Consider the following 72,089-nt stretch of genomic DNA (forward strand, 5'->3'; position numbering starts at 1 on the left):
ACTGTCTGGCTACCTAGATCATTTTATGAACTGTTTTCTACAGAAGAGATATTTAAGTTGTGTGCGGGCACTCACCCCACCCATCTGCTTTAACCCACTTCTGTCTGAGAAAACAAAATGCGAAACTCTCACTTCTTTGGACCTAAAGGGAGCTCAGTAGATCAAATGTTTCTGGTTAAGGTTAATAGGATTTTTAATGCTGCAAAAGAAAAGGTTACAGATAAATGCCCAATGGAAGAGAGGTGTCTTAAAATGTCTTTGATGTCCCTCTTGAGAAAGATTGCTTTGTGGTGAATTCAGTTGGAGTGCTGAGCCCAGAGAGCAAAGGTTTTCATGTTAATTACCCCAAGATGAATTCATGTGTGCAGTGCCCACAGACACACAAGCACATGCACACACACATGCACATGATGAAGTTTCTAGAAATCACTGCCTTCAGAACATGACAATTAGATTATAAACAGCGAGATGCTGACATGGAGCCCATGCAGTGCCCTGTTCTCCACAGCTCTATTGGGAAACTCTATGAAAGGTTTGAGGTTTGGACCCATTCTGTTTATTCACTAACCCTCATGAGAATAAACACATAAATGTGTATCTTATTGCAATATTTACATATTCTGTTTACATTTTGAAAATTTGACACTTTTCTTTTTGAGACTCTAAAGTGAGACTCTAAAGTGTCACCTACTCAGCAACAGCATCAGTGCCAGTTAGTGACACTCTCAGCCACAACCCAGAGTACAGGGTCCAGAATCTGGATTTTTTAAAATTATTTTTTAGATTTATTTATTTTTTTAATGTATGTGTGTACACCATTTCTGTCTTCAGACACACCAGAAGAGGGCATCAGATCACAACACAGATGGTTGTGAGCCACCATGTGCTTGCTGGGAATTGAACTCAGAACCTCTGGAATTGCACTTGGTGCTCTTAACCTCTGAACCATTTCTCCAGCTCCAGAATCTGGACTTTTAACAAAATTCCATGAGGATTCATATTTTTACAGTTTTGGGGTTGAAATATTTCTGACCCCTATCTTTGTTTTTAATAGCATCTACTTTCTGTCCTGCTTCGAATCCTGGGGAAATGTATGGATGTTTCTGTTCCTCAACTTGGCTCTTTGATTTAGGAGTCTCAGTAAGGACGCCCCTGGCCCCCATCTCAGCTACCATGACAGGTGAAAGGACTCTCTACCATCTGCATCTTGAATGGAGCAGGGGCCTGTCGCTCAGTGACAGCGATTGCCTAGCAGGGGCAGAGCTCTGTATTTAAACCTTAGCAAAGGAAAGGAAAAAACAGAGGGAAAAACCAAGCAGACTTGACTGAAATAAAGGAAGTAAAAAAATAAAATGAGACAGAATTCAAGTAGTCACCTCCTGGGTAAATAAGTAACCTGGACTAATTAAGGAGTCTGATAAAATTGTTAAATTGTCTGGCAAATACAAATATTTCTACTAAAAAGATTATAAATTCCTTGGTAAGTAGTAATTGTAATTATATGGAATAAGGGGCTGGAGAGATGGCTCACTGGTTAAGAGCACTGCCTGCTTTTCTGAAGGTCCAGAGTTTAAATCCCAGAAACCACATGGTGGATCACAACCATCTGGAAAAGATCTTTTGCCCCTTCTGGTGTGTCTGAAAACAGCTACAGTGTACTTATACACAATAATAAGTAAATCTTTAAGCCAAGGGGAGTGGGGCCAACCAGAGCAAGTAAATTTCAATTCCCAGCAACCACATGATGGCTCACAAGCATCAGTACAGCTACAGTGCACTCACATCTATAAAAAAAATAAATCTTTAAAAAAATTATATGGAAGAAAAGATTCCCTGCTGTCCTAGAGTGTCCCAGAATGACAATTTTCCATGATGTAAACATGTAAGCACATTTAAACACACACACACACACACACACACACACACATTCATATCCTTGTACACACATACCTGTATTGTAATAGGTGCCAATTACTTGGTGGTTATCTTTATTAAAAGACAAGAAACCTTGGATAAAATAAATTATGTCCAAAAACTCTTCACAATTTTAACAGGAAAAACTGAAGAAAACCCTTCCAAATAAAATCAGGGTTTTTTTAAGAACATGGGCCAAAAGCAACTTCTGGGATAGCAAGATGGCTCAGCAGTTAAAAGGCGCTTGCCACCAAGCCTAACAACTCAGGTTCAATACCTAGAAGCTACATGTAGAGGGAGAGAACTGAAATTGGATGCTCCAGACTGTCCTCTAGCCTACATACTTGTACCATGGTACACGTGCACGAACACTCATACACAAATTAATGTAAGAAAAGTTTAAGCAACCACTGAATACTTATACACAAGACCATTTCAACCAGCGACCCATGTACACAAACATTTACCCACATTGGTTGTTGGTACACACGTAATTTTAGATGGGAACCCTTTTCTTAATTATAGACCCCAGATTATGTGTTCAAAGGCAGCGTTCTTTGGAATGAAGGATTCAGATGACATTATGTAGGGGCAGGGAAGGAACAGTGGAGAGCCTGCCTTCAGTTCTAGTCCACCCTGCAGTTCTGAGGCCTCAGCCTGTTTCTTCACTTCTTCTGAAACTCAGATTCTCTCACTGCAAAGGTTTGTTTTCACAGTTACATTTAAAAAGAAAGAAAGGAAAGCTAGTAAAGCAGCAGCTTTGTGGTTGAGAACACACATGGGCCAGGCAAACCTGACTGTTCTCCTGTGCATCCTACTAGAGAGGCACAAACGAGAGCTCTCATTGCTATAAAGCATCATCTGCTGCTTTAAGGACCCATTATACTTCCCTGCTCATGTCTAAACTAAAGTACTGGGACTACAGAGATGGCTCAGGGGTTAAGAGCACTGACTGCTTTGGGGGACCACCCAGGTTCTATTCCCAGCATCCACAGGGAGGCCCACAAACAGCTGTAACTTCAGCTCCAGGCCAGATGGATCCCTGTGGCCTCTCATGGCACCTGCACACCTAGGTATGAAAGTTGTAGGTCAAATGGATACAGAAATAAGATATTTAAGTAAATGATTACAAAGACTCAACCTATTCTTTCTACCAAGCTCATCCTGCACTCAAAATAAATGTTTTAAAGCTGTCAGCTGGACGGGGTTGATCATGCAGGGCTGAAAATCCTTTCCCACTTCCTCAATATTTAATTTCTTTTCATGCAGCCATGGGTTTGGCATGCAGGCTTTGGAGAATGGTCCTAAAATCACAATGGCCATACTGATTGGGAAAAGCCTTTGAGGGGGATCTTTTCCAAATGACCCCACCACCACCACCAAGGGCCCTGAAATACTGGTCTTGATGTGCCATTCAGGAATCCTTCAACTTCCTGTATAGACACAGCCATGAGCCCATTGCAAACAGAGGGACAGTGTTTGTGTCTGTATCCATCTGCTGTCACAGAAAATGACCTTGTTCAGTATTTTAAGTTGCTTCTTCTAGTAATTTTCCAGACAAACCTTTGCTTTCTGAATGCAGGCAGCAGAGACCCTGTTGCACTGAGGATGTCTTGTGGTGAAAGGAAATTAAACTTTTCACCAACAGAAAGGTGGTCATTCTTCTTGTGAGCACACAGGACACAGCTGGAACACATCAGTCATGGTAGCTGGGCATTTCACAAAACTAGTGGATAAGGTAGGAGTCCACCTGCTTCAGATGCATTTTGTGTTACCAACAGCATGAACCAGGAAAATTTCCATTTATAATATTTCATTAATTCTATTCATCTTAACCAAGAATAAAAATGTATTCAGAAACATGGGTATGAAAAGTGGTGCTTGTATATGCTACATAGTGCCACACCCATTTATTATATCATAACACATTAAAAATAAATATAATCTAATTTTGATAGATACTACTAATATTGTCTCTTTTGTTTTCTGAAAACTGCCAGACCAGAGTTTAAAAAATCACAATGACAAATCTAATCAGTGCTATCTCATGTGTAATTGAAACATTATTTTCATGACTCACTTTAGAAAGGATATTTCAAAAACTGTATTGAAAAATGTCTCTTTTAATAATAGGTTTCCACGGCAATATTGCAATTAGTGATCTAACTACCACAGTTAACCATGCACACCAAAGTGTAACACAGAGAAACTGCAAAGTGATTCTTACCAGCAGTCACTGCTGCTGAAAGTAAAGCAAGAATAAAGTAGTTCATGCCTTTGTTATTGGCAACTTATTACTGAGTTTGTGGAAATAAGCATAATCCATTCAAAATGTAATTATATAAACTCCAATATAAAGCTCCAATCCTGTTAGATACATACAGAATGGAAGATCTACATTGATTTAAAAAATGTTCAAAAAAAGTAGTTCCTTCTCCAATTTCCTTTAAAAATCTGATTTATTTCTAAGCCTAGGTTAAAAATTCTGAGACTAGTAAATATTTCCTGGCCATATGTGGTCCCACTACACCCTCAAAACAAACAAACAAACAAACAAACAAACAAACAAACAAATCCTAACTCCCAAACCAAACAACATTATTCTGAGCCAAGAAGTCGAGTTTTTTAAAACACTCATACCTTGATTCCCATTGTCAACACGAGTCTAAAAGATGTCACGGCTTCTACTTGAGAGATCCAGTGTAACGAATTTAAGGGAAGGAAATCACTGGCTGTCCTGGGCAATAGGGCCACTTAGTATAGTCAGCATCCCATGGGGAGAAGGCTGCTACGTGTTCCTGGGAGACTGAGCTCTCTGAGACAGCGTGGAAGGGACGCACCCACAGCAAATGAGGCAGAGGGCTTTCTGGATGTGTTGGTTTCTGAAAGAATGTATAACGGGGTTGATGATGGAATTTCATCAACCTGCACACTGCACCAGAATACTGTGCACAGCTGGGGATGTTATGTGAATGACCCTATGCAGCTCTGAGGGACCCACCAAACAGTACATATCCAGGATTGGGAGGTGCTGTCAGTATTGCACCTGCTGAGAAAGTGTAGAGTCCTGAGTTGTGATCCCCATCATTCACAAAAAAACTGGTGTGATCATGTGCATTGGATACCATGTGTGCTAATGTTTTGTTTAGTTTTGGTTTTGGTTTTGGTTTTGCCCCATCTACGATTGCTCTGAGTTAAGATGGTACCTGTCACCCACAACACACACAGACACACACATACATATGCACACACACACACACACACACACACACACACATACACACAAACATGCATATCCAAGTGCACACACAAAATTTGGCTTTCAAATTACTGAAGCACAGAACCCATGCCTCAAACAACTTTATTCTGGAGCCAAATATGAATATTCATAGCCACTAAAGTGTACACCCCCTGTATGTGGTAACACTTTGAAGTTTTCATAGGATCTAAACAAGTCTCTGGGCTGGAGAGAGGGCTCAGCAGTTAACTGCACTGGCTGCCCTACTTAAAGACTACGGACAGTACCTCCCACCATTTCACATGGTTAGCCCTATAAAACGAAAAGTCTGCCCTGTGGTAGAGTGGGCACCTGGGGGACATCCTCTCCCACCCCCTCACACAGGCCTTAAAGACTTGGGTTTAGTTCAGCACACATATGGTTGCTCACAACCACCTGTCACTCCAGTTCCAAGAGATTCAACGTACTCTTCTGACCTCTGAGGGCCCTGCATACATGTGATGCATCAGCATACATGCAGAAAAAACACCCATACTCATAAAAGAAAAATAAAACTTTTATCTTAACCTTTACAGACACTTTGTGAGTCTCACATCTGGCACCCCAGTACCATTCATCTCACTTTGCCTGTATCCCCCCTCCATCCTTGCAACATTCCCCCTAAAATTAATGCACAAATAAAAATGAATAACACCAAACATAGAAAACATCTCATTATGGAAGCTGTAGAGTGTCACTGAGTGTCCCTCAGTATACCTGCTGTCCACAGATCTTCACACATCAATGTTCATTGCATTGAGTCATTGTCTGTCTCAAGGACTCTGGTTTCTGTGACACCATCAGTCTTGGATCCTCCCCAGGACTCCTCCTGGTTTTCCTGTTGTTGCCCTGTGTCATGGAGATCCTACAGCTTTGGATTGGCAGGACCAACCCTTTCAGACTCTCCAACAGTTTACAGATGATACACATGTGGAAGTGGAAGGGCTGAATCAGGGCCAGGGTGGCAGCTGAGCTGGTCACCACCAGAGTGAGCTCCTCATCCCTGCTGTGGCTAGGCCACCCAAGGCTGCCATCAGCAGGAGGCTGGTGAGCTCTCCAGTTCTCATGCCCTGGTCAGCTCTCCAGTTCTCATGCCCTGGGGCCAACTCACCCCACCCAGGCCTCCAGAGCCAGCTCCACTGTGCTGCCCAGGCAAGAAGTAGAGCCTCTTCTCCCAGGGGCTACAACCAGTGAAAGGCAAGGCTAGCTCTTCCACTTTCATGGCTTCAGGGACGGCTCTCCTGACCAACGAAGATGGTGAGGGGTTGGGGGAGGATGTCACCAAGGTACCCAGTCTACCACAGGGCAACCTTTTTGTTTTTATGGCTAGCCATGCTAAGCTGTGGGAGGTACAATCTCCAGGGTGGAGCCTGGTTTATGCAGAGCAGGACAGTGGTGGTGCACGCCTTTAATCCCAGCACTTCGGAGGCTGAGACAGTCAGGAGGATATCTGAGTTTGAGGCCAGCCTGGTCTACATACAGACTGAGTCCTTGGACAGCCAGGGCCATACAAAGGAATGCTGTCTCCAAAAACAAAAAAGAAAAGAAAAGAAAAGAAATGTAGCTGATTCTGAACCTGGTAGCAAGCCAGGAAAGCCAGGAATATTTCCCCATGGAGTCTGCTTCAGTTCCTTCCTCCAGGTTCCTGCCTTAGTCTGTCATTAATTCCTTTGATGTTGCACTGTGACCTGGCAAAGGAATCTAAATACACCTTTCCTCTCCAGGTTGCTTAGGGTCATGCTGCTTATTGCAGCAACACAGAGCAAGCTAGAACACAACATATCTTAAAAACAGGGAGAAAAGTCAGCCATCTTTTTAGTCCTTAGAATACAGAATAACAACCCAGAGGAAGGCAAGTATTTGACAGGCAGAATGGTGTCCAGAGTGGGAGTTGTCACTTCTTATATTCAAAATTTTCCCTTGAGCAACTAGAACCATCTTGTAGAACCAGAATCAAGACATGACTGAAGAGATGACAGCTTGATCAGAACTGTTTAATTATGTATATCTTGTCCATTAAAATTGTTTTTGTCCTTATTTTAACTAAAGTCACATAGCCACAAAGACACCCACAAAAACACACACACATATATACATACACGCACACGCGTATGCACACGTGCACACACAAATAGAAAGACATGAACATATTCACACATACAAACAGAAACACACATACACAAATTCCCACATACACACATACTTGCATACACACACAGACATGGATACTTACAGACATGCACATAAACACATAGACACACACTCAAAGATACACACATAAACAGACACTCACAGACACACACACATTCACATACATACACACATTCACATACACACATTCATACCCACACCTCAAGAAACACACACTCATTCATGCCCACACTCACAAAAACAAACATACAGAAACACACACAGGTACACAGACACACACACACACACACAAACACACACACACACACACACCACACACACATCATTTAAAAGAAAAAGGAAAGCTCATATTATCCCTAAAGCAAAATCTAGAAGCTTCAGTCACCTCCACTTTTCTTGTCCTTTTACTCTACGGAGTCCTAGCGGTTCTGCTGCACCACTTGAGACAGTTACAGGGGTCTTAGGGCGACCTGCATTGAGATTTCTGTAACAATTGCACTACTCAATTGCTAGTGAAAAATACATTTTGAAAGAGCTCTAGCATGCCTGGGCATGTCAAACCTGGCCTGGCCAGCCATGCCCTTCTCCCCCATTCCCTGTGCCTTGCTAAAAACCACTAGATTGCATTCCTAAAGGTAGATCCCAAGATCTGTTCCCTATTTGACCACTTCCCTCCTGAGATCGACTACCAATGTCAAATTGTCAAGGAGCTGAAGTCCAGGATTCAAAAGCTCCCTTTGGCTACTCTTATAAACATATCCAGTCAGAAGTAAACACCGAATCCTAACCCTAGATTAGGCAGTTCTTATCCTCTGCCTGCTGCCCCAGGCCCAATGGAAAGAGTAACCAGTGTCTCCTTACTGGTTCTCTCTCCTGCACTACTAATCTATTCTGTCTCCTACAGCATCATGGCAGCTCTCTGTGCCTCTCTCTTCTGTCCTAGTTTAGGGTTACTAAAGGTCCTGCCTTTCTCCATCCAGCCATTGGCTATTAGCGAATAATTGAAGTTCCTTAGTTGATCGGCCTTTTGAAGGTTCAGAGGAAGGTCTAGCCTTCACTCTCCATCTTTTACTGACAGTATAGAAGATGGAAAATGATCCAAGCTTCACGTTCTGGTCTGATAACTGGGTTCTAAAGGGATGACTCAGTTGGTAAAGGACTTACCATGCAAATGTGAGGACACGATTTTGATTCCAAGAGGCCATTGAGAAAACAAACAGAAAAAAGCTGGACTTGGTGCTAGATAGGAAACCAGGATGAGTGGATCCCAAGCACGCAGGTCAGTCTTAGGCAGTCTCAGGTCATTGAAGGATATTGGCCCCCCAAAACATTCCCTGAGGAATGACATTTGAGACACCCTCTGGCCCACACATGCACACATAGGCACACACACAGAGACACACATACCCAGAATTGGCCAGTGAGACACATAAAATCTCCTGCCCATAGAGACATTGCATGCATGGCTGCTGTGTCACTTGTGCTTCACTAAGTGGCAGAGAGGAGAAAGGCTATGTCTGTCCTCAGTGTTCTGCCCTGTGAAAATCTGAATGATTAGTAGCCTAACACTCCCTGAAGAAAGTGAGCCTGAAATGGCCACCAGCCATGCAGGTCGGGATGGGCTCCCAGGGCAAAGACTGAGCCCAAGGGGAGACAAAACATTCCTGGGACTGCGGGTCTAGGGTGGGAGTGAGCCTGAGACATATGACCCCTGCCTGGGGCCACCTGAGAGGCCAAGCAAGGAGCATGCCTTAGACAACCAGCAGTCCAGCCCCAGTGGGGCCCAAAAGAGGAGCTAGCCTAAGATGATCACCAGTCACTTGATGTGGGGTAAGCACAGGCATCCTCCATGCACGATGACCCATGTCCAGAGTCATTATGCACAAATGCGGCAGAACACTACCCCTTGCTGGCTGCTGCATTGGATGGCCCAGCTGGGGCAGGGCAGGAGAGCTTCCCCTGGTGGTGCATGTGCGGGAGTCAGGAACCCTTGCAAGCAAAGAACTGTGAACAAAAGGGTATATTGTGAGACACACTGTGACACACTACAACTTCCACAAGGAGACTTTCTTCTCTGTTGGGGGTGTAGTTTGCAAGGGAGGAGGGCATGTATGAGGGGACAGGGAAATGAGTGGGATTGGGGTGCATGGAATGACATTCTCAGAGAATCAATAAAAAGGTTTGAAATAAAAAAAACATTCTTTTATGTTTTTCACTGATTTTCCAAAGCTTTTGGCTATTTAGGAATTAACTTATCAAGCTCTATTTAACTATCTTTTGTTGAGGTGTTTGGAATGACCTCTGTAAGAAACTCCTTTAATACCCTATGCCCCTGTGACTAGCAATGGATGAGGCTGTCCATCTAAACTTTATATATCTTGTACAAGTTTACATGGTTCTGCATCAGCTTAATAGATAAGAGACCTGTGAGTGCTATTTTATGAATATGTTAAAGTCTGCATTGTACCTGCACTCCCAACATACAAAATGGCCAGTGACATTTTCTGGCCATTTCTGCCTTTCCTTATCAATGCCATTCAGAGAGGAAACTGCCATTCAGGTTGTCCTGTCTATACCGTACCCTCTTTGAACAAACAAATATTCTATGCTGTATATATGTTATAATTTTAACCTTAAAATATAGATTGGCTGTAACTAGCACTAAATGTGTCAGGTGTCCCAATTGTACCATGAATCACTAGGCTGGGGGTAACCTATTCTGCTCTGGCAGTGTGAACTCATTTCTAGGGTTGAGGAGACACTGAGGTACTTACAGTCCCATCAACCACACCAACACTTATTTATTTTTTCATGTTGATGGGCTCCCCTTTCTCTTCTTCTTGGCTCAAGTTGTTCACATTTCTCCATTCTTCCCAATGATGGGGAACATCTAAGCACAAAATGTAGCAGCTAAATGTGGAAACTCAGGTCCCCAAAAGACACATCATCCTAGTCTTGAAGTGTTGATTGGGATGCGATGATTTTCAGTTGATTTTATAATGGGTTCTCTGGTATGAAGACAAAAGGCCATCTAATAAGAATTCTAACCCAGAGGACTGACCTTTGGAGAAGGACTATGGGTTTGTTTTCTACCTGTCCCAGATTTGTTCCTTAAGGAAACTCCCTCCCCATAATGGTCACCTCCTTGAATTTGCCATTAGTGAAAGTTGGAGACAGGAGTGTTCCAAGTCTCTTCCATTCATCATCCTCAGATATGGTAACGGCCTTTCTTATAAATCATGCTGGCCCAAAAGGTTAGAATTCAAATGGAAAGGCAATTTGCTCTGCAGAAGTTATGTGTACATCCATAACTCCAGGAAATAAATCAAGCAAATACTCACTTCCAGAAGATCCTGCTATACCACTCCTGGGCATATACCCAGAGGATTCCCCACCATGTAATAAGGATACATGCTCTACTATGTTCATAGCAGCCCTATTTATAATTGCCAGATGCTGGAAAGAACCCAGGTATCCCTCAACAGAAGAATGGATGCAAAAAATGTGGTATATCTACACAATGGAGTACTATTCAGCCATTAGAAACAATGAATTCATGAAATTCTTAGGCAAATGGATGGAGCTAGAGAACATCATACTAAGTGAGGTAACCCAGACTCAAAAGGTGAATCATGGTATGCACTCACTAATAAGTGGTTTTTAACCTAGAAAACTGGAATACCCAAAACATAATCCACACATCAAATGAGGTACAAGAAGAAAGGAGGCGTGGCCCCTGGTTTTGGAAAGACTCAGTGAAACAGTATTCGGCAAAACCAGAACGGGGAAGTGGGAAGGAGTGGGTGGGAGGACAGGGGAAGAGAAGGGGGCTTACAGGACTTTCAGGGAGTGGGGGGGCTAGAAAAGGGGAAATCATTTGAAATGTAAATAAATTATATCGAATAAAAAAAAAGAAAAAAAAGTAGTTCTTTGTCTTAAGTGGCAGGTCTTGCTTGTATTCAACACACTTCATAGAGATTACCTTGTCAATTATATAAACATAGGTGTCACCTATCCAGACAGCATGGATTTACATCTTTAGTTTAAAGTATCTTCTTAATGAAATCCCTCTTGCACAGGAAAAAATGGTTATTTCATAGGAATAGAAAAAGCCCTACAGTATACTTCAAGGCTGTGCAGAGTAAAGTGGGTTCAATAGCCTTTGGGATTAAGGGCTAGAGAGATAGCTCAGAACCTAAGAGCACTTGTTGCTCTTGCAGACAATCCATGTTGGGTTCTTAGCACCCACTATGCCCCACTACGAGGAGAGGAATGGGAATTCTCTGGTATTTGAAAAGTCCTTGTGGGAGCATCAAGGCCATCATGGGAAGCTCACCAAATCCTAGGGAGCCTTCAATAAAATCCCATCTCCTTCTGCCTTTAGGCTGGAGAACAACCCCAGAGGCCCAAGTGCAGGATGCCCAAGTCTCTGGGATGCAAGAGATTCTGCCTCCAAGGCCAGCTTCTGAGGCCAAGCCACAGGAAAGCCTGCTCCCCCGAGAGGACACTGAGCTCTTAGAAACAACACTTGTTCAACCCTTTGAGCCAGAAGCTGGTCCAGTGCAGCTTGCAACTTTAGAGCAAGCTCTGCCCACATCATCTGATACACAGTCACCTGTAGCTGTGTCTGCTGACGTGTCTACAGATGGGGCTGCAGGTGTGGCTGCAGGAGTGGCTGCAGATGTGGTTGCAGATGTGGTTGCAGATGTGGCTGCACGTGTTTCAGCTTTGCAGTACATAGTTTTCTCTGCAGTTGTGCAATTAGGTGCACCAGAGTGTTATTTCCCTCTGCCTGAGGTAGACATATAGCTCAAAAATTACCTGTTATCGTATAACAGCTTAGGTGGGAACCACTGCTGGTACAGATAATTTCTTAAGAGAAATTATCTCCATTTATTGTTAGATGTTATTCTTTCATATTGTTGATTTCCTTGTTGAATTTTTATTTATGTTTAGATGTTAATAAAAATGATCTGTTTACTCATCTTAAACGCTATAGTTCATTTCCCAAGTGGTATTATTACTCATATCTACCTCTGCACTGCATCTCTGAGACACATGTCAATCACAGGAAGGGAACCCTGGCAGGCCACCCTGGATTCAGGTAAAGCAAGCCACTGATGTTGCAGTAATTGGGCAAATAACAACAATGGTGAACAGTATAAACTATGTGACTGTGACCTGGAAGTCTTGGCGTCAGCAGTGCTCCTGACAATTAGGGACACAGATTCTAGATGAGCCATATTGGGGCTCATGGACATAAGTCTCTACTTGCTGGGCTTCTTCCCTGTCAAACTGGACAGTGGAACCATGCAGAGGAGAAAGTCAGTTTAAGTGTAATGACACTCCCCATTCTCGCCATCCCTGAGCCCAAAACACCATGTTTTAACAGATGGTTATCATAAAGAATTGCCAGGCTTTGCCATAATTCTCTGGGTGATCAACACATGACAAGGGGGAGTCCCTGAAAATTTTACACATTTGGTCTGTGGGGAATGGGTTGCATGCAGTCTTACTTTTCTCTATGTATAAGGAAGCCTGCATGGGTCAAAGCCAGGAGTCACCAGGAAAAATGGCTCACTAAGTCCTCATGCTGTGCATGTGTGATTCCTGAAACCTTTTAGCACATATTCATTTATGTCTGGGCCCCTTCAAAGGGTGTAGGGCAACTCATGTGTGCTGTGATGATGCAGGACCCACACACACCACATCACCGGCCGCCTAGGCATTTGGCTTTTTATAAACTTTTATACAGCAGGCTAGTCCCTGTCTCATCAAGAATTGAGCTGTACACTTCATCTAGTTCCTGAGCTGGGGTGTCAGGTGACCCTGAGGCCTCGAGACACAGGTTACTATGGTCAAGTTTAGGAAAACCCTACACAGGCTGCAGGTTGGCTTTCTGGATGAACAACGGAGGCTGCTGCAGCACAGAGAGTAGACGAGTGGTAGCTAGAAGTGATGGTGGCAGGGCGTCTAGCTGTCATCTGCACACAAGGAAAGGGGACCTAGTCCATTGCCAATGTGTGTAGAGAATCTTTAGGAACATTATTAAAGCTGGTAAGCAAATCCAGCAATTCTGAAAAGGAAACACTTCTGCACATGAACTGAAATGAAGTCATCACACAGCTGCACAGCAGCCATGGGAAGATGACAATATTGACTGGACACCACATGGGAATGAAAATAAGCAAGCATGGCCATTTGCACAGGCCAAGATTCTGCCTTGTCTCCTGCTCTCTGCAGTGTTTGATGTCCTCTCAGACAATATTTAAAGGAGTGTAAACAATGGATAAGGCATACAGCAGAAATGATAGCATGTAGGTTCAAAAAAACTGTCTGAAAGCTAAAAGATGCTGACTGGTAGGGTCTTGGATTGAAGATTGATACCATTTAAAATTAGCAGCACAGGAATCAATCAACACATTCCAACCGATTACTACAGACAGCAGGGGCATTCTTATGTGAAATTCCCTATGCCATTCTGAGGGACTCAGCAAACAGAAATAAGAAATTAGGAGATGCTGTCAGTATGGCACCTACTGAGAAAGTATAGGACCTGAGCTGGGATCCCCAACAGTCATATCAAAAAACGGTGTGGTCATGTGCATAGGATAACCTAGATGCTGGTGTCTTGTTTTGTTTGTTTTCAACTTGACAAAGGGTAGGGTAAACTGGGAAGAAGGAACATTAGTTGAGAAAAATGCCACAGTCACATTGACCTGTAGGCAAATCTGTGAAGCATTTTCTTCATTAACCCTCTTTGTAGAATGTTCCAGGCTATTGCGGGCAGCCATCCCTGGACTGGTAGTTTGGAGTGGTGTGAGAAAGGTTGAGCAAGCCAGTAAGCAGTGTTTCACCATGGCTTCTGCTTCACTTCCTGACTTCACATTCCTGCCTGGGTTTCTGCCCTGTCTTCCCTTCATAATGGACAGTAATCTGAAAGTGAGATAAATCGAGGCTTTTCTGAAATGGTTTTTGGTCAGTGTTCTAACACAGGAATGGAAAAGAAAACTAAGAGACCCTAGGGTCAGGCAGGACCCCCTAGCTCAATGCTGATCCAGTTTATAGCTTGGTGAGCACTGGATTCAGAGAGAGTACAGCTCAGCAAAAACTAAGAGCAGAGGGACTGAGGAAGAATCCTCATGTCAAACTCCTGCTTCCACCCACATGGACATAGAGATGAACACAAATACACAAGTTCACACATGCAATACACATGCACATAGACATACACATAAACCACATGTATACACATATTTACACACACACACACACACATTGTCTTATGGTTTTACTGCTGTGAACAAATACCATGAACAAGGCAACACTTATAAGGACAGCATTTATCTGGGGATGGCTTACAGGTTGAGAGATTCAGTCCATTATCATCAATGCAGGATCATTGCTAATCCAGGCAGACATGATATAAGAGGTGAGAGTTCTACCTCTTCTTCTGAAGGCTGCTAGCAGAATACAAGTTCCAGACAGCTAGCATGAAGGTCTTCAGCCCACACCCACAGTGACACACTTACTCTAAAAGAGCCATATCTTCTAATAGTGCCACTCCCTGTTTTGAGCATATAGAAACCATCAGACACAGACATATATACATACACACACACATATACACACAAACCACACATACACACATATACACACAAACCACACAAACACAACTACATCACTGCCAATTTCAAATCACACCTCAAGCAGTTCTTACCAGCTATGATCAACTGTCAGAAAAGTAATCAGAAGGGTCAGTGGAGCTGAAACCAGAGCTTAGGTGTATACACAGAATATAATTCCCCCTTTAATTAATTTAGTATTTTCTTTTATGTCTATCATTTTATCTGCATTATTTTTCATGATAGTCTTCAATTTTTTTCCCCCTGAGACAGGGTTTCTCTGTATAGCCCGGGATGTCCTTGAACTCACTCTGTAGACCAGGCTGGCCTCGAACTCAGAAATTCGCCTGCTCTGCCTCCCAGAGTGCTGGGAATACAGGCGTGTGCCACTACTGCCCAGCTGATAGTCTTCAATTTTAATATGTCTTCCTATATACTTCCTCTATTTTATCAGAAATGTTTGAATGTAATCTTTTGATTTTTATCACAAATGTTTCTAATTCCACCTTCAATTAATTTAGAAAGAGTTTTTATATCAACCATTTTTATGTAAAATTTTCCATGAAATAGTCAATTTTAACGTTTGTCTATTTTTTGAATTTCACCAGAAATATTTTCCATGTAAATCTTCAATGTTATCTGAAAATGTTTATAAGTCTGCCTTCAATCAACTTAGGATTATCTTTATGCCTATCATTTATCTATATAATTTCCATGATAATCTAATTTTAACATGTTTTTCTGTATACTTCTGCAATTTTATCAGAAATATTTTCCATGGAAATCTTCAAGTTTATCAGAAAATGTTTATAATTCCACTCAGACCTAAACAAAGAATTTTTGCCTGAAGAAATTCGGAGGGCTGAGAAGCACCTTAAAAAATGCTAAACATCATTAGCCATTAGGGAAATGCAGATCAAAACAACCCTGAGATTTCACCTCACACTAATCAGAATGGCTAAGGTTAAAAACTCAGGAGACAGCAGATGTTGGCGAGGATGGGGAGAAAGGGACACTCCTCCACTGCTGGTGGGATTGTAAGATGGCAATCACAAAAGAATACACATGGAATGCAATCATTGATAAGTTGATATTAATTAGCCCTGAAGCTCTGAATACTGAAGATACAATTAGCATATCAAATGATTCCCATGAAGAAGGAAGAAGAGGGCCCTAATCCTGGAAAGGCTTGATCCAGCATAGTAGGGGAGTATCAGGACAGAGAAAAGGGAAGGGGAAAGACAGGAGAATGGATGGAGGGAAGAGGATTTATGGAACATATGGGGGGAGGGGCTGGGAAAGGGGAAGGCTTCTAGAATGTAAATAAAGAATATAGAAAATAAATTTTAAAAAATTTAAAAAAAATTTTAAAAAAGAATACTTTTATACCCACCACTATTATATCTATATAAAAATTCCCACGACAATCTTCAATGTTAACATTTTTGTTCTACATTTTCTACAATTTTATCAGATATATTTCCCTGTAAATCTTCCATTCTATCATAAAATGTTTCTATCCCATATTTCAATTAATTTAGCATTGTTTTACATACATGCCTATCACTTTACTCCTTAATTTTCCATGAAAATTGTCAATTTTCAAGTGTTTATCTGAAATATTTTCTATGTAAATCTTTCATTTCTTCAAAAAGTGTTTTAACTCCCTTTAAAAAATAAAATAAAATAATAAAAAGAGTCTCTAAGCAATTTATAAAAAAATAAAGTAAAATAAAATAGAGTAAAACAATTAACTAAAGATCATAAAAAGGGAAATAATTTATTATAGCTGCTACGACAAAAGATAAAATATTGACTGCGTTTATATTTATACAAAATTTCACTTGTCGCGACCACCCCCTTACCAGCAAGGAATGACCCAACGCAGGAAGATCTTCTTCAAGCAGTTTATTCCCAGGGGGATTAAAAAAACACAGACACGGGTCATTCTGCAAGGAGAATGCCCCACCCCAACCTTACTGAGAACAGCAATATATATACTAGAGGCCAGGGAAGGGAACAGGAAAAATCAATTATAGCCATAGGTCAGGCACCTGGGAAGTCTGTACCACACCGGGCAGGAAGGCAGGAATCAAGCTAAGCCACTGGATGTTTTGCTCTCAAGAAACCTGTGCAAACAGCTCAGCTGGGGGGCGTTGAGCCAAGCTCTCTGGTTCCCAACATTCACTTCTAACTAAGTTATGGTTTTAAACTTTCTAGGAACATGTAGAGAAGAGAAGTGATAGTTGTCACTATCTAGATAATTACTCCTCATGGAGATGCACGTAAACATTCTCTGTTGTAAACTTCCATTTCAATTTATGATTTGATTTTTGTGTGAACGTCTGATAAACTCTGTAACCTGTGATCATGGATTCTGATAGATGTCTAAGTACTGAAGACAAAAGAGAAAGGGCACTACTTCTCTCTCTTCTCTCATGTGTGCTTTCTCTCTCTGTCTCTCTCTCTGTCTCTCTGTCTCTGTCTCTGTCTCTGTCTCTGTCTCTCTCTCTCTCTCTCCCATTCTCTCTCTTTTTACCTTTCTCCAATTAGAAGAACTTTTCCCTTTCCCCATATAGTATATTTCTGCTTTTCTCTCTTAGATAGCTTTCATAGGAAACTTTTTACAACTTAGTAATAAACTCATTCACCACTTCTTTAAGTGTTCTATTTTTCTCCCTGCAGACTTCTGACTTGCAAGCTGGAAGTTAGAGCCCAACAGTTCCTGCTGAGATAGAACAAAGACCACATTGCTGAATCCTCTGCTGTTAGGCTACAGGTGTTAATCACCTAAGCCAGCAGTCTTTCACCCTCAGAAAGAGCAAGAAAGTTTCTAGGATATTTTAGAAGTTATCATCAGCATTTTATTACAACTAGAAAGCCCTGAGTCCCTCAGACTTCAAAGCCATCATCACCTGTGCCTACTCTGTGCCTCTACCACTACCTTCTCCAGGCCGGTAGGCTCCCAGCCTTTGCCATAAGAAGGCTGTACCATTCAGGCCATAAAACTCAACATATAGCCAGGACCACCTGCCAAAACTAAAACAAAGGCCTATTCCATGGAACTCCAAAGTTCTGAGAAAGTCTACATACTAACCTTGCTCTTTTGACTTCTGTAGTTCTTCTTCTGGCTAACTGTTCTTGCTAACTGAAGCATGTCGACCCAAGACATGGGGGTTTTTTGTTTGTTTTTTTGTTTGTTTGTTTGTTTGTTTTGTGCTTTAAAGCTCACCCTGAGAAAGACTTGTGGCTACACTGTGATACCAAATACCCATTGTAGTCAACAGGCAGCTAGAGACTAAAACTGGTTGACTAAAATCCATATCTGAGCAGTCTTCTCTGGTGAAAACTGAAGTGACTAAATAATGTAATGGAGCACTAAAATAGTCACTTCCATCAGCTGTGGCCGTCCAGGGCAGGCCACCCCCTCACTCTTCTCAGATTGCCAATGGCACCAAGATCCAAGATCTCACTGTTCCATTAAGAACAGCCATGGTTAAACATTTCCACAACAGGGAAAAGACACTCCATGCTGCAATTCTGTAAGCATGCAGAAGTGAGAGTTCTGTGGAGCCAGCTTGAGGCCTCAACCTGCACAGGGCAGAGCCAGATGAGTACCTCTGCCCCTCTACCAGCACTGTGGTAGGATGGAGTGGCCCAGCCAAACACCAAGCACCTTGAGTGATTTGGTGAGCTTCAAGGCTGCTTTGAAATTCTGATTCCTGCATATCCACCCCAGCTCACTGCCCTATTTGAGACAAGTGCTCTGCTCTCCACTTCTGCCTCAGGGTCTTCCCTCTCCAAGTCTGGTGTTGCTCAAGAGAGTTGCAGAGTCTAGGTGAGCAGAGCAGTTTATCATGGTCTTCGCCTTAATGGAGAGTGTTGTGCTCTGAGACTTCATCCTTTTCATGAGAATTTGCAAGCTTGATCATAAATTGCTTTTTTTGCACTTGAGACAGGGTCTCACTGTGTAGATTTGGCTGGTCTAGGACTCTCTATGTAGACCAAACTGGCCTCAAACTCATAGCAATGCCCTGCCTGTGCCTCCTGAGTGCTGGGATTAAAGGCATGCACCACCATGCCCGGACATTTGTTTATGTTTGTTTGTTTTTTAATGTCTAGGAGCTATTAAACAAAATTTCCCATTTAAATTCAAAATTTTACTTTTTTACTGGTTTTGTCAGTTCTGACTTTTATTTATCTCCTCAAAAAATATCACTATTTGTCTTTCATGACTTTTTTGGTAGTTTTCCGTTATGTCCCTTATGTATTATTTATCTTAATTTTTGTCTAATCTCAACTTCTTTCTTTGTCTTTATTTTCTGTTTTTCTAAGTGTTCCTCAGAGAGATTCCTACTTCCTTGGTTTTTTAGCCTTCTTCTTTCCTAACAAAAGGCTTTAATATTTCTTTTCACCATGATGTTCTCTGCACCCCAAATTTAATATAGCACACTTAAATTTTTTTTTTAATTTAAAGTATTATGTGGGTTTTGCCTATATGTGCATATAACCACCACATTTATGCAGTACCCACAGAGGCCAGAGGAGGGCGTCTGATTCTATGGAACCAGAGTTACTGCTCATTGTGAGCTGCCATGTGAGTGCTGGGTACTGAACCTGGGTCTTCTGAGAGATCAGTAGTGCTTTTGAGCCATCTCTGCACATGTAATAATAATAAAAAAGAATAATCTATTAATCAATAATCGACAAAGAATAAATTGTAATTAATAACTAATTGATATTATTAATAACAATTAATAATTAAGTACCCTGAACACTAATAAATAATTATTGGTTAACAACCTTCTGCCCTCTGTAAAGTAACAATCAATTAACTACTAATTTATAGTTGATAACTTATTGATATCAATAATTTGGGGGCTGATTTTGCAAACCCAATTAATAACTAGTTGCTATTATTTATTTTATTAATTTTATTTGTTTCATTAATCGCTAATTATTAATTAGTGCTCAATGATGGTGTAAATTATTTCTGCCTTCCTTGGGGGTTATTTTATTTCTTCAGAGTCCCTTTAGTAAAATAATGCTTCACTTCTAAGCAGGTGACAATGTCCTGGGTTTTTGTCACTGATTTTTCTTTAGTAAGAAAACCAATCTATCTCTATGGCATTCTTCCTTGGAAACTTTTGCCACTTTAGCATGTGATGAAATGCATCAGCAAGCCTCAGGGTGATCTGTTACCACTAGGTCCATTAGGTACCATTTACTGATAACTTACAATAATTTGTATGCATCTAGTAATCTGAACTGTCTATGTCTCTCTAATGTCTGAGAAAAAAGGAGGCAGATGATAACAAATTTGTCTCCCCCCACCTTTTATTCCACAAATATTTCCTTCTTCTACTTTGAAGCTATATTCCATTGTGAATATAATGAAGTCATCTTAGGTGAAACATGAGAAGGCTCTCATGGTGTCTGTGGGAGGCTAGGCTGCTGTCTCTTTCTCCCAGCCTGCTGCCTTGGTGGTGAGATGCTTCTGGCATATTCTGGTAACTGCCTCTGGGGCAAAGGACACTTCTACCTCAACAAGTTTTTTCGACAACCAGGAAGATCATTTGTTTTAGAGCCAAAGATGAGTTACCAGGGCCTAGGAACATTAGGTTATAAAAAGTAAATACTATGGTACGAAACTGTAACAGTTTGGTGACATTATATAGTAATAGTAAGAAAACAATAAATCAAGGATATGTTGGTAACACACTATCGGGAACATCTGGTAGCTGGGCAGCAGCAAGGTAGGGATACTTTGCCATGGGTGTCAGAGGTTATTTGATGCCACCCTCAGCCTCTGGGTTGGTAGACTTGATAATGTGCAGATCCTGTGAGAGTTGAAGGTTCTAGTGTCCCTGTCCTGAAGGTAGGAGAACAGGCCATGGCAGCAGAAGTTCCTGGAAAGAGCCTCAGAAGACACAGATTGATCGAACAACAAATCCCTATGCAAGGAGAAGTGTGGCTCGAGTCCAAGTGTGGTCTTTTTATAAGCCCTCTTCCACTACATCTGGGCCCTGCTTCTATCAAAATCAAATGATGCCTCCTATGAACTGTGGTGATGGTGACCCCCCTCCCAGAACCATGGAGAGGTACCTGCTTCTGATTGCTGGGGACATTAAACCTCATTGGCTCACCCCAGTTCTGAATAAAAGCGAGAGATACAGCTAACTCCAGAAATACTTAGGTATGTCTGTCATGTGTGCCCAAGTGCCCAAGGAATCCAGAAGAAGGTTACAGGGGGTTGTGGACTGTCCAGTGTGGGTGCTGGAAATTAACCTTGGATACTCTGGAAGAGCAGCAAATGTTCTAGCCCTCTTTCTCTCTAGCACCACCAAATAAGTTATTATAAATTAAAATGGGGAATTTTGCTTTACAGCTCCTAGACATTAAAAAAAATAAACAAAAAAGTCTAGGTGAGGGTGGTGTCACATGCCTTTAATCCCAGCACTGAGGAAGCAGAGACAAGATCTGGAGTGGGCAGACATCCAAGCTATAAGGCATGGACAGAGGTCAGAGAAGACCTTGCAGGAGTCAGCTCTCTTCTTCCCTCAGGTGGGTCCCAGTGATCAAACTCAGACTGCCTGTCAGGTTAGGCAACAAGTACCCTTACCAGCTGAGGCATCTCCCCAGCCAGAGATTTTTTAACTTATTCACTTTACATCTCACTCACTGCCCCCTTCGCAATCACCCCTCCCACATTCCTTTCCCCTTCCCCTTTTCCTCTGAGAGGGTGGGAGGCCCCCAGCTTTCCCCCCACCCAGGCACTTCCTCTCTCACTGAAGCCGGGCAAGGCAGCCCAGATAGAAGACCATATCCCACATATAGGCAACAGCTTTTCAGATAGCTCCTGCTCCAGTTGTTTGGGACATACATGAAGACCAAGCTGCACATCTAAATACGTGTGAGGGAGGCCTAGGTCCAGCCTGTGTATGTTCTTTGGTTGGTGGTTTAAATTCTGAGAGCCCCAAGGGTCCAGGTTAGTTGATTCTATTGGTCTTCCTGTGGAGTTCCTATGTGCTAGGGACTGGAACCCTTCCTCTTATTCCTCCATTAGAGTCCCCAAGCTCCATCCACTGTTTGGCTGTGGGTGTCTACATCTGAGTGAGTCAGCTGCTGGGTGGAGCCTCTCAGAGGACATCCATACTAGACTCCGGCCTGCAAACATAAGAGAACATAATAAGTGTCAAGGATTAGGGCTTGTCCCTGAGATGGTCTCAAGTTGGCCAGGCTGGCTATTCCCTCAGTCTCTGCTCCATCCCCAAATCCCTGCATTTCTTGTAGGAAGAATAAGTTTTTGGTGGAAAGTGGAAATATTCTTAAATGCAGATCAATTCTGAGAGGGGAAATCAAAATTCATTTTCTGGAATATGTGAAAATATTATTCATTTGCTGCTTCACCTCTGGTGTACATCACATAAACCTTTGTACATTTTTCCATTCATGTAAAATGATTTCTGGGTCTGGGGATGCTGCTTGGTAGTAAAGAGCCTATGTAGCTTGGCTCAAAATCCTCCTGGTTTAGGTCTCCAGAAAAAGATAAAAAACAAAAACAAAAAAAAAAAAACAAAAAAAAAAAACGGAACTAAAACAACTAAAAAGCAATGTGTAAAATAAAAGCGTTTGGGCTGGGAAGTGGGGAAAGAAACTTTCTGGAAACCTGATGACCTGTTATCCACAGAGCTCAGGGTTTGAAAAGAGACAGCCAGCTCCTGGCCTGCACAGGTGTGCTGCGATGGGTGTGCATGTATACATACACACACACACAAATACACACACACACACACACATACACACACACGTGCATGCATGCAAATGTAATGATACATAATATAATACAAATCAAATAATAAAATATTTGCAGCTGCTTATACAAATCCATTCTAATCAGGTTCTTGTAAAAATGTAATGAAAATGCCTTAAAGCTTCTTCTTTATTGTTTTTTGTTGTTGTTTTGTTTTGTTGGTTTTTTTTTTTTTGTTTTGGGGGGTGTTTGTTTATTTTGCTTTTTTTTTGTTGTTTTATTTTTCCACACAGGGCTTCTCTTTGTAGCCCAAGCAGTCTTGGAACTCGCTCTGTAGACCAACTGGCCTTGAACTCAGAGACATCCACCTGCCTCTGCCTCCCAAGTGCTGGAGTTAAAGGTGTGTGCCATCACTTCCTGGCAGTATTCCTAGGTTTACTGATGCTTTCTCTCTGCTGTTAAAGCTGAGGTCTGGTGGTTTGCTTTTCCCTTGTTACCAGAGATTGATCCCAGCATCTTGCACAAAAGAGGACAGTCCTTGTCTCAGACACGCTCTTCCAGCTTTTCCTTAGGCCCTCCTACCGGGAGCCACCTTAGCCACCAATCCCAGGATACAAATGGCTCTGGGCCAACAGCACCTCTTCCAATACTAGCCTCCTACACCTACCTCCTCCCCTGTCCTACAGACTCCCTGTCATCTGACCCTCAGGAGTCCTTGGCCACTACTCTTTCCCAGAATAGGTTAGTAAATGAAAAACTGCCTGTGACACCTGGCACAGGTGATAAGGGGTTGAATCCACTTAGAGTCTCCACCAGCACATAATGGTCTTGTTTGCAGTAAACATTGCCAGAAGCCTGCTTGAATTTAAAGAGGCACAATGAAGATCTTAAACTCAGGAACAAAGTTGTCTCAGAGGTTGACTAACAGGGAATAAGGGATCTTGGAGTCTCCCCAGGGAGCCAGCTTGAGCCCAGTCCAGTTCTGCATCCCACATATCAGGATAAGCAGCTCTGGGCACAGCTTATGAGCACAAAGATGACTGCCTGACCTGAAGCAGGAACAAGTGACCCTGGCCCTCAGCCCAGAATTGTCACCAGGAATGTCTCCAGGAATGACTGTGGCTCATTTTATTTTCTACAAATTAATTCGATTTAAAGGAAGAATGGAAGGGAAAAGCTGTTCTTTTAAAGGGCCACGGTGAAACTTCCAGAGTTACAGTCATCATCCAAAGTGACAATTGCTCCACATTTGTCAATTGCATTGTTTCCAGATCTCTCTATGTTAAATTTTTCTTAAAACAGACAGAGTATCTAACTTCAAGCTGGTAGAATGAAAAGGGAGACCAAGAGGCAGAAACCAGGCTTTCAAAAATATTGCTGGATGTACTGTAAAAATAATCTTTAGGGACTAGAGAGATGGTTCAGATGATAACAGCACTGGCTGCTCTTCTCAAGGAAGACACTGTCCACATGACCCACATGGTGGTTCACAACCATCTGTAACTCCAGTTCCAGAGAATATGACGCCTCCTTCTTGCCTTTGTGGGAACTGCATGTACATGATACAGAGATGTACATTACAGATAAACCATTCATATACATAAAGCAATTTTTATTAAAGATCTCTTGTAGATGTCTCCATGAAATATTTTGTTTATACCTGGATATGCTCTTCCCAGTACAGCAGCTTGCAGCCTGGTGTGGCTTTTAAATGTAAGTGGGTTAAAATTAAGTACAAACAAAGGTGAAGTTCCGAAGCTGTTCCATTGGTCTTCAAATACTCAGTAGCTGCAGCAGGTAAGGTGTACATGGCTGTGCTTCATCAGGAAGTCCTTCCGTTTCCTAGGTGATCAATAAGCAGAAACTAAAGCTAGACAAGTTTTGTTTTCAATTTCAGAATTTGTTTATGTGCATTAATGTTCTGCCTGCATATATGTCTGCACAAGGGGCCCAGATCCCCTGGAACTGGAGTTACAGTGGGTTGTCAGCTGTCATGTGGGTGCTGGGACCTGAGCCCAGGTCCTCTGGAAGATCAGCCAGTGCTGTTATCTCCTGAGCCATCTCTCTAGTCCCCACTCAAACTTCTCAAATGAGTCATTTGATTTTAACCACTGCAGACTAATCATTTTCTAGCTAAAGTTATAGATCCAAAGTATCCATGAGCATCATCATAAAAAATCACTAATTATTAAATGATCTATTTTGAAAAATATAAAAGTGCAAGTTTGGAAGAAACTGAGTGTGTGTTGCATAAAATCTGGAATCTGATACTATTCTTCCAACCATATTTCATTTTTTCTTTCAAAATAAAAGCAATCTCTATTTTACACATCCTCAATAGTCTTTCATTACCAAACTTAAGTGAGAGGGCACACACTCGTGCACACATGGGTTGATGCAACATATACAGACATACATACCTACATATATGGAACATACATGTAGATACGCAGACACACCCTTATACACATAAAATATATATACATATACATGGAAACACATGCATGCACACACAGATAGAATTTATACAAACATACATGCACACATACAGAAATACATGCTTGCACACACAGACACACATTTACACAGACATACATATATACATACATATATGCAGACTGTACTGGCTGGTTTTGTGTGCCAATTTGACACAGGCTGGAGTTATCACAGAGAAAGGAGCTTCAGGTGGAGAAGTGCCTCCCTGAGATCCAACTGTGGGGCATTTTCTCAATTAGTGATCAACAAGGGAGGGCCCCTTGTGGGAGGTATCATCCCTGGGCTTAAAGTTCTGGGTTCTATAAGAGAGCATACTGAGCAAGCCAGGGGAAGCAAGCCAATAAGGAACAGTCCTCCATGGCCTCTGCATCAGCTCCTGCTTCCTGACCTGCTTGAGTTCTAGTCCTGACTTCCTTTGGTGAGGAACAGCAATGTGGAAGTGTAAGCTGAATAAACCCTTTCCTCCCCAACTTGTTTCTTGGTCATGATGCTTCATGCAGGAATAGAAACCCTAAGACACAGACATACATGTACACATGCATATACCCAGACACACAAACACACACACACACACACACACACATATATATATACATATATATAGATTTACACAGACACACTGCATATGCAGACACACATGCATGCACATACATATGCATACAAAGGAGCACACACACAGACACACTTCATCTGTAGCCCATTGGTCCTACCCCATACTGCTGTCCCTGGGGTGTGACTGTCTTTGTAGATGCTCCTCATCTTTCTACATCCATGTTTGGTCCTTATCTGTGATGCGAGAGCTTATCACACATACCTCCTGGAGTTGCTGCAGTGATTACCTGAGATCTGGGCATCTCACTTGAGGATGAGTGGGAGCAATATTAGTAAATGACAAGCCTTGTGGAGGGAGTAATGAAGACAGTTCCAGTGCACATCATTACACATTAACCATGGAAAGCAGCATCCAAGCAGAAATGTGTAATTCATGTGCTTCTTGACTTAGAACAAGGCTATGACTGATAAAAGTGGGGGCTTATACTGGACCCACCTGACTTATCACCTGACTGTACTGTGCATACTAATCATTTATTGCATCTTGTCTCGCCTAATATTGAGATGGGTTCATGGAGCATGCTTAGTGTAGCAAATCAGAACTTGCACGCTCAGAGAGAAAAATCCCAGTTGTGCAGGACGTAAGGCAACAGCAGTGGGCTTAAGTCCTCTGTTTCAAGCCCATCTCTGGGATGTCTCCACATCTTTAAATATACATGTTAGCTGCTCACATTGGGAGAACAAGGGGGAATCCCAGTCACCACCTCTGTGGCTGAGACCAAAATCTCACAAAAGGCGAGAAGATCCAATAATAGCCATTTTGAACACTTAGAACATGGTCTCTTGGCATCAAGTTTTTCTTAGAGGAAACTGTCTGAAACAGTGTCATGATCTAAAGGATGACGAGGCTTACTGAAAATACCAGCTGAGGCATCAGGTTCACGCCAGCTGGCTGTAGAGTCCAGAGAAGCTTTGCCTCAGGTCTGCTCACTTCTGCTGCTTAGTGCTCTTTCCGGACTGTAGGTCACAGGGCTGTGAGGTTGGTGTGATGTTTGGCGAGATGAAACAGATCTAGATCTTCTGGGACTCCCTGTAAAATAGCACCAGCATTCTCCTAACACAGGTTGCCAAGGTGACCCCGCCGGAAATCACTATCAATCTATGTATCCACACCCAGGCATGTGCATGCATTCACATGTATGCCATCTCAGGACTAGAGAAGGCAGGTGTGGATGGACAGAAGATGCCTGGATGAAGTCCAACTAGAATGTCCAGGCACTCACAGAAAGACCAGGCTCTGTAGTGCCAATGGCTCTCATTGCTGAATTGCATTCTGTCTAAGGGACATCAGGCATCAGGTGACAGTGGCTCAGAACTTGTGGCAGCTGGAGTTCAGTTGAGGTTGATGTAACATCCTGCAAACAGTAACCAGTGTGAGCAGAACCTACAAACCAAGACCACATTCATCTCCAAGGGCTGTTTGGCACCAATGTGGCAGAATGACTCCAGAAGGTCCCTATGGTACAGAGATGTTAATGTCACCAGCAAACTCATGTGATACTGGGATTCAACCTGTAAACCAGAAACCATGGGGTGCTAACCATGGATCACAGGGCCTCACTCTCTGAGTTTTAAGCAATAAGCCTGGGGACAGTCTGTAGTTTCTCTGGAGTATGTACCCATGAGGTGGTGATGGTGGTGGTGGTGGTAATTGGCCACCCTCAAAGAGCCATTGTTCACCACAACACTGGCAACTCACACTTCTCTCTACCCATGAAGTATTCTGTTAGTGACTGATGGATCCTGTACTGAGTGGTTTTGTGTGTCAACTTGACACAATCTGGAGTTATCACAGAGAAAGGAACTTCAGTTGGGAAAGTGCCTCCATGAGATCCAGCTGTAAGGCATTTTCTCAATTAGTGATCAAGGGGGAGGGCCCTTTGTGGGTGTTGCCATCACTGGGCTGGTGCTCTTGGGTTATATAAGAAAGCAAGCTGAGCAAGCCAGGGGAAGAAAGTCAGTAACATCCCTCTATGGCCTCTGCATCAACTCCTGCTTCCTGACCTGCTTGAGTTCCAGTCCTGACTTCTTTTGGTGATAAATAGCAAGGTGGAAGTCTAAGCTAAATAAACCCTTTCCTCCACAAGGGAGGATTCTCAATTCTTGATCATGATGTTTATGTAGTAATAGAAATCCTGACTAAGACAGTTCCCATTTTGATGACTTGATGCCAGGAAATGTTCAAAAGAAGAATAAATAACAAGGAACAAAGAATTGGGAAAATAACAAGAAATGAATACAATTAAATAAAAAATAAATGATTTAGGTAATTTGGGGGTGATTTTCCTTGAAGAAGAAAGCAATAATATTCAACAACTATTTTTTTCAAAGATTTTTAATTATGTGTACTTGTGAGGTCTGTGAGGGTATGTGCACATGAGTGCAGTGTCCACAGAGGCCAGAAATGGGCACCCAATCCCCTGGAGCTGGAGTTTCAGGTGCTTGTGAGCCAGCTGACATAGGCTCTGGGAAAGAACTCAGCTCCTCTGGAAGAGCAGTAGATGACCTTAACCACTGAGCTATTTCCCCAGCCAACCTCAACACACCTTTTCACGCTAAAAATGTAGCTTGTAAGAATCCTGGGATTAGGAAATGCCTCTATACCTCTGAACAGTAGGCCCAGACAATAACAACAATTCTAATGCAATGAGAAAAACTCAAGCTTAGGTATATTAAAATACTACTGCACACTGAAGGAGAGTTCACAGTCTCAGTTTACAAAAACACCTTGGCCCAGATTCATGTTTGATTTAGAAAAACTCAACTTTATTTGTTCCTTTCCAAGTAGTAGACTGTAGAATGCAAGAATAAATTTACTGTGTTTCAAATGACCCTTAGAAGGAGGCTACAGTTGGATCAGGAGCATCTCTCTCTCTCTCTCTCTCTCTCTCTCTCTCTCTCTCTCTCTCTCCCCCCCCCTCTCTCTTTCTCGCTTTCTCTCATTTACCCCAATAACCTCAAGACTGGTCCCTGCCTCTCCCTGTAGGAAAAGTTTACAATTTCAGCCACCCATGTAGGACTCCCCTAGACTTAAAATATGTTATTTGGTTAAGAAATGCATCTCCAAACTTTACTGAAAATTCCATAAGTGTTTTTTTTTTTCTGGTGGTGGTGGTGGTACTGGTGGTAGTGATTTGTGTGTATGTGTGTGTGTGTGTGTGTGTAACTAATTGAAAGGTACTGGACACCTAAGGAGGGCATCAGAAGTTTTCTCTAAGTGTTTGAGCTTAGAGGATGGAGAGATGGCTCAGGGATCTGGAGCACTGGCTGCTCTTCCAAGGAACCAGGTTAAGTTCACAGTGCCCTCATGAAGGCTCACAACCTGATGTAATCTAGTTCAGGGGATCCCATGCCCTCTTCTGGCCTCTACAGGAACTGCATTCACATGGGCAGTAAAACACCCACAAAAATTAAATGAAAGGAAATAAATTTGTTTTCTTGCAAACTTTCAAATCATGTCCTTTAATGTGGGGTTTTATGGGTCCTGGCTCCTTGACACATGGCACTTTCTTTCCCAGTGGGAGATCAGAACAGATGGAAGAGATCTCTTCTCAGTGGTGACAGACAGATAAGAGAAAACAAGACCAATGATCTGTGAAGTGTCCAGAGACTATTTCAAGAACAAGGGACCACCAAACACGATGGAATCTTGCTGGGCAATGCAACCTTTACCTGTCACAATTCTTAGGTTTCTATAGTTGTGATAAAACACTGACCAACAACGACTTGGGGAGGAATGGATTTATTTGACTTCCATTTCCTTGTCACAGACCACCGCTAAGGGATCCTAGGGCAGGAACTCAGTGCGGGAACCTAGAGGCAGGAGCTGAAGCAGAGGCCACAGGGAGCACTGCTTATTTGCTTGCTCCACTTGGCCTCTAAGCTTGATTTCTTTTGCAACCCAAAGCCATGTGCCTGGGAGTAGCACCTCCTACAGTGAGCTGAGCCCTCCCATGTCAATCATTAGTCAAGAAAAGGAAGCACACCCTTGCCTGAAAGCCACCCCAATGGAGATATTTCCTTGGCTGCTCTTCAAGCCTCTTCCCCATGACTGTCAAATCTAACTTCCCAGATGCCATATCAAGTTGACAAGAAACTAACCAGCACAGCTGTGACTCCGTACTCGAGAAGCCAGGGCAGAGGAGACTAAGATTTTGAAGCCTGCATGTGCTTCAGGGCTCCATTTGTCCCCAAGTCAAAAACAAAATGGAGACAATAGTACTAGTTGTATCAACAGCATCTAAAACCAAAAGAGTATAGAGCAGAGATTCTGGTATATGGTTGGCTGGGAACACCTTGAATGTGCTCTAATCTGTATGGATATTGTTTTTGTACCCTGTGTAAGATTTACTCTTGTGTTATTTCTAATGCTGGGTTTTCTATCCCACTATCTGGGTTCCATCCTGACATAGATCTGTTGTTTATTCTTAGATGCTCATTGCTCCTCATTCATTCTCGGCCTCGTCAATAAAGGCCAATGAGCCAATCCAGAGCTTTAGAGGAGAGATGGTGGGATTTCCTATTCTAGGACAGGTAGCTATAGAGACAGGAAGTGAAAGAGTGGAACCATGAGGAGAGGTACAAAAAGCATCAGGAGAGAAGACTTGGATCAAGAGAGGATAAAAAAATGCAAGTAATGTGGAGATGGTGTCTGTGAGGAGCCCTGAGGAGCTTGAAGGGTTAGAATGAAGTGATATTTGCTCAATATTTGACTCAAGTCTATTTTAATAAACCTTACTTTTTTGTGTGGTGGTTGGGGACAACCAAATAAAAGAAATACTGATGACAGATTAATTTATTACTTAGATTTAATTGAAAAATAATTAATTTTACACTAATCCAGGTTCCCACTTCTATTACATTTATGTTGTTAGTTTTGGATATGAGCATCATCACTCAAGTCTGACCTGTACAAAGGAAGACTGGGGAAACATAACTGACTTGGAAAAAGTGAAGACACTCCAAAGAGACACTGTGCCCCTCCCTTGAGATACTGGAAAACCAAAGCAGGCACACCAGAAACATTTGGAATCCCTTGGGGAGTTTACTGCAGGCATGGGGCCTGGTACTGGCAGGAGGAGAAACTTGACTCCCACAAAAGCCTCCCAGAGTTCTGGTCACTTGTTGCTGTTGTACACTTCTTGCTCTGTATTACAAAGGAACTCTCATGTGAGGACCCTAAGTTGGGGTGTGGTGACCTTGGAGCACACTATTTATTCCTCTTTCCAGTGTGCTGACTAGAATCACATCTCCTTTCATTGCTACTTTTTGTTTTTTCTTTGTTTTTTGATCTTGAGAGAGTCCATTATATAGCTTGACTCTGTTGGAACTCATTATGTAGAATTCACAGGCATCCACCTGCCTCTGCCTCCTGAGCACTGGGGAAAAGTCGCTCAATATCATAACCAGGCTCTTTCTGTTCCTCACTTTTGTCAAACCATGGAAAATGGTTTGCCACACTCTAGGATCATAGGGCTTTCAGGGCACAGACTCTGACCCTAAAAACCCTGGAGGCTTCCCTGTCTATATGCCCTCTGGTGGATGTCAGGGGGACAGGAGCAGATATTTGAGGAGCTGGGGTGTCAGGAAACAAGCATTTCTGGCTGGTGGCTGGTGGCATCCTGGATCAGAGAAGCCGCAACAGTTTCCCTGGGATGCTCAGCCATTCTCCTGTGGCTCCCCTGGGAAAACAGAAGGAGCCAGACAAGATGGAGCTGATGTCTCAGCCCCACCCTGTGTAAGTGAACATGGACTTTATATGAACACAGGTTGGAAAGGAGCTGTCAACCAGACCCACCCAGAATATATAAGGGCTACCATGGCCTTGAACACGGACATGCCCCTGCATTCCTAGGTAAAGCTGAATCTGTCTGGAAATATGCCTCTGGAGAACTTCCATTAATTATCCTCTTCACCCTCTGCAGCAGAAAAGGAACTGTCAGTCCTGCTTAGGCTCATGCTTCTGCAGGAGATGGGATTGGCAACTTTCACAGCAGCAGGGTCCCCTTGCTCTGCAGAGAATAAGATAACCTGAAAGGTACATTATCTGATTTCATCTTCACTACCTATCAAGGGCATCAAAGACAGGAATGAAGCCTCTGCCCCAATCCTGTTCTGTTGAGCTCACTGCAGTGGCCACCCCAAGCCCCATCCCTCTCTGCAATGTAACTAAGTTGCTAGCACACAAGTCAGGGAGGTCCTCCTTGTGCTTTCATGGAAAACCACCGCCCTCTAGTGGCCACACGATGCAGCATTCTATTCTTGGGAAGAGACTCACTCACAGGCACTCAGTCCATTTTTGTCAATTAACCTGTTGTTAAAGATATTTATCCCTCCTCACATTGCTGCTGGGAGAGAATTTGTACAATTTCCTGTGTGCACAATTTATCAAACCTTAGTTAAAAATAAAAAAAAACATATGTTCTCCAACGTTTGTCAGGCTCTATTAGTATAACCAGAGTAGGCTGTACAAATCATTTGTTCTAGAACTTTTTATTACCTATGACCAGGAGTACTATGCTTCCCTCCCTTGAAGCTGTTGGGTTTTTGTTACTGCTCCACAGCATGACTGGCTTCTAAGGCCAGGCTCTGAGAGGCCTTCTAGTGGGTCTCCACCTCCATGCTGTGGGGAAGCCAGACCACTGTTCTCCCAGCTGGCAGACAATATAGAACCCCTTGGCAGACCAAAGTCATGTAGACTTTGGACCCTTGAGACCTCATCTGGTGGGAAGCCCACCTGTATCCTGGGGTCAATTCTATCAATCTGCAATGAGCTCTCAAGAATAGGATGGTCATCACCTCACATTGGTGATGTTAATCACCAATTAATGACACTCACTACCACGTTATATCCAATAACCCAGCTGGAAACTTTCTGCTGGGTGGCACTGGACAATATTGTGATTTATAAAATGGAGTACTCTGATCACTAAAAATGATCCTGAGAGATGGCTCAGCTGTTAAGGGCACTGGCTGCTAGGGCAGAGGTCCTGGGTTCAATTCCTTGCACCCACCAGGCAGCTCACAACCATACATCCTCTATCCCCATTGGACTCCATTGATTCTATTTACCTCCCAAGAGAGTTTCATGCTGTGTATACCAATGATTGATATTTGTATAAAATCTAGGAACCACAAGCTCCTCTATTTTTCCTTCTTTCATTGTCTGTTTTTGCACAGAAGGATTACTTTTTTCATTTCCCTTCAACCATCTGAGACTGACCTATCAATATATTTTAAAGTACTCATCAAAGATTTAGGATATGGAAGGTCTTCCAAAGTCTTCGTGTTAGTGCATTGTTTTTCCTCGGGGTAGGGAATGTTGGTTTGAGCAGTGCATGTGGGACACCCTGCCAACCAGAACCCAGTCAGGTATTGTCTGGGAACAAAGAAGAAGCACTCTGTTGCCTGTGGAAGCCCAAGGGGGACAAACACTAGGACACATAGAAAAAGAGAGGAGTCTTGATCACTCCCCTAAGAGAAAGTCACATTAAATTGAAAACATACACTTTGCTAAAGTTTGTTACCCCAACACTAACCTCCACCACATAATAATTATGCCCACCTAGGATGGCCTGCTCTACACTGACATGTTCCTGGGCATAGGTAAATGGAAGATCTGTGTGTCCCTGGGTTTGTGAGTGTGTGTGTGTGTGTGTGTGTGTGTGTGTGTATGTGTGTGTGTGTGTAGCCTTTTGTGTGCACATGTGTATGTGAATGGGCACAAGTGCTCATGTGTGCCTTTACCTCTTGTAACACTATTAGGATGTTTCCAAGGTAGAGGGCTTTGGTCATTATATACACATGATGACATACTAGGAAACCCATCTTCAGGGAGCAGGTCAGGATTGTGAGAAGACCCTAAGAGGAAAATGCTTTTTTTCTGGGATGCTTGTGGTACAGAGGGGATGGTTTGGAAACTTCTGCCTGCCTTCTCAAAACTGAGGCTCACCCTGATGCCAGGCTTCCCAGGCAGTGTAGCAACATGAGCTTATGGACACCACTGTGTCAAATTGTATACATAGGAAAAAAAAGACAGCAGTTTGCAGTACTGGTAACCACTAGAGAAAACCTATGATGAGGGGTTCACACTGGAGGACCTCAGGAAGTGACCTCACTTACCTAACGGTACAGATGGAACTCAGAATGCAGGTTACCAGGTAACCAGAGGCCAGCAGTAGCCTTACCTGACTTATTTGTCTGGAGGTGCTTGAGACAGAAGGATGTTCTCTTGTTTCTGGCGTTCAAGTGGCGCTGACCACAAAAAAGCTAAGAGTGGTCCCCTTGGCCACATTTGGAGACGTTGGATACGCCCTCTGACACACTGCTGGCGCGTATCCCCCAGGGATCCTGAGGTAACAGAGGAGAGCCTTTAGCAGGGAACTTTCTGGTTGGTCCCCCTGATTCTCTGAGGTCCCTGCCTGGGTGTGTGTTCCTGTGAGACACTAAGGAACATTCTTTTATGCTCACTCTTCAGGGTACAGTAATGGATTAATGCTGTCTCTCAGAGTTTGTACATTTAAATACCTTTGCCTTCCTAGGTCTATCCTCAGAATAAAAAGAAGACAGACTCTCTGCCCAAGCCCCCCAGGTTCAACTATAGAACCACAGAATATATTGAACAAATGGTAGAGTATTTACCAACTGCAGTTCGGTACAACGACCACCTCTCGATCAGCATTTTTCTTACTGTTTACCACAAGTATGTTACCACCTGGGAGGTGCTGGACCTGATAATGACAATGTGAGTGGCTACAGGCAACATGGGTTTAGGATGGATGTGCTCTTCTTCAGGCCTCTGTGCTCCCTCAGAACAAGGTTTATTGTACCCTGGCAGTGTTGGTCCTGGACTGAACCTACAAAGTGACATGGCCACATGTGGGGTTGGGGGTCCCCTGTTGTCTTCCACTGTCAGCAGGGAGTGTCAAGCACTGCCCTTACTTGTGCCTTGGGCAGAGATCCTTTCCCATTTTTATAAAAGGCTCTAGGCCATATCAGACCTATATGGGATTAATGGAACCATACAAGGGTCCCTGGGGGACCACACAAGAAGCCTGGAACCGAGCAAGAGCCCTAGTAGGGAGCAGTGAGGCTTCCACACATTGACTGAACATCTCATGACACAGGACCTCAGCATGGAAATCAGAGCAGGGCAGAGAGCACCCAGGATCCCCACTCCCTTTCTAGATTCTTCAGATTCAAGTAGCTCCCTGTAGATCTATTAGTAGTCGGGGAACAAGGCCTTAAGTTTGACACCCTGATATAATGCCACAGGTATGCATCCTTCCAGCCTGACTCACTGGAGGACCAGCAAACAAAGAGGTGAGTGGGTTTCAGGTGAAATTGAGGTAAGAGACAATCTGTGCAGTGGGATGTGCTCGATGATGGGGAGAGAAAAGGGAGGTAAGGGCCCATCTGTGGTGTGTGTGCGGAGGAGGGTGGTAAGGGCCTTTTTGTACCATGGGGTGGTTGTGGTTAGTGCTGAGGGCTAAAGGCTTGAAAGGTGCCCTGATTTGTGGATCACCACTAGAGGGATGGTACTTGAGAGGTCACCTGTTGGTGGATAAAAATGGAGGTCTCTAATGGACTCCATGGTTCTGAGGAGCAGAGGCAAGGATGGAATCTGAAGGGCCCTGTTTGAATCCATCACCATTAAAGCCCAGCACCATCTTTCATCCAAGAGACACAATGTGTCTGGAGCCCTCTCCACATAACCTCACACTCCTGACCACTATTCCTATGAGTAGGCAGGGTGGCAGTTACTGCCTCATCTGTTGGGGGCCACGGCTCCACTGGTGAAGCAAGGCCAGGCTTCTGACTCCACTTCCCTCCATCCTCCTCTTCCCCACAGCGACATATTCAGTTTTCTATCCCGCTGGTTTGAGAAATTTCCTGATAGTTTTAGTAAGGACCCAGACATGGCCGTCGTCAGGCGATTAATGACCTACGTGAAGCTCAATGTGCCTTCTGAAGAAGTACATGCCCGAGCCACGGAGCTGCTCTCAGTTCTGGAGGAGGAGGAGGCCAAAAAGCTAAAGCTTGAGAAAGGTGAGGAGACCTGGGGTGGGTTGCCTGGCAAGGTAGGATGGAGTTTTTGTGATGGGTTCCACCAGGGAATTCTCCAGAGCTTTGGCCTGAAGCCAGGGCTGCACAACAGTCAGGTAAGATGTCCCACTGTGAGTAGAGGACAGTAGATACTCTGGCATGAAAAGGTCTTGTATGACCATCAATGCCATCTTGGAAACTCACACCATCCTAGGTCTTCACTGAAATCCCTTCTCCTTCTCCCTTTAGCTTGTGCAACAACACCAGCAGAGCCCCCAGTGCAGGATGCCTCAGTGATGCAAGAGAGTCTGACGGTGAGGCCAGCTTCTGAGGCAGAGCCACAGGGAGACCTGCCACCCCGAGAGGACACTGCGCTCTTGGAAACAACACCTCTGGAACCATTTGAGCCAGAAGTTGGTCCAGTGCAGCTTCCAAGTTCAGATCCAGCTCTGCCCACATCACCTGATACACAGTCACCTATAGATGTATCTGCAGATGGGTCTGCAGATATGGCCTCAGATATGGCCACTGATGTGTCTGCAGATGTGTCTGCAGATATGGCCGCAGATATGGCCGCAGATGTGTCTGCAGATGTATCTGCAGATGGGTCTGCAGATATGGCCTCAGATATGGCCGCAGATGTGTCTGAAGTTGTGTCTGCAGATGTGTCTGCAGTTGTGTCTGCAGATATGGCTGCAGATGTGTCTGCAGACATGGGTGCCAATGTTTCAGCTTCTGGGCACCTATTTCTACATTCTGTTGTGCAATTAGGTGAACCAGAATGTTTTTTCCCACTGCCTGAGGTGGATATATAGCTAGGACAATTATCTTCTGATTTGTAATCAGCAGTGGTTCCCACCTAACCAGTTTTTATTTCTTTAAAGTATATCCTTTTATTTGTTTATTTTCTTTCATATTGTTGCTTTGATTGTTGATTTTTCTTTGTGTTTGGATTTTAATAAAAATAATCTCTTTATTCATCTTAAAGGATATAGTTCATTTCCTAAGTGGTACAATCTACTCTTGTCTACCTGTAGACTGCATCTCTGAGACAAACAGGTCAATCACAGGAAGGGAGCCCTGGCAGGCCACCTGGACATAGGTAAAGCAAGCCACTGATGTTGCAGTAATTGGGCAAATACCAACAGTGGTGAACAGTATAAACTATGTGACTGTGACCTGGAGGTCTTGGTCTCAGCAGTGCCCCTAACAGTTAGGGAAACAGATTCTAGAGCCCCATATCACAGCTCATGGACAGAGGTCTCTACTTTCTGGGTTTTTTGAAATTAGCAGCATAGGAATCATAAGCACGTTACAACTGACTACTATGGACAGCAGGGGAATTCTTATGCAAAAGTCCCTATGGCATTGTGAGGGACAGTAATCTGAAAGTGAGATAAATCAAGGCTTTTCTGAAATGGTTTTTGGTCAGTGTTCTAACACAGGAATAGAAAAGAAAACTAAGAGACCCTAGCATCAGGCAGGAGCCCCTAGCTCAATGCTAAGCCAGTTTTATGGCTTGGTGAGCACTGGATTCAGAGAGAGTACAGCTCAACAAAAACTAAGAGCAGAGGGACTGAGGAAGAATCCTCATGTCAAACTCCTGCTTCCACCGACATGGACATAGAGATGAACACAAACACACAAGTTCACACATACAATACGCGTGCACATAGACATACACATTCACAGAGATGGTAAAATTTCCAGAGTTACAGCTATTATCCAAAGTGACTATTGCTCCAGATTTGTCTATTACATTGATTCAATTTCTCTCTATGCCAAATTTTTCATAAAACTGATGAAGTATCTAGCTTCAAGCTGGTAGAATGATAAGAAAGACCAAGATGCAGAAACCAGGCTTCCAAAAAATAATATTGTTGGGTTTACTGTAAAAATGATCTCTTGGGGCTAGAGAGATGATTCAGATGATAACAACACTGGCTGCTCTTCTCAAGGAAGACACTGTCCCTAGTACCCACATGGTTGTTCACAACTATCTGGAACTCCAGTTCCAGAGGATATGACTCCTCCTTCTGGCCTTTGTGGGCACTGCATGCACGCGGTACACAGATGTTCATTACAGGTAAACCATTCATATACAAAAAGCAATTTTTAAAAAAGATCTCTTATTGATGTCTTCATGATCTATTATTTTAATTCCTGGATAATTTTCCCAGTGCAGTATCTTACAGCCCTGTGTGGCTTTTAAATGTAATTGGTTAAAATGAAGTACAAACAAAGGTGACATTCCTCAGCTGTTCTGATTGGTATTCAAATGCTCACTAGCTACAGCAGGTAAGGTACACGTGGGCATGCTTTGTCAGGAAGTCCTGTTTCCTCAGTGTTCAAAAAGCAGAAACTAAAGCTGGTCAAGCTTTTCTTTCATTTTAAGAATTTATTTATGTGCATTAGTGTTTTGCCTGCATGTATGTCTGCACAGAGGGGCCAGATCACCTGGAACTGGAGTTACAATGGGTTGTGAGCTGTCATGTAGGTGCTGGGACCTGAACCCAGACCCTCTGGAAGAGCAGCCAGTGCTGTTAACTGCTGAGACATGTCTCCAGTGCCCACTCAAATTTCTCAAATGTGTCACCTGGCTTTGACCATTCTCAACTAAACATTTTCTAGCTAAAGTTATACATCCAAAGTATTCATGAGCATCATCATAAAAAAATCACTAATTATTAAATAATCTAATTTGAAAAATAGAATATAAAAATGCAATTTTGGAAAAAACTGAGTGTGTACGGCCTAAATTCTGTAGTCTGATAATAAGCTTCTAACCATATTTTATTTTGTCTTGCAAAAAAAAAGCAATCTCTATTTTGCACATCCTCAATAGTTTTTCTTTACCAAACTCTAGTGAGAATGCACATACTTGTACACACATGGCTGCATAAACAGACAGACAGACATATATGAGACATACACGTACATATGCAAACACACCCATATACACATATGCACATATATATGTATACACTGAAACTCATGAATACACAAAAAGACACAATTTACCCAAACATACATGCACAGACACAGAAATACATGCTTGCACACACCAACACATATTTACACAAACATACGTATATACATATATGTAGACATTCATGTACACATGCATATATCCAGACACACTTATATACATATATACATAAACCGAGACACACTTATATACAGACACATGTATATGTATAAGCAAATGTATATGCATATGTATATACTATACATACACGGTCTCACTGAACATGCAGACACACATGCATGCACACACATATGCACATGTGAGAGCCAAACACAGACACACTTCATCTGTAGCTCATTGGTCCTGCACCATACTGCTGTCCCTGAGCTGTGACTGTCTTTGGAGATGCTCCTCATCCTTCTACATCCATCTTTGGTCCTGATCTGTGATGGGAGAGCTTATCACACATACCTCCTGGGGTTGCTGCAGTGATTACCTGAGATCTGGGCATCTCACTTGAGGATGAATGGGAGAAATATTACTAAATATCAAGCCTTGGGGAGGGAGTAATGAAGACAGGTCCAATACATGTAATTTCACATTAACCACAGAAAGCAGCTTCCAAGCAGAAATGTGTAATTCATGTGCTTCTGGACTTAGAACAAGGCTATGACTGATAAAAAAGGGGGGCTTATACTGGACCCACCTGACCTGTGTGTCCAATGCATACATTTATTGCATCTTGTCTCATCTAATATTGAGATGGGTTCATGGAGCATGCTTAGTTTAGCAAATCAGAACTTGCATGCTCAGATAGAAAAATCCCAGTTGAGTAGTAGGTAAGGCAACATCAGTGGGTTTACGTCCTGGGCTCCAATCCCATCTCTGGGGTGTCACCACATCTTAACATGTACATGTTAGCTACTCACATTGGGAGAACAAGGGGGATCCCAGACCCCACCTCTGTGCCTGAGACCAAAAACTCACAAAAGGGAAGCAGCTTCGCTAATGGCCATTTTGACCACTGGGAACATGGTCTCTTGGCATCAAGATTTTCTTAGAGGAAACTTTCTGAAACAGTGTCATGATCTGGAGGATGAAGAGACTTACTGAAAACAACAGGCTTCAAAGCTGAGGAAACAGGTTCAGACCAGCTTGCTGTAGAGTCCAGAAAACTTTTGCTCAGGTCTGCTCACTGCTACTGCTTAGTGCTCTTTCTGGAATGTAAGTCACAGGGCTGTGAGGCTGGTGTGAAGTTTGGCGAGATGATGCAGTTCCAGTCCAGACTTCCTTTGGTGATGAGCAATAATGTGAAAGGGTAAGCTGAATAAATCCTTGTCCCCAAAACTTGATTCTTGGTCATGATGTTTCTGCAGGAATACAAACCCCGACTAAGACAGTTCCCATTTTGATGACTTGATACCAGGAAATGTTCAAAGGAAGAATACATAACAAGGAACAAAGAATTGGCAAAATAACAAGAAATGAATACAATTAAATGAAAAAGAAATGACTTAGTTATATGGGGGTGATTTTCCTTGAAGGAGAAAGCAATAATATTCAACAACCATTTTTACAAAGATTTTTAATTATGTGAACTTAGGAGGTCTGTGTGGATATGTACACATGAGTGCAGTACCCACACAGGCCAGAGGAGGGCACCCAATCCCCTGGAGCTGGAGTTTCAGGTGCTTGTGAGCCAGCTGACATAGGCTCTGGGAAAGAACTCAGCTCCTCTGGAAGAGCAGTAGATGACCTTAACCACTGAGCTATTTCCCCAGCCAACCTCAACACCTCTTTTCAAGCTAAAAATCTCACTATAACTCCTGGAATTAGTAAGTGTCTCTGTACCTCCAGATGCTAGGTCCAGACCAAATAAAAAATCCTAATGCAATGAGAAAAACCCAAGCTTGGGCATATTAAAATACTGCTGCAAGTTGAAGGAGAGTTCACAGTCTCACTTTACAAAAACACCTTGACCCAGATTCATGTTTGATTTAGAAAAATTCAACTTTATTGGTTCCTTTCCAAGTTAGTAGACTGTAGAATCCAAGAATAAAATTACTGTGCTTCAATTTCCCTTAGAAGGAGTTTACAGATGAATCAGGACTCTCTCTCTCTCTCTCTCTCTCTCTCTCTCTCTCTGTATGTGTGTGTGTGTGTGTCTCTCTCTCTCTCTCTCATATATCTATCTATCTATCTATCTGTCTGTCTGTCTGTCTGTCTATCTATCTCATTCTCATTTACCCCAATAACTTAATGAAGTCTGTAGAAGACTGTTCCCTGCCTCTCCCTGTAGGAAAAGTTTACATTTTCAGCCACCTAAGTAGGACTCCCCTAGATTCCAAACATGTTGTTTGGTTAAGAAATGCAACTCCAAACTTTAGTGAAAATTCCATAAGGGTTTATTTTTTTTTGGTGGTGATTGTGGTGGTAGTGGTGTGTGTGTGTGTGTGTGTGTGTGTGTGTGTGTTTAAAATATTCTACTCAAATTAGTGGTGATGGTGATGGTGGTGGTGGTGGTGATGGTGGTATGTGTGTGTGATTGTTAAAATATTCTACTCAAAGAAATCTGTATAAAGAACCAAATACCAAGATAATCTGTGCTCAAGTGAATATTTAAATTTCTTCTCTAAACTTATTTTCAAATGAAAAGTCTGTTAGTTGGTTTCCAACTCTAGAATATGGTTCAGAGAGAGAGAAGAAGGTTCATGCTGTGTAGCATGAGATTCGTGATTCTGCTGCCTCAGAGTCCCAGGCCTGTACTTTCATACTCGACTTAAAATCTATGGAAAAGAAATCAGATTCTAGCCTGGACAATATAGCAAGATGCTGGCTCAAGGGCCCGGAAAGATGGCTCAGCAGTTAAGAGCACTGAGTGCTCTTTCAAAGGTCCTGAGTTCAAATCCCAGCAACCACATGGTGACTTACAACCATCCTTAATGAGATCTCATACCCTCCTCTGGGGTGTCTGAAGACAGGTACAGTGTACTTACATATAATAAATAAATAAATCTTTTCAAAAAAAGATGCTGTCTCGAAAACAAAACAAAACATGAACACACACACAAACATAAAAATCTAGATTATTTATTTATTTTTTCGAGATATTGTTTCTCTGTGTTGCCTTGGCTGTCCTAGAAGCCAATCTGTAGAACAGGCTGGCCTCAAACTCAGAAATACACCTGCCTCTGCCTCCCAGAGTGCTGGGATTAAAGGCATGTGTCACCACTGCCTGACTACCTAGATAATATTTTAAACTGTTTTCTACAGAGGAGATATTTAAGTTGTGTGCAGGCACTCACCCCACCCATTTGCTTTAACCCACTTCTGTCTGAGAAAATAAAATATGAAACTCTCACTTCTTTGGACAGAAAGGAATCTCAGTAGATCAATGTTTGGGGTTAAGGTTAATAGAATTTTTAATGCTGCCAAAGAAAAGGTTACAGATAGATGCCCAACGGAAGAGATGTAGCTTAAAATGTCTTTGATATCCCTATTGAGAAAGATTGCTTTGTGGTGAATTCAGTTGGAGTGCTGAGCCCAGAGAGCAAAGGTTTTCATGTTAATTACCCCAAGATGAATTCATGTGCGCAGTGCCCACAGACACACATGCACATGCACATGCACACACACACATGCACATGCACACACACACATGCACACACACACATGCACACGATGAAGTTTCTAGAAATCACTGCCTTCAGACCATGACAATTAGATCATAAACATCGAGGTGCTGACTTTGAACCCATGCAGTGCCCCGTTCTCCACAGCTATGTATTGGGAAACTCTGGGAAAGGTTTGAGGTTTGGAGCCATTCTGTTTATTCACTAACCCTCATGAGAATGAACACATAAATGTCTATCTTTTTGTGATATTTACATATTCTGTTTATATTTTGAAAATTTGACACTTTTCTTTTTGAGACTCTAAAGTGTCACTTTCTCATCAACAGAATCAGTGCCAGTTAGTGACACTCTCAGCCACAACCCAGGGTAGAGGGTCCAGAATCTGGATTTTTTAAAATTATTTTTTAGATTTATTTAATGTATGTGAGTACACCATTGCTGTCTTCAGACACACCAGAAGAGGGCATCAGATCACAACACAGATGGTTGTGAGCCACCATGTGCTTGCTGGGAATTGAACTCAGAACCTCTGGAAGAGCACTTGGTGCTCTTAACCTCTGAGCCATTTCTCCAGCCCCAGAATCTGGACTTTAAACAAAATTCCATGAGGATTCATATTTTTACAGTTTTGGGGTTGAAATATTTCTGACCCCTATCTTTGTTTTTAATAGCATCTACTTTCTGTCCTGCTTCGAATCCTGGGGAAATGTATGGATGTTTCTGTTCCTCAACTTGGCTCTTTGATTTAGGAGTCTCAGTAAGGACGCCCCTGTCCCCCATCTCAGCTACCATGACAGGTGAAAGGACTCTCTACCATCTGCATCTTAAATAGAGCAGGGGCCTGTCGCTCAGTGACAGCGATTGCCTAGCAGGGGCAGAGCTCTGTATTTAAACCTTAGCAAAGGAAAGGAAAAAACAGAGGGAAAAACCAAGCAGACTTGACTGAAATAAAGGAAGTCAAAAAATAAAATGAGACAGAATTCAAGTAGTCACCTCCTGGGTAAATAAGTAACCTGGACTAATTAAGGAGTCTGATAAAATTGTTAAATTGTCTGGCAAATACAAATATTTCTACTAAAAAGATTATAAATTCCTTGGTAAGTAGTAGTTGTAATTATATGGAATAAGGGGCTGGAGAGATGGCTCACTGGTTAAGAGCACTGCCTGCTCTTCTGAAGGTCCTGAGTTTAATTCCCAGCAACCACATGGTGGTTCACAAGGATCTGGAAAAGATCTGACACCCCCTTCTGGTGTGTCTGAAAACAGCTACAGTGTGCTTACACACAATAATAAATAAATCTTAAATCCAAGGGGAGTGGGGCCAACCAGAGCAAGTAAATTTCAATTCTTAGCAACCACATGATGGCTCACAAGCATCACTACAGCTACAGTGCACTCACATCTATAAAAAAAAATAAATCTTTTAAAAAATTATATGAAATAAAAGATTTCCTGCTGTCCTAGAGTGTCCCAGAATGACAATTTTCCATGATGTAAACATGTAAATACATTTAAATACACACACACATACACACACACACACATTCATATCCTTGTACACACATACCTGTATCATAATAGGTCCCAGTTACTTGGTGGTTATTTTTATTAAAAGACAAGAAACCTTGCATAAAATAACTTATGTCCAAAAACTCTTCACAATTTTAACAGTAAAAACTGAAGAAAACCCTTCCAAATAAAATCAGTTTTTTTTTTAAGAACATGGGCCAAAAGCAACTTCTGGGATAGCAAGATGGCTCAGCAGTTAAAAGGCGCTTGCCACCAAGCCTAACAACTCAGGTTCAATACCCAGATCCTACATGTAGAGGGAGAGAACTGAAATTGGAATGCTCCAGACTGTCCTCTGGCCTCCATACTTGTACCATGGTACACGTGCACGAACACTCATACACAAATTAATGTAAGAAAACTTTAAGCACCCACTGAATACTTATCTACAAGACCATTTCATCCAGCGACCCATGCACACAAACATTTACCCACATTGGTTGTTGGTCCACACGTAATTTTAGATGGGAACCCTTTTCTTAATTATAGACCCCAGATTATGTGTTCAAAGGCGGGGTTCTTTGGAATGAAGGATTTAGATGACATTATGTAGGGGCAGGGAAGGAACAGTGGAGAGCCTGCCTTCAGTTCTAGTCCACCCTGCAGTTCTGAGGTCTCAGCCTGTTTCTTCACTTCCTCTGAAACTCAGATTCTCTCGCTGCAAAGGTTTGTTTTCACTGTTACATTTAAAAAGAAATAAAGGAAAGCTAGTAAAGCAGCAGCTTTGTGGTTGAGAACACACATGGGCCAGGCAAACCTGACTGTTCTCCTGTGCATCCTACTAGAGAGGCACAAACGAGAGCTCTCATTGCTATAAAGCATCATCTGCTGCTTTAAGGACCCATTATATTTCCCTGCTCATGTCTAAACTAAAGTACTGGGACTACAGAGATGGCTCAGGGGTTAAGAGCACTGACTGCTTCGGGGGACCACCCAGGTTCTATTCCCAGCATCCACAGGGAGGCCCACAAACAGCTGTAACTTCAGCTCCAGCCCAGATGGATCCCTGTGGCCTCTCATGGCACCTGCACACCTAGGTATGAAAGTTGTAAGTCAAATGGATACAGAAATAAGATATTTAAATAAATGAATACAAAGACTCACCATTTTCTTTCTACCAAGCTCATCCTGCACTCAAAATAAATGTTTTAAAGCTGTCAGCTGGACGGGGTTGATCATGCAGGGCTGAAAATCCTTTCCCACTTCTTCAATATTTAATTTCTTTTCATGCAGCCATGGGTTTGGCATGCAGGCTTTGGAGACTGGTCCTAAAATCACAATGGCCATACTGGTTGGGAAAAGCCTTTGAGGGGGATCTTTTCCAAATGACTCCACCACCACCACCAAGGGCCCTGAAATACTGGTCTTGATGTGCCATTCAGGAATCCTTCAACTTCCTGTATAGACACAGCCATGAGCCCATTGCAAACAGAGGGACAGTGTTTGTGTCTGTATCCATCTGCTTTCACAGAAAATGACCTTGTTCAGTATTTTAAGTTGCTTCTTCTAGTAATTTTCCAGACAAACCTTTGCTTTCTGAATGCAGGCAGCAGAGACCCTGTTGCACTGAGGATGTCTTGTGGTGAAAGGAAATTAAACTTTTCACCAACAGAAAGGTGGTCATTCTTCTTGTGAGCACACAGGACACAGCTGGAACACATCAGTCATGGTAGCTGGGCATTCCACAAACCTAGTGGATAAGGTAGGAGTCCACCCACTTCAGATGCATTTTGTGTTACCAACAGCATGAACCAGAAAAATTTCCATTTATAATATTTCATTAATTCTATTCATCTTAACCAAGAATAAAAATGTATTCAGAAACATGGGTATGAAAAGTGGTGCTTGTATATGCTACATAGTGCCACACCCATTTATTATATCATAACACATTAAAAATAAATATAATCTAATTTTGATAGATACTACTAATATTGTCTCTTTTGTTTTCTGAAAACTGCCAGACCAGAGTTTAAAAAATCACAATGACAAATCTAATCAGTGCTATCTCATGTGTAATTGAAACATTATTTTCATGACTCACTTTAGAAAGGATATTTCAAAAACTGTATTGAAAAATGTCTCTTTTAATAATAGGTTTCCACGGCAATATTGCAATTAGTGATCTAACTACCACAGTTAACCATGCACACCAAAGTGTAACACAGAGAAACTGCAAAGTGATTCTTACCAGCAGTCACTGCTGCTGAAAGTAAAGCAAGAATAAAGTAGTTCATGCCTTTGTTATTGGCAACTTATTACTGAGTTTGTGGAAATAAGCATAATCCATTCAAAATGTAATTATATAAACTCCAATATAAAGCTCCAATCCTGTTAGATACATACAGAATGGAAGATCTACATTGATTTAAAAAATGTTCAAAAAAAGTAGTTCCTTCTCCGATTTCCTTTAAAAATCTGATTTATTTCTAAGCCTAGGTTAAAAATTCTGAGACTAGTAAATATTTCCTGGCCATATGTGGTCCCACTACACCCTCAAAACAAACAAACAATCAAACAAACAAACAAACAAACAAATCCTAACTCCCAAACCAAACAACATTATTCTGAGCCAAGAAGTCGAGTTTTTTAAAACACTCGTACCTTGATTCCCATTGTCAACACGAGTCTAAAAGATGTCACCGCTTCTGCTTGAGAGATCCAGTGTAACGAATTTAAGGGAAGGAAATCACTGGCCGTCCTGGGCAATAGGGCCACTTAGTATAGTCAGCATCCCATGGGGAGAATGCTGCTACGTGTCCCTGGGAGACTGAGCTCTCTGACACAGCGTGGAAGGGACGCACCCACAGCAAATGAGGCAGAGGGCTTTCTGGATCTCTTGGTTTCTGAAAGAATGTATAACGGGGTTGATGATGGAATTTCATCAACCTGCACACTGCACCAGAATACTGTGGACAGCTGGGGATGTTATGTGAATGACCCTATGCAGCTCTGAGGGACCCACCAAACAGTACATATCCAGGATTGGGAGGTGCTGTCAGTATTGCACCTGCTGAGAAAGTGTAGAGTCCTGAGTTGTGATCCCCATCATTCACAAAAAAACTGGTGTGATCATGTGCATTGGATACCATGTGTGCTGATGTTTTGTTTAGTTTTGGTTTTGGTTTTGGTTTTGCCCCATCTACGATTGCTCTGGGATAAGATGGTACCTGTCACCCACAACACACACAGACACACACATACATATGCACACACACACACATACACACAAACATGCATATCCAAGCGCACACACAAAATTTGGCTTTCAAATTACTGAAGCACACAACCCATGACTCAAACAACTTAAAACTTTATTCTGGAGCCAAATATGAATATTCATAGCCACTAAACTGTACACCCCCTGTATGTGGTAACACTTTGAAGTTTTCATAGGATCTAAACAAGTCTCGGGGCTGGAGAGAGGGCTCAGCAGTTAATAGCACTGGCTCCCCTATTTAAAGACTACAGAAAGTACCTCCCACCATTTCACATGATTAGCCCTAAAACGAAAAGTCTGCTCTGTGGTAGAGTGGGCACCTGGGGGACATCCTCCCCCACCCCCTCACACAAGACTTAAAGACTTAGGTTCAGTTCAGCACACACATGGTTGCTCACAACCACCTGTCACTCCAGTTCCAAGAGATTCAACGTACTCTTCTGACCTCTGAGGGCCCTGCATACATGTGATGCATCAGCATACATGCAGAAAAAACACCCATACACATAAAAGAAAAATAAAACTTTTATCTTAACCTTTACAGATACTTTGTGAGTCTCACATCTGGCACCCCAGTACCATTCAACTCACTTTGCCTGTATCCCCCCTCCATCCTTGCAACATTCCCCCTAAAATTAATGCACAAGTAAAAATGAGTAACACCAAACATAGAAAACATCTCATTATAGAAGCTGTAGAGTGTCACTGAGTGTCCCTCAGTATACCTGCTGTCCACAGATCTTCACACGTCAATGTTCATTGCATTGAGTCATTGTCTGGCTGGAGGACTCTGGTTTCTGTGACACCATCAGTCTTGGATCCTCCCCGGGACTCCTCCTGGTTTTCCTGTTGTTGCCCTGTGTCATGGAGATCCTACAGCTTTGGATTGGCAGGACCAACCCTTTCAGACTCTCCAACAGTTTACAGATGATACACATGTGGAAGTGGAAGGGCTGAATCAGGGCCAGGGTGGCAGCTGAGCTGGTCACCACCAGAGTGAGCTCCTCATCCCTGCTGTGGCTAGGCCACCCAAGGCTGCCATCAGCAGGAGGCTGGTGAGCTCTCCAGTTATCATGCCCTGGGGCCAACTCACCCCACCCAGGCCTCCAGAGCCAGCTCCACTGTGCTGCCCAGGTAGAGCCTCTTCTCCCAGGGGCTACAGCCAGTGAAAGGCAAGGCTAGCTCTTCCACTTTCATGGCTTCAGGGACAGCTCTCCTGACCAACGAAGATGGTGAGGGGTTGGGGGAGGATGTCACCAAGGTACCCAGTCTACCACAGGGCAACCTTTTTGTTTTTATGGCTAGCCATGCTAAGCTGTGGGAGGTACAATCTCCAGGGTGATGAGCCTGGCTTATGCAGAGCAGGACAGTGGTGGTGCACTCCTTTAATCCCAGCACTTCAGAGGCTGAGACAGTCAGGAGGATATCTGAGTTTGAGGCCAGCCTGGTCTACATACAGACTGAGTCCTTGGACAGCCAGGGCCATACAAAGGAATGCTGTCTCCAAAAACAAAAAAGAAAAGAAAAGAAATGTAGCTGATTCTGAACCTGGTAGCAAGCCAGGAAAGCCAGGAATATTTCCCCATGGAGTCTGCTTCAGTTCCTTCCTCCAGGTTCCTGCCTTAGTCTATCATTAATTCCTTTGATGTTGTACTGTTACCTGCAAAGGAATCTAAATACACCTTTCCTCTCCAGGTTGCTTAGGGTCATGCTGCTTAGTACAGCAACACAGAGCAAGCTAGAACACAACATATCTTAAAAACAGGGAGATAAGTCAGCCATCTTTTTAGTCCTTAGAATACAGAATAACAACCCAGAGGAAGGCAAGTATTTGACAGGCAGAATGGTGTCCAGAGTGGGAGTTGTCACTTCTTATATTCAAAATTTTCCCTTGAGCAACTGCAACCATCTTGTAGAACCAGAATCAAGACATGACTGAAGAGATGACAGCTTGATCAGAACTGTTTAATTATGTATATCTTGTCCATTAAAATTGTTTTTGTCCTTATTTTAACTAAAGTCACATAGCCACAAAGACACCCACAAAAACACACACACATATATACATACACGCACACGCATATGCACACGTGCACACACAAATAGAAAGACATGAACATATTCACACATACAAACAGAAAGACACATACACAAATTCCCACATACACACATACTTGCATACACACACAGACATGGATACTTACAGACATGCACATAAACACATAGACATACACTCAAAGATACACACATAAACAGACACTCACAGATACACACACATTCACAAACATACACACATTCACATACACACATTCATACCCACACACTCAAGAAACACACACTTATTCATGCCCACACTCACAAAAACAAACATACAGAAACACACACAGGTACACAGACACACACACACACACACACACACACACACACACCATACACATCATTTAAAAGAAAAAGGAAAGCTCATATTATCCCTAAAGCAAAATCTAGAAGCTTCAGTCACCTCCACTTTTCTTGTCCTTTTACTCTACGGAGTCCTAGCGGTTCTGCTGCACCACTTGAGACAGTTACAGGGGTCTTAGGGCGACCTGCATTGAGATTTCTGTAACAATTGCACTACTCAATTGCTAGTGAAAAATACATTTTGAAAGGACTCTAGCAGGCCTGGGCATGTCAAACCTGGCCTGGCCAGCCATGCCCTTCTCCCCCATTCCCTGTGCCTTGCTAAAAACCACTAGATTGCATTCCTAAAGCTAGATCAAAAGATCTGTTCCCTATTTGACCACTTCCCTCCTGAGATTGACTACCAATGTCAAATCGTCAAGGAGCTGAAGTCCAGGATTCAAAAGCTCCCTTTGGCTACCCTTATAAACATATCCAGTCAGAAGGAAACACCGAATCCTAACCCTAGATTAGGCCGTTCTTATCCTCTGCCTGCTGCCCCAGGCCCAATGGAAAGAGTAACCAGTGTCTCCTTACTGGTTCTCTCTCCTGCACTACTAATCTATTCTGTCTCCTACAGCATCATGGCAGCTCTCTGTGCCTCTCTCTTGTGTCCTAGTTTAGGGTTACTAAAGGTCCTGCCTTTCTCCATCGCCATTGGCTATTGGCCAATAGTTGAAGCTCCTTAGTTGATTGACCTTTTGAAGGTCTAGAGGAAGGTCTAGCCTTCACTCTCCATCTTTTACTGACAGTATAGAAGATGGAAAATGATCCAAGCTTCACGTTCTGGTCTGATAACTGGGTTCTAAAGGGATGACTCAGTTGGTAAAGGACTTACCATGCAAATGTGAGGACACGATTTTGATTCCAAGAGGCCATTGAGAAAACAAACAGAAAAAAGCTAGACTTGGTGCTAGATAGGAAACCAGGTAGAGTGGATCCCAAGCACGCAGGTCAGTCTTAGGCAGTCTCAGGTCATTGAAGGATATTGGCCCCCCAAAATATTCCCTGAGGAATGACATTTGAGACTCCCTCTGGCCCACACATGCACACATAGGCACACACACAGAGACACACATACCCAGAATTGGCCAGTGAGACACATAAAATCTCCTGCCCATAGAGACATTGCATGCATGGCTGCTGTGTCACTTGTGCTTCACTAAGTGGAAGAGAGGAGAAAGGCTATGTCTATCCTCAGTGTTCTGCCCTGTGAACTCCTGAATGATTAGTAGCCTAACACTCCCTGAAGAAAGTGAGCCTGAAATGGCCACCAGCCATGCAGGTCGGGATGGGCTCCCAGGGCAAAGAGTGAGCCCAAGGGGAGACAAAACATTCCTGGGACTGCAGGTCTAGGGTGGGAGTGAGCCTGAGACATATGACCCCTGCCTGGGGCCACCTGAGTGGCCAAGCAAGGAGCAAGCCTTAGACAACCAGCAGTCCAGCCCCAGTGGGGCCCAAAAGAGGAGCTAGCCTAAGATGATCACCAGTCACTTGATGTGGGGTAAGCACAGGCATCCTCCATGCACGATGACCCATGTCCAGAGTCATTATGCACAAATGGGGCAGAACACTACCCCTTGCTGGCTGCTGCATTGGATGGCCCAGCTGGGGCAGGGCAGGAGAGCTTCCCCTGGTGGTGCATGTGAGGGAGTCAGGAACCCTTGCAAGCAAAGAAATGTGAACAAAAGGGTATATTGTGAGACACACTGTGACACACTACAACTTCCACAAGGAGACTTTCTTCTCTGTTGGGGGTGTAGTTTGCAAGGGAGGAGGGCATGTATGAGGGGACAGGGAAATGAGTGGGATTGGGGTGCATGGTATGACATTCTCAGAGAATCAATAAAAAGGTTTGAAATAAAAAAAAACATTCTTTTATGTTTTTCACTGATTTTCCAAAGCTTTTGGCTATTTAGGAATTAACTTATCAAGCTCTGTTTAACTATCTTTCGTTGAGGTGTTTGAAATGACCTCTGTAAGAAACTCCTTTAATACCCTATGCCTCTGTGACTAGCAATGGATGAGGCTGTACATCTAAACTTTATATATCTTGCACAAGTTTATATGGTTCTGCATCAGCTTAATAGATAAGAAACCAGTGAGTGCTATTTTATGAATATGCTAAAGTCTGCATTGTACCTGCACTCCCAACATACAAAATGGCCAGTGACATTTTCTGGACATTTCTGCTTTTCCTTATCAATGCCATTCAGAGAGGAAACTGCCATTCAGGTTGTCCTGTCTATACCGTACCCTCTTTGAACAAACAAATATTCTATGGTGTGTATATGTTATAATTTTAACCTTAAAATATAGATTGGCTGTAACTAGCACTAAATGTGTAAGGTGTCCCAATTGTACCATGAATCACTAGGCTGGGGGTAACCTCTTCTGCTCTGGCAGTGTGAACTCATTTCTAGGGTTGAGGAGACACTGAGGTACTTACAGTCCCATCAACCACACCAACACTTATTTATTTTTTCATGTTGATGGGCTCCCCTTTCTCTTCTTCTTGGCTCAAGTTGTTCACATTTCTCCATTCTGCCCAATGATGGGGAACATCTAAGCACAAAATGTAACAGCTAAATGTGGAAACTCAGGTCCCCAAAAGACACATCATCCTAGTCTTGAAATGTTGATTGGGATGCAATGATTTCCAGTTGATTTTCTAATGGGTTCTCTGGTATGAAGACAAAAGGCCATCTAATAAGAATTCTAACCCAGAGGACTGACCTTTGGAGAAGGACTATGGGTTTGTTTTCTACCTGTCCCAGATTTGTTCCTTAAGGAAACTCCCTCCCCATAATAGTCACCTCCTTGAATTTGCCATTAGTGAAAGTTGGAGACAGGAGTGTTCCAAGTCTCTTCCATTCATCATCCTCAGATATGGTAACAGCCTTCCTTATAAATCATGCTGGCCCAAAAGGTTAGAATTCAAATGGAAAGGCAATTAGCCCTGCAGAAGTTATGTGTACATCCATAACTCCAGGAAATAAATCAAGCAAATACTCACTTCCAGAAGATCCTGCTATACCACTCCTGGGCATATACCCAGAGGATTCCCCACCATGTAATAAGGATACATGCTCTACTATGTTCATAGCAGCCCTATTTATAATTGCCAGATGCTGGAAAGAACCCAGGTATCCCTCAACAGAAGAATGGATGCAAAAAATGTGGTATATCTACACAATGGAGTACTATTCAGCCATTAGAAACAATGAATTCATGAAATTCTTAGGCAAATGGATGGAGCTAGAGAACATCATACTAAGTGAGGTAACCCAGACTCAAAAGGTGAATCATGGTATGCACTCACTAATAAGTGGATATTAACCTAGAAAACTGGAATACCCAAAACATAATCCACACATCAAATGAGGTACAAGAAGAAAGGAGGAGTGGCCCCTGGTTCTGGAAAGACTCAGTGAAACAGTATTCGGCAAAACCAGAACAGGAAGTGCGACGGAGTGGGTGGGAGGACAGGGGAAGAGAAGGGGACTTACGGGACTTTCAGGGAGGGGGGGGCTAGAAAAGGGGAAATCATTTGAAATGTAAATAAATTATATCGAATAAAAAAAAGAAAAAAAGTAGTTCTTTGTCTTAAGTGGCAGGTCTTGCTTGTATTCAACACACTTCATAGAGATTACCTTTTCAATTATATAAACATAGGTGTCACCTATCCAGACAGCATGGATTTACATCTTTAGTTTAAAGTATCTTCTTAATGAAATCCCTCTTGCACAGGAAAAAATGGTTATTTCATAGGAATAGAAAAAAGCCCTACAGTATACTTCAAGGCTGTGCAGAGTAAAGTGAGTTGAAGTGCCTTTGGGATTAAGGGCTAGAGAGATAGCTCAGAACCTAAGAGCACTTGTTGCTCTTGCAGACAATCCATGTTGGGTTCTTAGCACCCATAGGTCAGTTCACAGCCATCAGTAATTCCCTGATATCTGACACCACTACATCCAAGCAGCATGCATAACTACATTCTGGCAAAAACACTCATGCACACTATACTGGCTCATTTGTGTCAACTTGACACAAGCTAGCATCATCAGAGAGGCAGGCGCCTCAGTTGAGGAAATGCTTCTGTGAGATCCAGTTGTAAGATATCTTCTCAATTAGAGACATGGGCACATGGGTAAAGTTCCTGAACAGAACACCAATAGCTTATGCTCTAAGATCAAGAATTGACAAATGGGACCTCATAAAATTACAAAGTTTCTGTAAGGCCACAGACACACAATTAAAAATATATTAAAAAGATTAAGGGTATATCTGTTATTATTAAGAATGAATATAATAACATGAAAATCTTTTTATGCATTTGACTTTTTAAAAATTATTTTTATCTTTATGCATATGAGTGTTCTGCCCGCCTGTATATCTGTGTAGCATGTGTGCACAGGGTCCACCAAGGAAGGAAGAAAGCATCAGACAACATGGGACTGAACTTAGAGTTGCTTGAGAACCACACAGTGGGGATTTTATTAACTGCTGAGACATCTTCTATCCTCATAGAGAAATCCATTTAATTTTATAAATTAGGACACAAGGAAAAAGGACGATTCTATTTCCTTGCTATGAATTTTCTTCTATCTTCCAAAACTGTATTTTCGCCACAATGAATGCTTCTAAAACTTCTTTATGATAAAAGCTTGGAAGAAAAGGAACAACACAAACTTCTTCTACCCAATAAAGGAAATCTATACAAACTCCTCAGCTGGTTTCATATGTGATGGGAAATACTAAAAACAGGAGAAATTCAGAAGTCTACTCTGACTACAGGCATTCAGTCCCATCATAGAAGTGCCAGCTAGTGCAGTAAGGCAAGAACATTCCACTGCAGCCATAGGACGGTAAAGCAGTGAATAGAAGGGATCTCATTTTCAGGCCTCACCATTCTGTCCATGCAAAGCACACCAAAGTGTACACAGAATGAATGTATAGGACAAAGAAGTAAATTGAAAACCTCATAGGCCACAGGATTCAAATGCATTTGTATGCAATGGTGACAATAAGTGAGGAAATGATGTCATAGCAATAACTACAAATTAAATGCTTAAAGGATGAATGAACAGACTAAAAATCAGAGAGTCATATGGTAGCCACTGATCAGAAGACACAACACAATAAAAAGATCTCCCTTATACTTATTTCAATTTTTATCAGAAATCTCCCTGAGCCTATACATTCCAAGTTATTCATACTAGGATAGAAAAGCAAAGGTTCAAGAACCAACCAAACAATTCTAAAAAAAAAAATGTAGAAAGAATTATCCACATGATGACACTCGCCAAGAGGGAATGGTGCCCAGAAAAGAGAAGAACACAGCTATAATTGAATCAAACAGATGAGAAAATGCCCTCACTTACACAAGTAGTAAGTCTAATGAGTTTTGGAGGGAACACTTTCCACAAAACTGTATTGGAAAATTTGAACCTGCATGTTACAACACGAATCTTTACCTGACATTCATACCAAAACCAAAACAAGACCTTACAGACAGGTCATAGATGTAAACCTAAAATATGGAACTACATGTAATCAATAAAAAAAACAAGAAGCAAAACAAAACAAAAGAAAACAGCCTTGAATTAAGCACAGGTAGACTCACTTACAGGGGGGATTTCCCCTAGCTATTTGATTGTCTGAAAGAAACAACAGGAAGCCAATCACTGGGTGAAGATAAGGAGGCGGGATCTTACAGGAAGAACAGGAAGAGAAGGGGAGAAGCACACAGAGAGAGACACAGACTGAGATGGGAGAGATAAGATGGAATCTGTAGGAGAGGATGATGAGCCAGATCCACATGGTCCTAGGAGCCATAAGTACCAGGGAATTTCTTAGATAGATGATTTAATATTACAGGACACTTTTGTTTAGCATAACTATACAAATTATATCAGTATCTATTGAGTTTGATTGGGCATTTGGGGGTTTAAGGATTTACTACTATAAATCTGACTGGCAAATTACAAGCCTCTGGAGTTTTCATTTGACTTTCTTTTGACAGAGGTAGGGGATTAGAGCCAGGGACAGCCAGTTTCCACAGGCTAGCCACAAGGGTGCAGAGCAATTCTGCAACAGCTGACTGAGAAAGCTAGAGAGACCACCACTTGGGGATGCCCATGAGTGTGGAGAGACCGCCATTGCTGTCATGTAACAGACCATGGCGTAGACTTTTTTATATGTACACGATCAATTTACTTTACCCTCTGTTCTTAGCTATAGTTTTGCAGAGTAATGGGTAGGTACACACCTTGGTGAACAATCTGTCAGTGTGCACTCTATAACAAGGCCATTTGAGAGATTGCCAGATGCTGCTTAGTGAATCCATCGGTTTCCATGCTCATCTATCCATCTGTGATCTTTCCTGTCAACAGGAGCCTGATCCATCATGCTGAGCTTGCAGTGAGGGTGGCCATGACAGAGCCAACTTATCTTGCAATTAGTATTTTAGGAGGTTTATAATGGTCAGGCAATGCACAGGTCTGGTTCAACTGTGATAAAACACTGACTAAAAGCAAGTTGGGGAAGAAAGTATTTATTTGACTTCCATTTTCCAGTCACAGTCCATCACTGAGGGAAGCAGGCACTGGAACTCAGTGCAGGAAACTGGAGGCAGGAGGTGAAGCAGAGGCCATGAGGGAGCCCTGCTTACTCATCACAATACCCAGTCTGTGAGTGTGAAAGGCACTCATCACAATACCCAGTCTCTTTCTGCTCCTCTCTTTTGTCAAACAGGTCCATGGAAAATCGGTGGCCACAGTCTAGGTTGGTAGGGTTGCCAGGGCCCAGGCTCTGACCCTACAAACCCCTGGAGGCTTCCCTGTCTATGTGCCCTCTGGTGGTTGTCAGAGGGACAGGAGCAGAACATTGAGGAGCTGGGGTGTCAGGAGACAAGCACATCTGTCCTGAGGACTAAACACTTGCCTGGTGTCCTTCTTTGGGGATTCCCACTAGAGGGATGGTACCTGATATATCACCTGCAGGTGGTGAAAATTAGAGGTCTCCAATGGGATCCTTGGTTCTGAGCAGCTGAGGGAAGGATGGAAACTGAAGGGCCCTGGGAGAATCCATCCCCACTACAGCCCAGTTCCATCTGTCCTCCAGGGGACAGACAGCATCTGGAGCCCTCTGCACACAACCTGACCACTCCTTACACTCCTGACCACTATGTCCATCAGCACACAGGCTGGTGGCCATTGCCTCCTTTGATGGAGCCCACAGCTCCGCTGGTGATGCAAGGCCAGGCATCCGACTCTACTTCACTCCATCCTCCTCTTCCTTGCAGTGCAATATTCGGTTTCATCGTATACTGGATTCAGACACCTTCCTAAGAATTTTGCAGTTCTCCAAACTTGAACATTGTGAATCACCTAAAGGTGTGTGTGAGACTCAATTCCATAGATGGAGATCCCCAAGCCAGGGAGATTTTCTCAGTGTTGGAGGATCTCGAGGCCAAATATGTGAACGTGGAGAGAGGTAAGGAGGCCTGGGGTGGACTGCCTGGGAAGGTAGGAGTGGTTTTCAGTGATGGGTTCCTCCAGGGAATTCTCCAGAGCTTTGACCAGAAGCCAGGGCTGGACAGCACTCAGGTAGGATGCCCCACTATGAGGGATTCTCTGGCATGAAATGTCCTCTTGTGAGCATCAAGGGAAGCTCAACCAATCCTAGGCTGCCTTCACTAAAAGCCCATCTCCATCTGCTTTTAGATTACAAATCAATTGCAGAGGCCCAAGTGCAGGATGCCCAAGTCTCTGAGATGCAAGAGAGTCTGGTTCGTAGGCCAGCTTCTGAGGCCGAGCCACAGGAAAGCCTGCTGCTCCATGAGGACACTGAGCTCTTCGAGGTAACATTTGTGGAACCATTTGAGCAAGAAGCTGGTCCAGTACATCTTCCAAATATAGATCAAGCTCTATCGATACCAGATGCTATCCAGTCACCTGTAGATGTGGCTGCTGATGTGGCTGCAGGTGTGGCTGCTGGTGTTTCAGCTTTCCAGCACATATTTCTATCTGCTGTTGTGCACATAGGTGCAGCAGAGTCTTTTTCCCTCTGCCTGAGGTAGACATATAGCTAGGAAAATTATCTGCTGACTTGTACGCAGCAGTGGTTCCTGTATAAGCTGTTCTTATTTCTTTAGAGAAAGGATCTCCTTGTATTTGTTTGATATTTTTCTTTCATAACATTGATTTCATTGTTGAATTTTCATTTGTTTGAATATTTAAAAAATGACTTGTTTATTCATTTTAAATCATACAATTCATTTCCCAAGTGGTACAATCTAAACATATCTACCTCTGGACTGCATCTCTGAGACAAACAGGTCAATCACAGGAAGGGAACCCCGGCAGACACCCTGTATTCAGGTAAAGCAATCCACCGATGTTGCAGTAACTGTGCAAATATCGACAGTGGTGCACAGTATAAACTATGTGACTGTGACCTGGCGGTCTTGGGCTCAGTAATGCCCCTAGCACTTAGGGACACAGATTCTAGACAAGCCATATCGGAGCTCATGGACAGAGGTCTCTACTTACTGGCTTTTTCTCTGTCAAACTGGACACTGGAGCCCTGCAGAGGAGAAAGTCAGTTTAACTGTAATGGAACTCACCATTCTAGCCATCCCTGAGCCCAAAGCTGTTCGGACACACTGCATCAAGTTTTAACAGATGGTTATCATAAAGAATTGCCAGGCTTTACCATAATTCTAGTGGTGATCAACATACAACAGGGGTGAGTCCCTGAAAATTTTACACATTTGGTCTGTAGGGAATGGGTTACACGTAGTCTTACTTTTCTCTGTGTATAAGGAAGCCTGTATGGGTCAAAGCCAGGAATCACCAGGAAAAGTAGCTCGCTAAGTCCTCATCCTGGCCATGTGTGATTCCTGAAAACTTTTAGCAGATACTCAGTGATGTCTGGGCCCCTTCCAGGGTGTAGGGCAACTCATGTGGGCTCTGATGATGAAGTACACACACAAACCACATCACTGGCCACCTTGGCATTTGGCTTGGGAAAAGTTTATATACACCAGGCTAGTCCCTGTCTCATCAAGAATTGAGCTGTACATTTCATCTAGTTCCTGAGATGAGGTGTCCAGTGACCCTGAGGACTGGAGACCCAGGGTTACTGTAGCCAAGTTTAGGAAAACCACACACAGGCTGCAGGTTGGCTTTCTGAGTGAACACTGGAGGCCTGTGCAGCACAGACAGCAGAGAAGGAGTGGTAGCTAGAAGTGAAGGTGGCGGGGCGTCTAGCTGTCATCTGCACACAAGGAAAGGGGACCTAGTCCATTGCTAATGTGTGTAGAGAATTTTGAGGAACCATTATTAAATCTGGTAAGCAAATCCAACAATGCTGCAAAGGAAACACTTCTGCACCTGAACTGAAATGAAGTCAGCCGCACAGCAGCCATGCACAGATGAGCGCACTGACTGGACACCACTTGGGCAGGAAAATAAGCAGGCAGGGCCATTTGCACAGGCCAAGGTTCTGACTTGTCTCCTACTCTCTGCAGTGTTTGAAGTCCTCTCAGGAAATATATAAAGGACTGTAAACAATGGGTAAGGCCTACAGCAGAAATTATAGCATGTAGGTTAAAAAAAGACACAGAGAGTCAAAAGATGCAGACAAGGTAGGGACTTGGATTGAAAGACAATACCATTTGAAATTAGCAGCATAGGAATCAATCAGCACATTCCAACCAATTACTATGGGCAGCAGGGGAATTCTAATGTGGAAGTTCCTATGACATTCCGAAGGACCCACCAAACAGTATGTATCAGGAATTAGGAGATGCTGTCAGTATGGTGTCTGCTGAGAAAGTGTAGGGACCTGAGCTGGGATCCCCAACATTCACCTCAAAAAATGGTGTGGTCATGTGCATAGGATACACTTGGTGCTGGTTTCCTGTTTAGTTTTGTTTGTTTTTAACTTGATAAAAGGTAGAGTAAACTGGGAAGAAGGAACATTAGTTGAGAAAAATGCCACAATCACATTGGCCTGTAGGCAGGTCTGTGAAGCATTTTCTTCATGAATCCTCCTTTTGTGTTAGCCCAGGATAACGTGAGCAGTGCCATCCCTGAACTGGTAGTTTGAAGTGGTGTGAGAAAGGTTGAACAAGCCAGTAAGCAGTGTTTCACCATGGCTTCTGCTTCACTTCCTGCCTTCTCATTCCTACTTTCCCTGACTTACCTTCATGATGGACAGTAATCTGAAAGTGAGATAAATCGAGGCTTTTCTGAAATGGTTTTTGGTCAGTGTTCTAACACAGGAATAGAAAAGAAAACTAAAAGACTCTAGGATCAGGCAGGACCCTCTAGCTCAATGCTGAGCCAGTTTTATATCTTGGTGAGCACTGGATTCAGAGAGAGTACAGCTCAACAAAAACTAAGAGCAGAGGGACTGAGGAAGAATCCTCATGTCAAACTCCTGCTTCCACCCACATGGACATAGAGATGAACACAAACACGCAAGTTCACACATGCAATACACATGCACATAGACATACACATACACAGACACAGACATAAACCACACATACACACATAGTTACACACACACACACACACACAGTCTTAGGGTTTTACTGCTGTGAAGAAATACCATGAACAAGGCAACTCTTATAAGGACAACGGTTAACTGTGGCTGGCTTACAGGTTGAGAGATTCAGTCCATTATCATCAATGCAGGATCATTGAAGAATCCAAGCAGACATGATGCAAGAGCTGGTAGTTCTACCTCTTCTTCTGAAGGCTGCTAGCAGAATACAACTTCCATACAGCTAGCATGAGGGTCTTAAGCCCACACCCACAGTGACACACCTACTCTAACAGGGCCATATCTTCTAATAGTGCCACTCCCTCTTCCAATCAAACCATCACACACACACTTACATGTGTAGTACACACACACACACACACAACTACATCACTGCCAAATTCAAATCACACCTCAAGCAGTTCTTACCAGCTATGGTCAACCGTCAGTAAAGTAGTCAGAAGGGTCAATGGAGCTGAAACCAGAGCTTAGAAGTATACACAGAAAACAATCCTGGAATGTAGTGTTCACACAGTCTCACTATGTAGTTCTGATGGCTTGATGTTCACCCCAAAGCTTGTGCTCCCCTTGATCTACAGGTCCTCCAATTTAAATTCCTTACATCAGTGGATGTCAAACTGTGGGTCTCTTAGTTAGGGTTTCTATTCCTGCACAAAACATGATGACCAAGAGGCAAGTTGGGGAGGAAAGGTTTTATTCAGCTTACACGTCCACATTTCTGTTCATTACTAAAGGAAGTCAGGACTGGAACTCAAGCAGGTCAGGAAGCTGGATCTGCTGCAGAGGCCATGGAGGGATGTTTCTAACTGGCTTCCTTCCCCTGGTTTGCTCAGCTTGCTTTCTTATGGAGCCCAAGACTACCAGTCCAGGGATGGCCTCACCCACAAGGGGCCCTCCTCCCTTGATCACTAATTGAAAAATGCCTTACAGCTGGATCACATGGAGGCATTTCCTCAAGGGAAGCTATTTTCAGTGTGATAACTCCAGCTTGTGTCAAATTGACAAAAAAAAAAATCAGCCAGTACAGGGTCAAATGACCCTTTCACAGGGGTCACCTAACAACATCAGAAAACATATGTATGTGTATACATACATACATACTGATACAGACAAGTATATATATGTGTGATTCTTAATACTAGAAATATTAGAGTTATAAGGTATCAATGAAAATAATATTATGGCTTGGGTCACTGAGACTTGAACTGTAACTAAGGGTCACAATATTAGGAAGGTCGAGAGCCACAGCTCTAAACAGTGGGATGACAGGTGTGCACCACCATACCCAGAAAAAAAAAACCCAACTCTGTTAACTCAGAGTTAAACTCTGTTTAACCTGGCAGAGTGCTCTCCAGCATGGGAGCTGCTTGGATCATTAGATGACTTGCCCCTGCATATAAGTTTGTGGACACCTAGCTGGAAAGACTAGACAGAGAACATGGGCTCTACACAACAAGGGAGAACACAAGATTTCAGTACAAGGAAGGGGTTAATGAGAGGGAGGGGCCCAGAAACAGACTCCAGAGAAGACTTTGCAGTGAAATCAACACATTAAGTGGGTTGCTGACACTCATCTGCCTCCCGAGACCTCTTAGTGATACAAATGTCACACAACTCAGAGCCAGATCAAGACTCATTCTCCCCACTGTGCTCCAGGTTATAGAGGCAGTAAACGACTGTTGGGAAGGTGACCCTGACCTGGCTGGCTGCCTCCTAGTAAAGAACATCCACCATGACTGCTGTTTCTGTGGGTCACTATCAAGGCTGTGATGGGCCTCTTTGGTGATGTGGCCGCCTTCAAAGGCTCTCTGCCCCTGTGACTCTTCACCTGTATTCCTAAAACTCATGTCTGTAGACTCGTTGGTTCATCCAGTTGTGCTATGGTGTGTGTGATGGTTTGCATGGGAAACGTTGCCCTTTTGACTTGTGTATTTGAACACCAGGTCCCCAGTTTGCAAGACAGCACAGAGGAGCTCTTTGGGATGGTAGAATTTGTCTGCAGAGCACTGTATAAACTAGAATAAGTGTTGTGTAAAGAACATCTGTTAAGGACCAAGGATACACAACAAGAGTGGAACCCAATGTCACAGACATCATTGGATAATAACAATGAGTTTGTGTCAGTCCTTGGCTGTGCTGACTAGCAAGGCCTTCTATAGATAGTAGGAAAGAGAAATGCGCAGGTAGAGACACTGTACAGAGGGATTCTGTTCTTTCCTTGCAAAGTGAAAGTGAACCTGTCTTAGCTATTTTTATAGCTTTGAAGAGACTCCATAACCAAGAAAACCTATAAAAGAAAGCATTTAACTGGGGGCTTGCTTACAGTTTCACAGGGTGAGTCCATGACCATCATGGTGGGCAGCAGGTAGGTAGGTGTGGTGACGGAGCTGTGTCCAAGAGCTTACATCTGATCCATAAGCAAACATCAGGGAGAGAGAGAGGCTGATGGGCCTAGCATGGCCTTTTGACACAGCAAAGTTTACTCTTACTCCAACAAAGACACACCTCTTAATCTTTTCCAAAACAGTTTCACAAACTAGGGACCAAGACATTCAAATATATGAGCCCATGGAGGCCATGGTCATTCAAGCCACCACACTAACTGAACTCTATAAAAATGTTGTGAAAACTTAAAGATGGGGTGGAGAGATGGCTTAATAGTTAGAAACACTGTCTGCTCCTCTGGAGGACCTGGGTTTGATAACTAGCACCCACTGGGTGGCTCATAACCATCTGTTAACTCCAGTTGTACAGGATCTGATGCCCACTTCTGGCCTCTTTGGACACTGCCTGCACTTTGTGCACAGACATATCTGTAGACAAAACAGCCTGTGTTCCTCAGGACTATGTAAGAAACAGAACTACTGGAATGAATACTCTCTCTCTCTCTCTCTCTCTCTCTCTCTCTCTTTCTCTCTCTCTCTCTCTCTCTCTCTGATTCTCTCTGTCTCTGTCTCAGTCTCCCTCCCTCTCTCTCTCTCTCTCTCTCTCTCTCTCTCTCTCTCTCTCTCTCTCAGCATAAATATGTATTAAAGAGATCTATTATGATGGTTCACAGGCTGTGGTTCAGATACTCCAACATTGGCTGTCTTCTTCAATGGCTGAGCAAGGCTTTGGTGGTTGCTCAGTCCGTGAGACTCTTTGCCTCAGTCCTCCCTATCTGGTGCTGATGTCCGAGGGAATTCAAGAAGAGTTGCTGGTCCTTGGTCTCCACTGAAATCCCAAAGCAGGGTCTAACACCAGAGAGAGCAAAGGCAAGCAGGCAAAAAGCAAAGCTTCCTTCTTCCTTGTCCTTTTATGTGGCCTTCTCACCTCAAATGAACCAATCAATATAATCCCTCAGCAGTGCCTGTCTGCATGGGTGTTCATTGATTAGAGATGTAGTCAAATGACAGCCTAGATTAGCCACCACACATCCATACACACAAAAAGATAAAATAATTATAAAACAACCAAGAGGGTTTAAATGTAAAGAATGGAATCTCCCTCTAGGTGGAGACATGCCCTGTTTCTTCCCTTAAAGGGTTGGGCCAGTGCTGCAGCTCAGTGATCTAGCTAGGACCTATAGGATGCAGGTTTACCCTGAGATAATTTAATTTTCTTTTTCAGGAACCCCCACCTCCTCCTCTACCCACACTGAGTACAGACCCCACAAGCCAAGCCACCATGAGGCTCTGCAGGGTCTGCCGCCCGTCTGCATGCAGAATTTGAAAGGCAGACTTGTCTGTTTTTCTCTCTTCTTTTTCCTCACAAAGTGGCCAGATACTCCTTGGTGTGCTTTTAAGCTCTTTGGGCTTTTCTGAAGTTTCCCTCTGCACCAAACAAAGGCCTCCCTGCATCCCTAGACAGCTTGACAAGGACAAGGCTTCTTGTCAAGCTTTCACTTTCCTTTTCCCCACAAGAAAGTTGAGGTTGGATCCAACAAAGAGCACAGAGCCCCCTGATTTAGGACAATCCCTCATTAAGTCAATCCCCCCACATCAGCGAGGAGAGTGGAACTGCACCCGCATGGATGGCAACACAGGCAGGATTTGAACATAATTCTTCCTAAGTGGGAATCTTTCATTATGTGCCTCTTGGGATCCCCCAGCCGCCACTGATGGAGCAGGTACTCTTCAGCCTGGAAGTTCAGATGCTCTGATAGGACTTGTTCATATTTGTTCACATTGCATACTTTTACTTTAATTTGGGGGACATTAAGTTTCATTGTCTACAATAGTACTATTGTGAGCTCTTACTCCTGATCCACTGTAGAGATGTGGCAATGACAATTTGGCAGCATAGCTTTGTGGCCCCAGAGGATCTCACCCATGCACCCACTCAGGAACTATCTTGGATCTGCAAATGGAAATGCCCTGCATATTTCAAAGGCTGGGTACTGATAAACCTTCAACTGTTATCCAAGGCACAACAGGGAAGTGGCCAGTGGCCCCTATTCAAAACCACATGGTTGGTTGGCTTCATTTCCTGCCACTACTGTGTTTACTTCTTCTTCCCTCATCCAGGTACTTCTCTCTGGTTCCTACCAACATAACTCTAAGTGTCCCGCCCCATTCCCAGGCATTGGCCACTGGAATATTTATTGATAGATCCCAAACCAATTGGGGACAAGGACCTTCAGCATCTGGGCATGCATATTCACAGCATTAGCATCAATCTCCAACATAGAGATGAAGGCTATCATAGTGGCCCAAATACATCCTGGTGTAGCAGGGCTCCAGACCTTAGCACTACTGATTCTATGATGGCTGCACCATTCAGGCCATAAAACTCTACATATACCCTGGACCACCTGCCAAAACTAAAACAGAGGTCTAATCCATCGAAGTCCAATATTCTGAGAAAGATTCCATACTAACTTTGCTTTTTTGACTTTTGTAGTTCTACCTCTGGCTAACTGTTCTTGCTAACTGAAATATGTCATCCCAAGACAATGTCTTTTTGTGTGCTTGAAAGCTCACCCTGAGAAAAGCTTGGAGTTACACTGGGATACCAACACCCAGTGTAGTCAACAGGCAGCTAACAGAGACTAAAATGCATTGGCTAAGATCTATATCCGAGCAGTCTTCTCTAATGAAAACTGTGGCAACTAAATAATGTAATGGAAAATTAAAACAGTCACTTCCATCAGCTGTGGCCATCCAGGGCAGGCCACCCACTCACTCTTCTCAGATTGCCAATGGCACCAAGATCCAAGAGCCTGGTGAGCTCTCTCTCTCTCTCTCTCTCTCTCTCTCTCTCTCTCTCTCTTGATTACCCCAATAACCTCATGAAGTCTGTAGAAGACTGGTCCCTACCTTTCTCTCTATGAAAAGTTTGCATTTTCAGCCACACAAGTAGGACTGCCCTAGACTCAAAATATGTTGTTTGGTTAAGAAATGGAACTCCAAACTTTATCCCAGCACTGAGGAAGCAGAGACAAGATCTGGAGTGGGCAGACATCCAAGCTATAGGGCATGGACAGAGGTCAGAGAAGGCCTTGCAGGAGTCAGCTCTATTCTTCCCTCACATGGGTCCCAGTGATCAAACTCAGACTGCCTGTCAGGTTAGGCAACAAGTACCCTTACCAGCTGAGGCATCTCCCCAGCCAGAGATTTTTTATTCGATATATTTTTATTTACATTTCAAATGGTTTCCCCTTTTCTAGCCCCCCACTCCCCGAAAGTCTCATAAGCCCCCTTCCCTCCCCCTGTTCTCCCACCCACCCTTTTCCACTTCCCTGTTCTGGTTTTGCCCTATTCTGCTTCACTGAGTCTTTCCAGAACCAGGGGCCACTCCTCCATTCTTCTTGTACCTCATTTGATGTGTGGATTATGTTTGGTATTCCAGGGTTCTAGGTTAATATCCACTTATTAGTGAGTTCATACCATGATTCTGCTTTTGAGTCTGGGTTACCTCACTTAGTATGATGTTCTCCAGCTCCATCCATTTGCCTAAGAATTTCATGAATCCATTGTTTCTAATGGCTAAATAGTAAGTACTCCATTGTGTATATATACCACAGTTTTTGCATCCACTCTTCTGTTCAGGGATACCTGGGTTCTTTCCAGCTTCTGGCTATTATAAATAGGGCTGCTATGAGCATAGTGGAGCATGTATCCTTATTACATGCTGGGGAATCCTCTGGGTATATGCCCAGGAGAGGTATAGCAGGATCTTCCAGAAGTGATGTGCCCAGTTTTCTGAGGAACCGCCAGACTGATTTCCAGAGTGGTTGTGCCAATTTGCAAGCCCACCAGCAGTGGAGGAGTGTTCCTCTTTCTCCACATCCTTGCCAACACCTGCTGCTCCTGAATTTTTAATCTTAGCCATTCTGACTGGTGTAAAGTGAAATCTCAGGGTTGTTTTGATTTTCATTTCCCTAATGACTAATGAAGTTGAGCATTTTTTTAAGGATAAAAATTAATTTTATTTATTTATTTTTTAATATTTTTATTTTCTATATTCTTTGTTTACATTCCAAATGATTTCCCCTTTCCAGGATCCCCCTCCCCATATGTCCCATAAACCTTCTTCTCTCCATCCCTTCTCCAATCACCTCCCTCCTATTTCTCTGTCCTTATATTCCCTTCCCATGCTAGATCAATCCTTTCCAGGATCAGGACCCTCTCCATACTTCTTCATGGGAGTCATTTGTTATGCAATTTGTGCCTTGGGTATTCAGAGCTAGGATTGAAGCCCCTGCCCCCAATCGTGTTCTGTTGAGCTCACTGCAGTAGCCCCCCAACCCCCATCCCTATCTGAAATCTCACTGAGATGCTAGCACACAGGACAGGGAGGCCCTCCTTGTACTTCCATGGAGACCCACCCTCCTCTAATGGGCACACAGTGCACCATCAAAAATTGGCCCTGAGAGATAGATAGCTCAGCTGTTAAGGGCACTAGCTGCTCTTGCAGAAGATCTGAGTTCAATTCCCTGTACTTACAAGGCAGCTCACCACCATGCAGAACCTGAGTACTAGGGATCCAATTCACTTTTCTGGCTTCCTTCTTTGTCTGTTTTTGCAGAGAGGGATTACTTTTTTCATTTTTCCTTCAACAATCTGAAACTGGCCTATGAATTTATTTTAAAGTACTCATCAAAGATTTAGGATATGGAAACTCTTCCAAAGTCTTAATGTTAGTGCACTGTTTTTCCTCAGGGTAGGGAATGTTGTGAGCAGTGTTGGACACCCTGCAAACCAGAACCAAGTCACCCATTGTCTGGAAATAAAGAACAAGCACGCTGTTGCCTATGGAAGCCCAAAAGGGACAAACATAGAAAAGGAAGGGAGCCCTGCCAGCTTCCCTAGGAGAAAGGCACAATTAAAGATGAACATATACACTTAGCTAAAGTTCGTTACCCCAACACTAAATAAAGTCTACCAAATAGCCCTAATGCCCACCTAGGAGGGGCTGTTCTATATTGACATGGTCTTAGACATTTGTAAATGAATGCCCTGTGTGTCCCTGGGCCTGTGTCGTGTCTATGTGTCCATGTTAGTTTGAGTGTACATGGGTTTTTGTGAGTGCCTATATTTTCATGAGCATGTGTGTGTGTGCATGGGCACAAGTGCCCATGTGTGCTTTCACTTCTAGCAATACTATTAGAGGGTTTCTCAGAAATAGGGCATCTGTGATCATATACACATGATGACATAATAGGAAACCCATGCTAGAATGATCTTCACAGAGCAGGTCAGGACACTGAGAAGACCCTAAGAGGAAAATGCTGTTTCCAGGGATGCTTGTGCTACAGAGGGGATGGTTTGGAAACTTCTGCCTGCCTTCTCAAAACTGCAGGTCGTCCTGAAGCCAGGCTTCCCAGAACAGTCTAGAGGCACGAGTTTATGGACACCACTGTGTCCCATTGTACACATGGAAGACAGAAGGACAGCAATTGGCAGTACTGCTAACCCCATGAGAAAGTCTCTGAGGAGGCACTCACACTGGAGGACCCCAGGAAGTGACCTCACTTGCTTAAAAGTCCAGATGAGGTCATAATGCTGGCTCCCAGGTAAGCAGAGCCCAACAGTTGCCTTACCTGACTTGTCTGGAGGCGGTTGACGCTGAAAGATGCTTTCTTGTTTCAGGTCTTCCCGTGGCTCAGGCCACACAAAAACCAAGAGTAGTCGCCTTGGACGCCTGTGGAGAAGCTTGATCCACACTCTGACACTCTGCTGGCACAGTTCCCCCAGGGATCCCCAGGTAATGTGGGCCAGCCTGTAGCAGGGAACATTCTGGATAGCCCCCCCACCCCCACTTATCCCCTGAGGTCCCTGCCTGGGTGTATGTTCCTGAGAGGAACTTTCTTTCTTTTTTTTTCCTGTGAGACTCTCTTTATTAAAGTACATGGACACTGTGTTATATGTTAGACTCACCACAGAATTGCTCTGGGTGATCTAGCTTAGAGAAGACATTGATGAGATTGGTTTTATTTTATTGCTTATTAAAAACTAGGTTTTGTGTCGTTTACTATCTGTGAGATAGATTGAATTTAGGGTCAATGCAACTAGACACAAAGTGATTGTTTTGCATAAATGAAACAAAACAATTAGAAATCAGGGAGGCAACTACATTTCTGGGTATCAGGTTTCTTTATATATATATTTCATTTACTTTTTTTTATTGAGTATCTTCTTCATTTACATTGCCAATGGTAAAAGCTTTCCCAATTTCCCCCTCCCAAAAGACCACTCCCCAACGATTCCCTCCCCCTCCTTCCTCTCCCTGTCTCCATGTATATGCCCATCTACCCAACACAGTCCCACCTCCCCCCCAACTTCCCCCCACCTGTTTCCCTTTTTTGTGGCCTCTATTGAGCCTTTACTTGACCAAAGACCACTCCTCCCACTGGTGCCCAAAAAGGGATTCCTCTGCCACATTTTTGGCTGGAACCATGTATACTCCTTGGTTGATGATTCAGTCCCTGGGAGTCTTGGGGTGTCTGGGTCTCCCAAGTCATTGTTTTTCCCATGGGGCTATATACCCCTTCAGCTCCTCCAGACAATGCTCCAGATCCTCCGTTGGGGACCCCGAGCTCAGTCTAAGCTTGGTTGCTAGTTTCTGCTTCTGAATTCGTAAGACTCTGGCAGGGCCCCTCTGGAGACAGCCATGGCATGCTCCTTTTGGTACATGCTTCTCATTGTAGTGTCGGGTTTGCTCACTATTTATAGGATGAATCCCCAGGTAGGGCACTCGCTAGGTGGCCTTTACTTCAGACTCTGCTCCACACATTGCATCCCTTATTGGCACTGTGAGCATTTTGTTCATTTCTCAGAGGAACCATAGCTCCCTCACTTAAGTCATTCTTCTGGAGCTTCCTGTGCTGGGGGAATTGCGACTTGTTTATTTTGAGCTTTTAGACTAGCACCCGCTTATTAGTGAGTGCATACCATGTGCTTTCTTTTGTGACTGGGATACCTCGCCCAGGATGACACTTTCTAGTTCCATCCATTTGCCTAAGAATTTCATGAATTCATTGTTTTTAATAGCTGAATAGTACTCCATTGTGTATATATACCATAGTTTCTGTATCCATTCCTCTGTTGAGGGACATCTGGGATCTTTCTAGCTTCTGGCTATTATAAATAAGGCAGCTATGAACATAGTGGAGCATGTGTCCTTATTACATGTAGGCACACTTTCTGGGTATATGCCCAGGAGTGGTATAGCCTGGTCCACAGGTAGTACTATATCTAATTTTCTGAGGAATCGCCAAACTGATTTCCAGAGTGGTTTTACAAGCTTGCAATCCCACCAAGAATGGAGAAGTGTTCCTCTTTCCCCACATCCTCTCCAGCATCTGCTGTCCCCTGAGTTTTTCAATTTAGCCATTCTGACTGGTGTAAGGTGGAATCTCAGTGTTGTTTTGATTTGCTGATATCCCTGATAACTAAGGATGCTGAGCATTTCTTTAGGTGCTTTAGAGCCTTTTGAGTTTCCTCAGTTGAGAATTCCCTCTTTAGCTCTGTACCCCATTTTTTAATAGGGTTATTTAATTCTCTGGAGACCAACTTCTTGAGTTCTTTGTATACATTGGATATTAGCCCTATATCAGAAGTAGGGTTAGTAAAGATCTTTTCCCAATTTGTTGGTTTCCATTTTGTCCTATTTACTATATCCTTTGCCTTACAGAAGTTTTGCAGTTTTATGAGGTCCCATTTGTCAATTCTTGTTCTTAGAGCATAAGTCACTGGTGTTCTGTTCAGAAACTTTTCCCCTGTTCCCATGTGTTCAAGGTTTGTCCCCACTTTCTCCTCTATAAGCTTCAGAGTGTCTGATTTTATGTGTACATCTTTGATCCACTTGGACTTGAGCTTTGTACAAGGAGATAAAAATGTATTGATTTGTATTTTTCTGCATGCAGACCTCCAGTTGATCCAGCACCATTTGTTAAAAAGGCTGTCTTTTTCCCACTGGATGTTTTTAGCTCCTTTGTCAAATATCAAGAGACTGTACTTGTGTGGGTTTTTTTTCCGGGTCTTCAATTCTATTTCATTGATCTTCTGGCCTGTCTGCATACCAATACCAAACAGTTTTTATCACTATCGCTCTGTAGTAGAGCTTTAGGTCAGGGATGGTGATTCCCCCAGAATATCTTTTGTTGTGGAGAATAGTTTTTGCTATTCTGGGTTTTTTGTTATTCCAGATGAATTTGAGAATTGCTCTTTCTAGATCTATGAAGAATTGATTTGGGATTTTGATGGGGATTGCATTGAATCTGTAGATTGCTTTCGGCAAGATGGCCATTATTACTATATTGATCCTGCCGATCCATGAACATGGGAGATCTTTCCATCTTCTGAGACTTTCTTAGATTTCTTTCTTCAGAGGCTTAAAGTTCGTGTCATATAGACCCTTCACTTGCTTTGTCAGGGTCACGCCTAGGTAAGAAATATTATTTGGGACTATTGTAAAGGGTTTCAGTTCCCTACTTTCTTTCTCATCTTGTTTATCCTTTGAGTAGAGGAAGGCTACTGATTTGCTTGAGTTAATTTTATATCCAGCCACTTTGCTGAAGTTGTTTATCAGCTTTAGGAGTTCCTTGGTGGAAGTCTTGGGGTCACTTAAGTATACTATCATATCATCTGCAAATAGTGATCGTTTGACTTCTTCCTTTCCAATTTGTATTCCTTTTACCTCTTTTTGCTGCCTGATTGCTCTGGATAGGACTTCAAGTACTATATTGAATAGATAGGGAGAAAGTGGGCAGCCTTGTCTGGTCCCCGATTTTAGTGGGATTGCCTCAAGTTTCTCCCCATTTACTTTGATGTTGGCTACTGGTTTGCAGTATATTGCTTTCACTATGTTTAGTATAGGCCTTGGATTCCCTATCTCTCCAAGACTTTTATATCATGAAGGGATACTGAATTTTGTCAAAAGCCTTTTCAGCATCTAATGAAATGACCATGTGGTTTTTTTCCTTTAGTTTGTTTATGTAGTGAATTACATTGACGGATTTTGTATGTTGAACCATCCCTGCATCCCTGGGAGGAAGCCTACCTGATCGTGGTGAATTATAGTTCTGATGCATTCTTGGATTCGGTTGGCCAAGATTTTGTTCAGTATTTTTGCATCAATGTTCATGAGGGAGATTGGTCTGAAGTTCTCCTTCCTTGTTTGGTCTTTGTTTGGTTTAGGTATAAGTGTGATTGTGGCTTCATAGAATGAGTTAGGTATGTTCCTTGAGCTTCTGTTTCATGGAAAATTTGAAGAGTATTGATATTGACTCTTCTTTGAAGATCTGATAGAATTCCCCGCTAAACCATCTGGCTCTGGTTTTTTTTTTTTTTTTTTTTTTTTGGAAGGGAGACAATTAATGACTGCTTC

The 72,089-nt window shown here is 43.0% G+C and overlaps 1 protein-coding gene and 2 non-coding genes across 3 annotated transcripts; all 3 read left to right on the top strand.

Moving 5' to 3' along the window:
- The first annotated feature begins 8,780 nt into the window (after positions 1 to 8,780).
- On the top strand, positions 8,781 to 8,912 carry LOC127673458 (small nucleolar RNA SNORA17). Its single transcript, XR_007975187.1, has one exon. It is a non-coding gene; the product is annotated as a small nucleolar RNA SNORA17 (small nucleolar RNA).
- A 25,138-nt stretch (positions 8,913 to 34,050) lies between these two features.
- LOC127673304 (clumping factor B-like) lies at positions 34,051 to 36,974 on the top strand. Its single transcript, XM_052168881.1, is given in 7 exon segments — positions 34,051 to 34,182; positions 34,369 to 34,571; positions 35,102 to 35,149; positions 35,679 to 35,875; positions 36,122 to 36,643; positions 36,881 to 36,892; positions 36,895 to 36,974. Coding segments are annotated over 7 exon segments (1,194 nt in total).
- Positions 36,975 to 50,815: 13,841 nt separating this feature from the next.
- LOC127673459 (small nucleolar RNA SNORA17) lies at positions 50,816 to 50,947 on the top strand. Its single transcript, XR_007975188.1, has one exon. It is a non-coding gene; the product is annotated as a small nucleolar RNA SNORA17 (small nucleolar RNA).
- The last annotated feature ends 21,142 nt before the right edge of the window (positions 50,948 to 72,089 follow it).

Source organism: Apodemus sylvaticus, chromosome 22 (genome assembly GCF_947179515.1).
Source record: "Apodemus sylvaticus chromosome 22, mApoSyl1.1, whole genome shotgun sequence".
NCBI classification, from domain to species: Eukaryota; Metazoa; Chordata; class Mammalia; order Rodentia; family Muridae; genus Apodemus; species Apodemus sylvaticus.